The sequence below is a fragment of the Pelodiscus sinensis genome, chromosome 19 (genome assembly GCF_052426305.1).
Source record: "Pelodiscus sinensis isolate ZL-2025 chromosome 19, ASM5242630v1, whole genome shotgun sequence".
NCBI classification, from domain to species: domain Eukaryota; kingdom Metazoa; phylum Chordata; order Testudines; family Trionychidae; genus Pelodiscus; species Pelodiscus sinensis.
Window position 1 is genome coordinate 10,189,879 of NC_143070.1, and position 70,639 is coordinate 10,260,517.

Here is a 70,639-nt window from a genome sequence, read left to right on the forward strand (position 1 = left end):
AATGGCCAGAGTCAGTACATTGCCCCTTTTCTATGGGAAGTTTGGCCCAATGGCCAAGGTCAGTTTCTTGCCCCTTTAGTCAAACCAGTGTGGCCCAATGGCCAGAGTCAGTACATTTTCCCTTTTCTCAGGGCAGTGTGGCCCAATGGCCAGAGTCAGTACATTGCCCCTTTTCTATGGGAAGTTTGGCCCAATGGCCAAGGTCAGTTTCTTGCCCCTTTAGTCAAACCAGTGTGGCCCAATGGCCAGTGTCAGTACATTTCCCCTTTTCTAAGGGCAGTGTGGCCCAATGGCCAGAGTCAGTACATTGCCCCTTTTCTAAGGGCAGTGTGGCCCAATGACCAGAGTCAGTAGATTGCCCCTTTTCTAAGGGCAGTGTGGCCCAATGGCCAGAGTCAGTACATTTCCCCTTTTCTCAGGGCAGTGTGGCCCAATGGCCAGAGTCAGTACATTGCCCCTTTTCTAAGGGCAGTGTGGCCCAATGGCCAGAGTCAGTACATTGCCCCTTTTCTAAGGGCAGTGTGGCCCAATGGCCAGTGTCAGTACATTTCCCCTTTTCTCAGGGCAGTGTGGCCCAATGGCCAGAGTCAGTACATTGCCCCTTTTCTATGGGAAGTTTGGCCCAATGGCCAAGGTCAGTTTCTTGCCCCTTTAGTCCAACCAATGTGGCCCAATGGCCAGTGTCGGTACCTTGCCCCTTTAGTCAGGGCTGTGCAGCCCAATGGCTACAGTCCATAAGCTGGCCCTGACTCACTGGGCTGTGCAGGTCCCTGTCCAGGGACAGGAGATGGGGGAGGGGAGGTTCTATCCCCCGCGGGGGAGGGGCAGCTCCTCCTTCTCCCCTGGTGCCCGGTCCAGGGCTGGGTCGGGTCCATGGCTCCAGTCCCGGCGTGAGCAGGAAAAGCTCCGACTGATGCTCCTACTCCCGCTGGCAGCTCCTTCCCTGCAGGCAACACCGGCCCTGGAGCCAAGCTGGGGGTGGGGGAGCTGGTGCATCCCCGTGGCCGGGCTCCTCCTGTCCCAAGACAGCAAGGGCCTGTCATATGCGGGGCCCGGGACCCAGGGGGCAGTGGGGGCTTGGCCCTGGGCGGCGCCTCTCTAGGGCCCCCAGGGCCAGACCCCTCTGGCCTATCACTGCAGGAGCTGCTACCGCCTCCCCGCCCCCATGCCAGCTGTTCCCCCACAGCATCCGGCTGCCCCAGGGCTCCCATTCAGGGTCCCAGGTGTCCAGTGTCCGACCAGACAGTCCAGTTTTTGTGCCCTCTGCCCGGTGAGAACAGTCAGAACTCACCGGGCATGAGCAATGTCGGGACTTTCTGGTTTTCCGGCTGGGCGCCCGACGGAAGCCTGGTGGGGGGGAGGGGCTGGGAGGGGGCGCGATCGGCGCTGGGAGCCTCTGGTTGGAGTGACGCCTTGGGGGGGGGGGAGGGGAAGCCCCGTCTGTGCTCCTGAGCGCTGGGCAAGCGCCTTGTGCAGCCGCAGCAGAACTCACTGGCGCTGCGCCAGGACCGTGTGCGGAACAGGCAGCGCCCTGGGATCTGCACATGCCCGGCTACGTCCCGCTCCCGGCCGGCCGATTCGCTCCCCCCAACCCTCCCGGCAGCCGGTTCTCCCCACTTCTCCTCCTGATCTTTCCCGGCCAGTCCCGCTGCACCTGCCAGCCTTGCTTCCGGCAGCCAGTTCTCCCCCTCTCCCCCCGATGTCCTCCGGCCAGCCCCGCTGCACCTAACCCACCCAGCCCTGATTCCCATCGACTGGTTCCCCCCCATCTCCCCCGTCCAGTCCCGCTGCCCCCGACCTGTTCCCCCCCCCGGTCAGGCCTGCTTCCCACTGGCCGCCCCAACCCCCCTCCCTCCCCCGGCCAGCCCTGCCTCCCTCCCGGCCCGGCCCCCCACCCTCATCTGAGATCAAGTGTGTCCGATATTTTTTTACTCACCTGGTAACCCTACTCCCATTGCAGGTGGGAGCCTGGGCGGGTCATTTCCACAGGGCCCCCGGCCTGGCATCTGCCGGTGTCTGCTCTAGCAGCCCATTGCCCAGCGGGGTCCCTCACCTCTGGCCCAGCAGCAGTGGGCAGAGGGGTCAGCCCCCTCCCTGGCCAGCCGGCCGATGTCCTTGGCTGGGCCCCCGAGGGACCGTCCCAGCTGGGTCCCGAGCTCCCTACTGGGGGCTGTGCTGAGCTGGGATGGAAGGGAGGAGACGGGGCCCATCAGAGTCCTGCTCCCAACCCCCTGGGCCAGGCGCCTTCCTCCTCACGACCCGTGCCCAGGCTGTGCCAACGAGACCCCATCCCCATCCCTGGGGCTGGGCCCTGGTGCTCAGGGGAGCGAGTCGGATCCATGGGGCCTGGCTCTTGGGAAGGGCCTTGTCTCTCCAGACTAGGCCAATGTGGATGGATCCCATAGTGGGGGAGGGGGGAGTTGTGAGGGGAGGGGATGGGATTTGAGGTTCTTGTTCCCAGAATCAGCCAGGCCCTGAGATCAACTTCCACTCCCAGCCCTGACCCTGGAGGGGGAAGGGCCCAACACAGCCCTGCCCAAGGGTCCCCAGTCTCCCCTTTCCCACCCCCACCTCCCCAGTGCTAAAGGAAAACAGCCTCCCCCTGCTCGCCCATGCTCACCTCCCCGCTGTCTGCGCGCCCGTGTGGGGCTCTGCCCGCAGGTCCCCCCGCAGGGCCGGCCCGAGGCCAGACCCCGCCGTGCGGAGCCTGCAAAGGAAGAGGATCCGGGGTCACCGCTGGGAAACCTCCTCCCTCGCCATGGCCCCCTCCTGCCGACACACACACACCTCCCCTGCCAGCCCTGCTGGTCTGGGACTGATCCGTCTGGTCTGGGAATCACAGAACAGTAGAATGGGAAGGGACATTGAGAAGCCATCAAGTCCAGTTCCCTGCCCTCACGGCAGGACCCAGCTCCGTCTAGATCATCCCTGACAGGTGTCTGTGCAACCTGCTCTGAAATATCCCCAGTGATGGAGATTCCGCAACCTCCCCAGGCAATTTGTTCCAGTGTTTCACAACACTGACAGGAAGTTTTCCCAACAGGCAGAAACATTTTCCAAATGTCCAACCTAAACCTCCCTTGCTGCAGTTTCAGCCCATTGCTCCTTGTCCTGTCCTCAGAGGCCAAGGAGAACAGTTTGTCTCCCTCCTCCTTGTGACACCCTTTTGAGTACGTGAAAACTGCTCTCATGTCCCCTCTCAGTCTTCTCCTTTCCAGACTAAACAAGCCCAGTTCTTTCACTCTCATGTTTTCTAAACTGTTCCACATTTTTGTTGCTCTTCTCCAGGCCTTCCCCAATTTCTCCAATTCATTCTTCAAACATGGTGCCCAGAATTGGAGACACGACTCCAAGTGAGGCCTAAGCAGCGCAGAGCAGAGCGGAAGAACGACTTCTCCTGTCTTGCTCACCACACTCCTGTTAGTGCCTCCCAGAATCATGGTTGCTTTTTTCTACAAGTGTCACACTTTTGACTCCTGTTTAGCTTGTGGTCCACTCTGACCCCTAGATCCCTTTCTGCAGGACTCCTTCCTAGAGAGTCACTTCCCGTTCTGTGTGTGTGACGTGGATTGTCCCTTCCGAAGTGGAGCACTTTGCATTTGTCTTTATTAAACTTCATCCTATTTACCTCAGACCATTTTTCCGGTTTGTCCAGATCACTTTGAATTCTGACCCTTCCTCCAAAGCACTTGCCACCCCGCCCAGCTTCGTATCATCTACAGACTTAATAAGCGCCCTCTCCATGCCAATATCTAAATCACTGATGAGGATTGAACAGAACCGTCCCAGAACAGGCCCCTGCAGAGCCCCACGTGTTAGGCCCTTCCAGCATGGCTGGGAGCCATTAATAACGACTCACCGAGAACAGTTTTAAAGAGAACAAAAAGCCATAAGTCTCCCCTGTCAGTAACCACCCACTCGACCAATCTGCAGCGAGACTGAGAGCGCCGATTCAGCAGGGGGAGGGGACAGGGATCCACAGATGTCCAAAAGGACGGGCCAGGTCACCTCCGGCTCCCAGCGCTCTGCCAGCTCAGCTCTGAGTGAGGCCTCCGACCGCCCCGACCCCCACCCACCCTAATTGGTGGGGCAGGGAAAGGGGGGAAGACGCAGAAAAAGGCGAGACAGAGGGAGGGGAGGGGGAAAAGGGGAACCAGACTGAGCAGGCTCCAAACCTCTCTGAGGCTCCGACCGTCTCTCCGGGTCCGACACTGCCGGCCGCAGGGAAGTAGAAAACGCCGACGAGGCTCCTCCTGCCCCCGCCCCTCGGTCCCAATTCTCCATCCTGGCCCCGCAGAGATCCTGGGAAGGGGCCGCGCTGCTGCCAAACCGCGGGAATCTCTGAGCTTGCTCTGGCCTTGCACCTCTGTCCTGATTGGCTGTTGTCAGGGTCTCTCTGTGAGGTCATCCCTGTCCCCCAATAGGCTGAGGTCCTGCCACAGGCCTTTGTGATGTCACTGCCACCCCCACCCCTCCCCTGCAAGGCTGGTGTCCTGGCCCTGGTTGGCCCCTCTGGATGCTTGAGGGGTTCCCCCGGGCCCCACTGAATGGCAGCTGGTTGTGGGGCCAAGCGAGCTGGGCAGTAACGCCCCAGGGGCTGCTCCCTCGGCCCCACCCAGCTTGTTGGTCCTTAGCAGAATGTAAGGCCAGATCGGTCCATTCTGGAATCACAGGGAAAGTTGCCCCTCCCCCATCGGCACTGGCCGCCCTTGGGACTTAGGGTTGGCCAGAGGGCTCTGGGAGAGATACAGCCCCCGTCTGACAGCCTGGAATTCGCCTTCAGTTGCAGACCACGTGCCAGGCCAACACCAGAGATGTCAGACCAGGGTAACTAGGGGGGATTGTTAACGATACTGGTCTAAGCCCTGGCGTGGACACACAGGCACTGCTATAAGGGGCCCTTCTCTTGCTAGAGTGTAATGTACGTCCTGAGCTGGAATCAGTCCCTGCCAGAAACTTTAACATGGGTAGGACCAACTCCCTGGTAGTTTTTTCCTTCCCTCACTTTATCAGTAGTTGAATGATACATTGGCAATTGCCTCTAGCTCGCCTCATCCACAGTGCTCAACCGACTTCCCAAAGGAGAGTAGGTTCATTATAGGGAAACTGAGGCATGGAAAGGGGCAGTACTTTGCCCAAAGTCACCTCACTGGAAAATGGTAAACCCAGGTCTGCTGAGTCCCCATCCAGTACTGGACACGCACCCCTCAGTCAGGAAGGGCCAAATTCGTGACCCTTTGAGCATGGGTTCTTCAGGATCTAGAGCCGTGGTCACCAAACAGTAGATCTCAGGGGCTCTAAGAGTAGCTCTTGAGCCCTCTCTGAACTGCACGCCTCATTTGAGGAGCAGCTACTCACCGAGCAACAACACAGGTGAGTAGCTGCAAGGAATGGTGGGAGCTGGGCGATCGGAAGGGCTGAAACACCCCAGCCAGCTGACTGTGGCTTTCAGCTGAAAGGCTGCCCCGCGCTCCAGCTATCGTCAGCTTCTCCTCTGCACCTGCCCACGTGGAGCTTGGTGCACCCTGGCTGAGCGCCATGGCCAGCTGGCCGCTTCTCTTCCCTCCAGCCTGGCTGCCCTGTGCTCAGCCCAGGGAGGCTGCCTCTAGCTCCAGCTGTGCTGGAGCAAGCTTCCCAGGCTGAGCGCAGGATCACAGATGCCCATCTGATGGACTGTATACCACTAGCAATCTCAGACTACAACCGAGACACTGTTCAGTCACAGGTGTCACACTGAGACTTTATTGGAAGAAAAATTTATAATTATCAATACTTGATTTTAGATTTACAAAATAGCAGAGAACAAAATGTATCATTGTAAATTCTTCATTTGACATTTAAATACAGGCAGTCCCCGACTTACGTGGATCTGACTTACGTCGGATCCCTAGATACGAACGGGGTGAGGCAAATCCCGCACATGCGCAGCAGCATTCCCGGGGCTCGCTCACCTGGGTCCTAGGATCCTCCTGCTCCTTGGGCCGGCTCCGACTGGGGTCCCGCAGAGCTGCCGGGCAGAGGAAAAGTGCCTCCCCACGCCCGCTGCCCCCCCCCCACCCCCCTGCCAGCAACAGGCTGCCCCCTCCCCTGAGCAACAGGCTGCCGAACAGACAAAAGCAGCCTCTCTGCCCCTCCTCCCCTCTATACATGCCGGGCTCCCGGAGCGCAGCAGCGTCCCTGGGGCTCGCTCACCTGGGTCCTAGAATCCACCTTCTCCTCCTCTTCGGCCGGCTCCAACTGGCCTCTGCCTGCAGCAGCTGGCCACAGGGACAGGGATCCCGCAGAGCTGCCGGGCAGAGGAAAAGTGCCTCCCCACGCCCGCTGCCCCCCCCCCCCCGCGGCCTCGCATCCTGCATGCCTCCCCCCTCCCCCCCTGCCAGCAACAGGCTGCCCAACAGCAGACAAAAGCAGCCTCTCCGCCCCTCCTCCCCCTATACATGCTGGGCTCCCTGGGCAAACAAAGACTCCACCAAAACAAACAAAGTGCTGGCCTCATTGTGTTAGCAAAAAAAGGACCCTCCTCCTAGAACCCTGGGTGGTGTGTGGAAATAAAGCTATTAGCTCAAAGCATGGTGCAGAGCTGTTTGGTATTTGATGAGTTACTCCTTTAGTCCTTCTGTTCTGCAATGTGATTTGTCCTTTTCATATTTGTTCATTTTTTTAAATTGTATCCTTTGGTATATATGGTTGTGACTACTTTCTTCCACTATTTGATCTGAGGAAGTGGGTCTGGCCCACGAAAGCTCATCATCTAATAAACCATCTTGTTAGTCTTTAAAGTGCTACATTGTCCTGCATTTTGCTTCAACTACCCCAGACTAACACGGCTACATTTCTATCACTATTCCTTTAGTCCTGAGTTTGTCACAGGGACAGAAATAGATGTGAAATCTTCTGAACAGGGGAACAGACAGCAAAACAAACATTAGAGGGGAGTTAACCTTTCCCTATGCTATCCAAAACTAAAAAAAATGTTTGGCTAGAGTTTCCCCTACAATATGTACCAGTTCCGACTTACATACAAATTCAACTTAAGAACAAACCTACAGTCCCTATCTTGTACGTAACCCGGGGACTGCCTGTACTGCTTCCAAACTTTGCAGTCACCGGCCTATTTCTGAATGAGGCTTGTTACAGATGCCCTGGTGAATGAAGAGCTAAACACAGGTCTGATTTGTTGGTTGAAGGATATTTACCGTGAGGTTAGATTTTGTTTTAATGGCTTACAATGCATTACTTGCTTGAATCCGTGCATCAGGGTCTCACTAAATAATTGTCTGAGCTCCAATTTTGTGCAGCTGTGAAAATGTTAAAAGGAATGCTGAAAAATCAATATTCTCTATCAATGATAGATAAACCTAAAACTCTGCTCAGCCTAGTTATGGACAAAATAGGGGGTGGCAATTTAAAAGTTATGCCCTCTCCTTACCCCACTGATCTGCTAATAGCCTAGATGAGCTGTAAGAAAATGACTTTGTATAGTTAGCTGTCCTTGTATCTGTCTGTTGCCTGATTGAAATGCAGTTTCAGACCATTTCCACTAAGGGGACAGGATTGGGGTTAGCTTGTCCTGTTCCCTCAAAAGGCTGTTCTGAACCACTCCCCTCACTCAAAGGTAGAGAAATGCAATTCAAGGATGGAATGTGTTTTCTCATCAGGCATAACTGGCCCATGGAGCTCTCTGCCACAAGAACTCCTTGATGGTCCTTTCTGAATCCTGCCCAGCTCTTTACATTGATGGGCCCGTTCAGAGACTGTCAGTATCACACAAGAACCTGGAGAGCAACGGACTCTACCCTTCTGTGGCAAGATACAAGCTGCCGCTTGTAACTAATGGGGGTGAAGGAGGGGCAGGTTATTGCGTTGCTGTCCAGTACAGCAATGTCCTGCCCCTCTGCTGAAGTTGGTGGCTGTTAGAGATGGGAAGCTCCCTTTGGATCAGCTGAGTAGGCCACCCTACTGCTGTCAGAGGTTATAAGGACTGTGGGGGCAACCCCCCGAGGGCAGACAGCAGGAACTGCCCCCATTGTAAAATTCCAGGCTCTCACATTGAACTATAACAACTTCTTAGTATTTGCATAGGGGCAGGGATCATGCCTGTCTCTTTATTAGAAAGATGGGACATTGTTCCACACATCGGAACAATCAGAGCTGAGGATCAGACCCCAGAGGGGCGCTGGCTCCTTTCACCAGCTGGGGGGCTGGGCTCAGGGATTTCAGTGGAGCTGCCCCAGGGCACAATAGCCGGGGGCCTGGCCCCACTCTCTGACCATGGAACTGGCCCCCTCTAGCACACGCCTCCCTGTGTGTGTCAGGGGCTTTGGGAGTCTTCAGCCAACAGTGGCTGCAGAGAGACCAGGGCAGCCCCAGCTCTGTCGGCTCCACCTGCCCTGGCTGTGCAGGGCTGGGGCTGGGCAGATAAACCAGCGACACCAGCCAGCCCGAGTGACCTGGCAATTCTCTCCACTGGAACCCGCCAGCCCAGCCCTCACCGGGCAGCAGGGAAGAGACACGGAGCCAGGTTCCTTCAGCACCTGGAGTTGGTTTGGTCGGCACCTGCTAACCTGGGGATAAAAGCAGAGCCAAGAACACTGGTTCATTGGAACACGGCTCAGACACAACTCGCCATCCGATGATACTGGAAGGGGGGTTTCCCTGATCACCCCACGTAGCCAAACTGCACCTGAGCTTTAATCGAGGGAGCTGCTTTGAAATTGCCCTTAGGAAGGGCTCTGCTGGCCCTGCCAGACCGACAGTCACCAGGACTTAGCTAGCACTGGCTGCAGATAGGTGGTTCCAGTGACCACATCACAGATGTTGTGTCCTCATGATGGGGAACAGGTCATGTTGTGACATGATCTTAGTAGAAAGGGGTATTACTTTGAAATATAATTTCCCTTAGGGTGATGTGGGGAAGATAGTGGGCAGAAAGAAGACTTTTTCTCTCCTTCCCAAGATGAGGGGTCCACTGGGCTGAAGAGCAAATAAATAATGTGATTTGTCCAGCAGTAGTTGCCACTTTGTGACTAGAAGAGGGGAGGTTGTCTAGGGCACACAGTTTGAACCCAGCTGTGGGAGAGAGCTGTGTAACCGTTAAACCACAGGGCTGAGTTCAGGTGCCTGGGTTCTGTTCCTACAGCTGCTACTGACTCAGTGACTCTGTGGACGTAGCAGGGGGGTGCTTACTGCCGATGCCTTAATTCCATCCTCTCCGCCATGGCTGTAGCAAGCTCATCCAAAACGCCTTGAGCTCTGTGGAGAGCAGGTTCTGTGCAAGTGCAAAGACCTTTAGGGCAGCAGTTCCCAACCACTGGTTCACAGACCTCTGCTGGTTTGTGAACCGCTGGCATCTGGCCACAGGCCTGGGAACAACACCCAGCTAGTGTTCACTCTGAGGCTCATCCAGCTCAACAGAGCCATGCAGTGGCTGCTCAGCTACTCTGGGGCGGGCAGCTGGGGAACTCACCACATGGCCCTTCCCCAGGGCTGGAGCTGTGGACCGCATGGCGGGCGGCCTGCGACTTCTCCGGCAGCCTTGGCATGACGGGTGGCTCATGGCTGCAATTGCAACTCTGGCCGGAGCCAGAGCCCCATGGTGGGTGCCCCACAGCTGCTCCTGTGACCCCTGTGTGGTGGGCAGTCTGTGGCTGCTCCAGCAACACCCTCCGGGACCAGAACCAGAGCTACATGGCGGGTGCCCACCGCTTCTTGGGCTGTGCCAGCCGGGGCCAGAGCCACGTGGTCAGCACGGGGAGGTGGGGAGGCTCTAAGGAGGGGAGTGGGGGAGCTGATGGAGCTAAAGCTGGCTGTTTGCAGCAGCTCTGGGGGCCAGGACTCTTGGCAGACCAATAACATTTTATTTGCATAATAAATATGCAACTAAAACTGTTGCCCAGGTTCATCAGTTAACAATGGACTCGGATTCACATGCACATCCCTAGCAGAAAGCTGGTTTTCAGCTTACTCTGGTGCAAGGTGCTAAGCTAATTTTCCAACGACTTTCTTTGAAGCGTAATTAGAAAAATGCACTGGTTGAGTCACCTCTCGCCCTGACATTTATTATGGTTATCAGGATGACTTATTAAATACTCATGTCATAGCATGACACATCTTGCAAAGCAGTTTGGGTATGTCTACACTGCCACCCCAGTTTGAACTAGGGTGGCTAATGTAGGCATTCAAACTTGCAAATGAAGCCCGGGGTTTAAATATCCTGGGCTTTATTTGCATGTTCCTGGGTGCCGCCATTTTTAAATGCCCCGTAGTTCGAACTCCCTGCCTGCAGCTACACGCGGCATGGACTAGGTAGTTTGAATTAAAGCTCCTAATTCGAACTACCATTAAACCTCCTTGCAGGAAGAGTAATGGTAGTTCAAATTAGGAGCTTTAATTCGAACTACCTAGTCCATGCCGCATGCAGCCACGGGCAGGGAGTTCGAACTACGGGGCATTTAAAAATGGCGGCACCCGGGAACATGCAAATAAAGCCTGGGATATTTAAATCTGAACTAGGGAGGCAGTGTAGACATACCCTTTGGTATTTGTCATGGTACTTTGAGTTGAGAGTTTTGACAAGTAAATGAGGTGGAGGAAATGCACCTCTTCACTGCCTGCAATTTAACTTTGCTATTGGGTATTTCTGTGTCACGTTGCTGGATCTTGAGGGAAGCAGCCAGATCACTGATGCACCCATAGGTGGGGGTGTTGGCCCCAAAAATGGTATAAAAGGGGGGCCATGTGAGGTATTGAATAGAAGCTTATTATCTAATAATCCTATGTACGCTGTTCATGTGTTTGTATAATGTCTGTGTGTGCAATTATTAGCATGTACTTGTATGAACACTGAAGATTTCCCTCCATGTGGTTAAGCATTGGGCAGGGCCGGGCCTGTGGACATGCTAATTACCGAGGCCCTGTGGAACAATGGCTCTCAATGGGCCAAGGACACACCTAAAGAATGGGGGCTGTCACCTGAGAGCAGCCAGCAGGGAACACAGAGATTGGCCTCTGACCAGGTGATCTGCTACATACTAGAAGATGCCAGGAAGGAGGTATAAAGAGGCCATGTGGTCGATGCCATTTTGTTCTCAGCTCAGCACTTCATCCCAGAGGCAGCATTGCAGGGATCGAAGAGCCCGGAAGACCTGTGAACCCATCCTGATGCTAGGATGTGCAACAAGAACTTTTAAACCAGCAGCTGTACATCTCTGCTAGAGCCTGCATTGAGGACTGGGAGATTCGGTGCATGTAACGTACTATCCTTTAACAACCTGACTCTCATGCTTTTCTTTCTTGTAATAATAAACCTTTAGATATAGATTCTAAAGGATTGGCCCAGTGTGATTTGTGGGTAAGATCCAGAGGGTAAATTGACCAGGGATCTGTGGCTGGTTTCTTGGAACCGGACAGAATTTGTTCGGGGTAGGTGGGATTGGGTGCTAGGACCCCCCACCTGTGTATGAGGCCCGGGGCCATCTGGGGCACGGATATTGCTGGAGTGTCGGAGGGGTTTTGCTCGGGAGGCTTCAGGCAGGCTGCTGAAGCGCACTGTGGGACTGGTTTGTGGCCTGTTTGGAGAGGTCACCAGTCTGGGGGCTGTAAGGAGCCCTGGATTCGAGCAATTCGCCCTGAGCGGATGCCCTCAGCTGTGCCCAGACACGGCCCGGTCCGTCACATTCTGTCTAGAAGTTCTTTCTGAATTCCTACAGAATCAGTCACCCAACAGCCATTGTTCTGCAGTTTCCCCCAACTGTTTTTCTGTTGAAAGAGCCTTAATCTCAGAGTTTCTGACACAGGCTCATGGATTCAGCACAGTTATTGAAACATTTTACGAGATTATAACTTTAGGCCTTACACCTCTGCATTGAATTCAGATTTCATTTGAAATGAGGTTATTTTAAAAATGTTATCATGAATCCAAGTACATTTAAAATGGATTTCCCCCCCTTCCTTTAAAAATTAAAATGGATGTTTGTAGAGTATCTGTAGATGTATGTTACCATCCATGACACTTATGAATATTATGTATGTGGGGGGGGGAGGGGTGGATGTTTGTTCACCAGCGTCCACTGGCAAGGGAATTAAAGCTGTCATGAGTCCTAAGAGCTAGCTGGCAGGTGTTCACAAGATGTACCTGAATATCTTTTACTTAGAATCAGTCAGGTCAGCTTGGAGTGAATGTAGTGGCTTTTCTTAGGCTCCCACTTAGAAAATATCCCCCCTCCTTTTTTTATCCCCCCTCCTCCTTTTTGTGGCCATAGCTCTCTTTTTTGGGGGGGAATGGTTGGAGGATTCTTTTCTTTCCCAGACATCTAGAGCAGTGTTTCGGAAAGTGTTCCGTGGAGTCGCTTTGAGAAACTCTTTAACTGGCCGGCCTGGTTTGTTTGTTTACCAGCACCGGGGCCCCAGAGCCTCGTGGCTCCCATTGGCTCCGTTTCGCTCTTTGCAGCCAAGTGGGAAGCATTGGCCCGGCCCACATCCTAGGCCTTGCTGGAGCCCCTGGTGTAACTCAGAGCACAAGCCAAACACACAAGGGCTACGTCTACCCTGGCAGCTCCGTGTGCAAGAAATCTTTTGCTCTTTGTTAATAAAATCCTGTGATTTCCTTTGCAGGAACATTCCCGGGGCCTATGGACAGCGTCTCCCTGCGCATTGACAGATCGGATACGTATTCTCCAGTCACTCACCTCTTCCTCCAACAAACTCTGTTCCCAACCTTGGTTCTCTCTAGGTTGGTTCTTTAGAGGATCTTTCTTCTCTCTCCTCATATCCAGCTCAGAGACCAGCTCACCATCTGTCCCAATTAATGACAGTCAGTTTGTCTGATTACTGAGGAGGATACAGCTGTCTGTCTTCGGCAGGGATGTCTGACAGAGAGGGAGGGGTCAGGAATCTCAGAACCAGACATGAATCACGTGAGCAGTTTGTACTGCCTTAAGTGAGAGCAGGGTCCCAGGGAGCTGGCAAGTCTTGAGAGGTGGGGTACAGAAAAGTTATAAATCTGTCCTGGCTATAAATCTGTCCTGTCCAAGTTTTCAGTAACCGGTGTTTGGTTCTTTAAAGGATTTGAAACCACAGACAGAGGAATACTTCCTTTTGGGGTTAACACAAGACTTTATTTCTATTTACTTTTATAATTAATTTTTCATTTAAATCAATTCACTATCTTGAATTCGTTTAAGACAGCGTAACATACAAATCAAGATTAGAAAAAAAACAATACAACTAAGACGAGAAAAATAAACCTTCCTACAGCTATACCCTCCAAAGTTACCTTTGAACAGTTTGTGGAGTTATCAGACATACCTATATAATACTTACATTAAGATGGATAGACGCATTGTTTAGATTCAGGAGATATTCTTTTCTTTATGTCTTTCTTTTCGGATTTTTCGTTGCAACTTATGACCGGTGTTCCCCTTTCGGAGCTTACGAGCAGTAATGAGATTCAACGCCCTGGTTGATCAGACCTGGCTTTTTCAGATTCGCAACCCGTCCACTTTCGGTCTGTTTAGTTCACCCTTACATACCCGTTTCGGTATATTTCCTCTCGCCTGACTATGCTGACGTTAGTTTTTTGTTGCCTCCTTCTGCCTTTTTTACTTTTGATTACCTCTTATTTGGGGTTATCAGCACTTTGTTGCTTTGGCTGTCTTTGTTTCTTTTACTTCCCTAAAAGCAGGGTTATTATTGGTCATCCAATCAAATTCTGGTTATTCATTTACATCTCCCGTATCTTGACAATGCTGCCTTCCTTTTCCACTTACAACTAAATTAGTGCTCGTTTGACATCTACAGGCCAGGCCCTAAAACATCCTTTTCACACAAGTAATGGCAGATGAGGAGTGAGTCTGTGGGTGGGATTGATTAAGACCAGATAAAGACATAAACATTATTGGAGCCCTGGATCCTGGAGCCGTTTGATAATCTAAATGGGGGGGGGGAGGGGGTTAAATTGAGCCCTTGGGAAGAAAAACTTGGAATTATAACTTGAGAGTCAATGACACAGAAACATCCGCCTGAGTCTGCAGACCACCTGACATGATCACTTTGAGTTGGGGGGTGCTGCTCCGTGCATCTCAATGGGGGCATTAACCCCAAGGTTTACTGTGTGGAGGCTCCCCATCAAGAAGACTCCCGTCAAGGACTCTGCATGGGGCAAGAAGGGCAGAGCACAGGGTGGGAGGTACAGGAGCAGGACCCCCAAGTAACACCAGTTTGGCACTGTCTCCTTGTCCCCTGCATCTTGGGAAGAAGGTGACACAGACCCTGTAGCTGGGATTATGGACTTTGTGCACCCCAGAATGAAGGGGAGAAGCTGGGGTGAGGACATTGGACGAGGACGGGTGAAGAGCTCATGGTGTTTCATTTTGATTTGCTGACCCTGGAGGAGGAAGGACACGTGGTGGTGCAAGGACTGTGAAGAGCCAACTGGGGTGAAATAACATGAATGATGAATTCTTACTTTACTTCTTTAAATGGCCGCTTAATGGAAATGGGCCCTCCCCAATCCCTGGCAGGCAAGCTGGAGAGCACTAATGTCTCTTGTGGCATGTGCAATAACAAGGGCTGTTCGATACCGTGTAACCGAATAATCATGTAACCGCATGAAATTCTAACAGTTACACAACAATTCGATGGTCCCCAGGGCAGGGCTGGCAGCCAGTGCGCTCCCAACCCCGCTCCCAGGAAGCCTCCAGCCATCCTGTTCTGAAAAAAGCCTTCCGTCTAGACGTAGCCGGAGTGTGTGAGCAGGGACGTGCTGGCTACAGCAGCCTTGGCATCCCATAGTGCCCCTGGAAAGCCCTTCCATCATGTGTGGGGCTGAAGAGAGGAGCAGTGGGGCTTCTGTGGCACAGATGTTCCATCCTCTTCCTTTCCCCCAGCACCAGAGCATCACTGTGGATCCGGCCTGTGTGAAACTCCCACCCCTAGTGTGGGTCACGGCTTAGAGAACAGAACAAGGAAGGCCACAGCCTCAGCTGGAACCCAGCGGCTTTTTGCTCAGGCTGTAGGGGCTCCTGCACTAAACTCCTCCTTACATGTGCACTTTGCCCCCTCCTCACTGCAACCCCCTCCAGCTGACACAGATCAGAGGGCACAAGCCAAGCCCCATAACCCAGGGGTGCGTGGGGAAGGGAGAACTTCTTGGAGGGATCAAATCAGACTCTGGCGTGGGGGGGGGGCAGCCTCCTCCCCCTCCCTTATTAGCACTTACCACTGTGGGAGAAAAATCAAATAACTCCAATTGTGTCTAAAGGGGGGGCTGTGCAGGAAATCAAAACTCTTTAAAGAAAACTGCTGTAAGGGTTAAAAGTTTTCCAGACCTCTCTCCCTGTAACAGAGAGAAATCAAATTAGCTCTAATCAAGACCCTTACAATACCTCCCATCTCAAGTTCATGGATACTCCTAGTCTGTCACAATTTGTCATGTAAACCCTTATCTTTGTCACAGTTTGCCTTGTAGACTCCTCCACTCAAGTTCTCATGTGGCTTTGTGTACTGTAAAAACTTACTTCTAGCACTCCTGGGGTGAACAGAAGTCTCAAAGTACTTCTGCTGAGACTTTGATATGTTAAAGAAGAACAATCCACAACTGAGCTGTCTAAGCATTCTGTATAAAGGATACCTGAATCTGTCTGTCAGGGCTGCTGCTTCACTCTTGGAAGTGACAGCCTGCATGCATGCATCATAAAGTTTTCTCTTCTAAGTTTCTTTCCTGCCTCACTGATTTGACCTCCGGCCTCGAACCCTTCTGGGGGCTCTGTACCCCAGGGGAGCGAGATTTCCCCCTCAATTTGGTGTCAGAAGTGGGATGGCTTGGAACTCCAGTTGGAAAGGCTGATGACGGGGAATGGGAACGGACTACAGCGCGCATCTGGAGGGTAAGGGATCCATTTAAAATCCCCCGGTCCGCCTCCCTGTTCTCGTCACCAGCTGGACCGGCTGGCGGTAAGAGTCATCTTTTACTTAAAATTTTTTTGTTAAGAGGCTTGAGGGAAACTTAAAACGAAAACACTGGGTATAGCCAAATAGGGGTTGGATTTTGTTGTTGTTGTTGTTGTTGCTGACTGATTGGTGGCGAGTCCAAGTGCATGGTTTTGAGTGAGTGAAGTCCGGAGGGGGACTGCAGCCGCACCAGTGCTGTCAGTGTCACTGCACAGCTGCTGAAAGCAAGGGCGGTTTCCCCCGGCACATAAGGAGTATGAGTGAAGCTGACAGTTTGTGTGGACTCCCACACTATCCTTGGAGAGGGTAGTGTTGCTGGACGCCTGTGCTATCCTTGGAGAGGGTAGTACTGTTGGGCTCCTGCGCTGTCCTCGGACAAGACAGTGCTAACATGGATAAGATTGCTCCCTCAAGTCTGTCTCCTACTGAGGGAAAAGGTTTCTCACAGCCTGGGACTCCCTTGTCTCAGATGATCAGTCAGCTAGGAATTGCCTGCAGGTTTGAAACTAAGGAGACTTAAGGAATTATTGAGCATTTGGAATGGCTATACTCAGGGGAATTCCCAGAATACATGACAATTAGAACTTTGACTTACAAAAGCTTGCTTATCTTAGAGTTTTCCTCGAGGAAAAACATCCTAACCAGATGGAATATTGGTGCCTCTGGGAGGATGTGGCAGTAAAAAAAAAATAATCAGAGCATTATGGCTAGCAAAAAAAGATTCTATTGAAAAGCTGCAGCAAGAATTGGCTACTCTAAAGAAACAGCTTGATTCCCCAGATGTGCCATCTGCACCCCCACCCGCTTTGGACCCTTGTCAGCTGAACATTCTTTCCTGTTATCTCCCTGTTCTCCTGTAAACCTTATGGGACGTGACTTGTTGTGTAAATTGGGTGCAAACCTTCTCTGTAGAGAGGAAGGGATATTTGTTGACCTTTCCCCCTATCAGGCTCCAAATTGATGGCATTACTACTCTCAGAGGAATCTGATGAGACCTCAGGACATACACCCCTCCTGGACCTCTCAGATGTCCCAGAGACATTGTGGGCAGCCCATGTGAATGAAGTGGGGTTGCTAGCCTCTGCAACACCAGTGCAAATAACATACAGACACAACAAGCCTTTCCCAAGGGTAGCCCTGTATCTATTGGCTAGGGAGGCACAAGAGGGCATTAAGCCTGTAATCTCTCCCTCCTTAAACAAGGGATACTTGTTTATACAACTTCACCATGTAGTACACCTATACTACCTGTGAAAAAGCAAATCTATAGATTTGTAGAAGACCTAAGAGCCATTAATAAGTTTGTAATCCCTAGATTTCCAGTATTACCTAACCTGGTTTTCTGTAATAGATTTATGTTCTGCCTTCTTTTCTATTCCAGTGCATAAGAATTCCCAATTTCTCTTTGCCTTTTCCTTTCAGGGTCATCAATTAACCTGGACATGTTTTTGTAAAGTTATTGTAAAAGCCCTACTCTGTTTTCTCAGTTTTTAAAAAAAGCTGACCTTAATTCTCTCTCTCTTCCCTGCAGTTCTGTGTTAGTTCAGTATGTTGATGATGTGCTAATTGCTAGTGAAACTGAGGAAAGATGTAAAACTGATACCTCCTATGTGTTAAAGTGTCTTGTTAATAAGGGTCACAAGGCTTCCAAAGCCAAATTGTAGTTTGTAAAACAAAGAGTTCAGTACTTAGGACATTTACTTTCAGGAGATGGCCGCCAGTTAACACCTGAGTGAATCTCACAAGTTTTTTTCATTCCTCACCCTTTCACCAAAGTCAGGTATACAAATTTCTGGGTACTGCAGGATATTGCAGACAATGGATTCCTAACTTTTCTGGACTCACCAGGCCCCTTACTATTCTACTCTTAATCTTAGCTCCTGACCCAGTGACCTGGTCCCCAGAATATAAATCTGCTTTCCTTTCCCTTAAAACTCTTCTGCACAGTGGGCTTACCTAAATATAGCAAGCCTTTTACTCTGTTTTGTCATAAACAGGATGGAATTGCAGCTGGAGCTCTCTGTCAACCCCTTGGACCCACACCTCGTCCAGTAGCTTATTTTTCTGCAACACTGGACTCAGTAGCCCGTGGGTTCCCACTTTGTCTGAGGGCAGTTGCAGCTACTGCTGAATTACTTTAAAAAGGCCCAACCTGTCACATTAGGCCACAGCATTATCTTACAGGTCCCTCATGCTGTCTCTGCTCTCTTACAGCGACACCGCACTCAGCACCTATCTGTTCAGAGACAAACCCTGTATAAGAATGTTATCCTCTCTTCCCCAAATGTGGTAATTCAAAGATGTAATGTACTTAACCCAGCTACTTTTTCTCCTTTACCCTCTAATGGTAAAGCACATACCCATAACTGTGAAGAATTGCTTGAGCACTGTGTAAAACCTCCCCAAAAATTTGTCTGATCAACTGCTGGAAAATGCAGATCTTGTATTGTATACTGATGGCTCATGTAAAAGAAATTCAGTTGGTAAACTAAAGGCTGGATATGCAGTGGTCTCAGATAATAATGTTTTAAAGGTTTTTTTTTCTCTTCCAGGAATCAAATCAGCTCAGTCTGCTGAGCTCATCGCTTTAATTTGTGCTTGCCTTTTAGCGTCCGGACAGTCTGCTGCCATTTATACTGATTCAAAGTATGCTTTCTCTGTCTGTCATGCCACAGGAAAAATTTGGAAACAACGAGGTTTCCTTACCTCTTCTGGCTCTGCTATCTCTCATGGTCCCCTTATCTCCCAACTCCTTGATGCTATTCAGCTACCCACATCCCTTTCTATTACCCATTGCCCGGCCCACACAGGTGCCACTGATACTGTTTCTCTGGGTAATGGGAATGCTGATGCAGCGGCCAGATGTGCAGCAGCACATGGACCTCTGGCTCCCTTTCAGATTCTGGTCTCTCTTTCCCTCCCTGTTTCTTTGCAGGACCTGATAGAACTACAGCAAGCTACTCAACCTGCAGAGAAAAACCTTTGGGAGAAAGCAGGCTGCTCCTTATCCCCAGCTGGGATAATGGGTGCACCTGATGGCTGCCCAGTTGCCCCAAAAATCTCTCACACGGCAGCTTGCTCAGGTGTCTCATCAAATGACACACATGAGCAAAAGGGGGGTGGCCTCACAAATCCCAAAACAATGGTACGCCCTAGGCATGCACCTAGAAGCTGTCTCAAGAATATCTAATTCATGTGTGATTTGTAAGCAGTTTAATGTTGCAGGAGGCCCACAGGCTAGCAGCCACACAGAAAGAAGAAATCTAGATATAAAATGACGGTTAGGAGAGCTTGCACCTGCAGGTAAAGGAAGCCCTCCCAGCACCTACTGATGTGCCGTGCCACAACAGCCAACCAGGCGACTACGTGTTCGTGAAGGAACATAGCAGAAAGAATTCCCTGACAGCCCGGTGGGAAGGACCGTTCCAATTGCTGCTCATCACCCACACAGCAGTAAAGGTGAAGGAGGGCCCCTCGTGGATCCACGCAAGTCATGTACGCCGAACTGCAGATCCAACAGAGCTGATTGACCGCGTCACCCAGGACCCCTCCCTGGAGGAATCACCTGAGGACGAGGTTCAGCGGACCGAGGCGGCAAACTTTCAAACCAGACTGTTACCAAACCGGCCTCCACCAGGAGCTTCGAGGTACAACCTGAGAGGTAGGACTGTGCCAGCAAAGACCTCCAGGTGAGCCTGGTGCCCCATAGCTCTCACAAAGGGGAATCCATTCCAGTACTGAGTGAACTAAAAGACTACGAAATCTCGAAGAGTGCCTGCAGAGGCAAGCCAAACAATACTAACTGATTAAGTTTAGTTAAAAGACTGCTTTGCTAGGTGCTAGATAATTACTATATTATTATTATCCTTTCTACTTTAGAGACTTAAGATACTATAATAAGATGGGGATTGTTTTCCTTCTTTTAGTAGACAGAATAGCCTTAGTATATAACTATCCCCACCCTTATTGGGAAGCCCTGCAAAAGGTTGTGTCCCTCACCAATACAAGTGATACAAGTGACTGTTGGATATGTGAACAGCTTATAGAAGGCTCTGAAGGCCTTTTACCATTACAGTTTATCCCAACTCCTGCCTCCCTGTGGACCAGACCCCTAAAATTCAGATCTACTGGTAGTCAGTACTCTACAGGAGAGCGGGAGTGGGTAGATGCCCAGAATGATAACACTGTGCCAGAAGTACATAGTCATGGGGGGGGACAGGCAGATTTGGCATAAAAATCTGATTGCCTCAGGGATTTCCCTTACTCAAGCATTACATTCATCAGGGAATGCTTCCCTTATGTTTCCCTTATGTTTTAAAAGCAATATTGGCACTGTTAAAGATCTGGGGGTGAATGGGCAGTGGATCATTTACCCAACTGATAAAGAAAACCTCCCTCTAAGATAAGAATTCATCCCAGCAAAAAAAAAGAATACCTAAAAATGTCTAGAATAACTTTGAGTAATACTCCAATAGGAGTATTAAAGGGGGGAATTGTGGGAGAAAAATCAAATAACTCCAATTGTGTCTAAAGGGGGGAACTGTGCAGAAATCATAACTTTCTAAAAGAAAACTGCTGTAAGGGTTAAAAGTTTTCCAGACCTCTCTCCCTGTAACAGAGAGAAATCAAATTAGCTCTAATCAAGACACTTACAATGCCTCCCATCTCAAGTTCATGGAGACTCCTAGTCTGTCACAATTTGTCATGTAAACCCTTATCTTTGTCACAGTTTGCCTTGTAGACTCCTCCACTCAAGTTCTCATGTGGCTTTGTGTACTGTAAAAACTTACTTCTAGCACTCCTGGGGTGAACAGAAGTCTCAAAGTACTTCTGCTGAGACTTTGATATGTTAAAGAAGAACAATCCACAACTGAGCTGTCTAAGCATTCTGTATAAAGGATACCTGAATCTGTCTGTCAGGGCTGCTGCTTCACTCTTGGAAGTGACAGCCTGCATGCATGCATCATAAAGTTTTCTCTTCTAAGTTTCTTTCCTGCCTCACTGATTTGACCTCCGGCCTCGAACCCTTCTGGGGGCTCTGTACCCCAGGGGAGCGAGATTTCCCCCTCACACTCTCCCTGGGTTGAGACAGGAGGTGCGGCCTCTGAGGTGGGAATGGGGGATTTGGGTGTGGGAAGTGATGAGAGATGTAAACTCTGGGAGGGAATTCAGGTGCAGCTGGAGCTTGAAAACGGACAGTTGTCTCAGGAAGGGGGGTGTGACATACTGGACCGGCCTGGGCACAGTTAAAGGTGTCCACTCAGGACAAATTGCTCAACTTTATGGCTCCTTACAGACCCCAGACTGGAGACCTTCCCAAACAGGCCACAAACCAGTCCCACAGAGCACTTCAGCTGCTTGCCCTGAAGCCTCATGAGCAAAACCCCTCCAATCGCCAGCAATATCCGTGCCCCAGATGGCCCCGGGCCTCATATTCAGGTGAGGGGTCTTAGAACCCAATTTCACCTACCCCGAACAAGTTCTGTCCGGTTCCAAGAAACCAGCCACAGATCCCCGGTCAATTTACCTTCTGGAGCTTACCCACAAATCACACTGAGCCAATCCTTTAACATCTAACATCTAAAGATTTATTGCTACCAGAAAGAAAAGCATGAGAGTAAGGGTGCTAAAGTATCATACGCTACATGCATTGCATCTCCCAGCTCTCAATGCAGGCTCTAGCAGAGATGTTATAGCTGCTGGCTTGGAAGTCCTTGTACATCCTAGGTTAAAACTGGTCCTCAGTTCTTTCCAGCTCTTCGATCCCTGCACTGCTGCCTCTGGGATGAAGTGCTGAGCTGATTACCAAGATGGAGTCAGCTACATGGCATCTTTATACATCCTTCCTGGTCTCTTCTTGGCTGCAGCAGGTCACCTGGCCAGTGGCCTATCACTGTGTTGCCTGCTGGTAGCCCTTAGGTGTTGGTCACCATTCCCGAGCCGTGTCCTTGGCCCATTGAGTGCTATTGTCCCACAGGGCCTCACTAATCAGCATGTCCATAGGCCGGGCTCTGCCCACTGCTCAACCACATTCAGAGAGACTTCCAGTCTCCATACAGATTACAGATTCCTAACTACACACACAGACATTATACAGATATGTGAAGAGCAGATACAGAATCAGAAGAAAGCAAGCTTTTGTTTGCCCCCTCATATGGCCCCCTTTGTACCACTTTTGGGGCGAACACCCCCCCATGGGTGCAGCAGTGACCCGGCTGCTCCCCTCACAATCCAATAACGTGACACTTCTGAGGTGTGACTGTGCAGCCGGCTGACTTCCTAGGAGGAACGGGCATTGAGTGGGGGGAGCACAGGGAATGGCTCAAACATCCGAAGGGGTGGCCAGAGTCAGGACACTCGCCTTGCAGCATGGGGGGAGGGGGCGGCCGTGACATCACACAGGCCTTTGGCAGGCCCTCCCCATATTAGGCAAAGATGGTGGGGAGGTGGTGACCTCACTGAGAGATGCTGACATCAGCCAGGCACAAGAGGGGCAAGGCCGGGATGACCTCGCAGACCCCTGTGGCATTTGCTAAGGCAAGTCTCTGTCTCGCAATGTCTCTCTGAGGGTTCCTGCACGTGAGCACCTGGAGGAACCTCTGTCGAGCTTTCTCCTCCTTCTCCTGATTTGCCTACAGCCCAGACATCCCTGCGGAGAAGGTAAGAGCCTCCGAGGGGGTTGGAACTGCTCAGTCTGATCCACCTGGTCCCGGCTGGATTCTAGGCACGGAACACTGGGTGAAAGGGTCGGAATTTTACTCCCCATCTGGGGCTTTGTCCCTTAGAACCACTGGGGCCGTGGGGGTTTCTCCTGTTTGGTTTCTCTTTCCCTCCGTCCCGCCCGCATTTCTCTTCTTTTCTTCCCTCTTTTGTCCTCTTCTGCTCCCCACCCCACATGAAGAGCTGGTCTCCCGGGAGTCAAACCAGAAAGGTGGGGCAGAAATAGTGCTCTGACTGGGATCGCCCCCATGATGTGGGCCATTCTTTGGGCTCTTTGGTGAGAATGTTCCACCGCCCTCCCTCAGTCTCTCCCCTGATTGGCAGGACAGGGGCATTGATGGGGAGGAGTCTCAGGTCCTTGTCCTTGTGCAAGTCTGAGCCAGTACGTCAGACCCAAGGTGGTGTTTCACTAAGGTTGGTGGTTCTCTGTGTTCACTGTCTTGGGGCCAGACCCACTTCCTCAGATCATATTCTGGAAGAGAATTGGCATTACCATATACACCAAAGGAATACAATGAAAAAAAGTGAACACATTATTAACCTGACAAATTAGATTAAGTACAGAAGGTGGGGTGAGGGAGAGGAAGGGAGGGAATAGCTGTTAATGAATGGCTAATCAGGGGCTGATGAGTGGGGAGCTATCATTGTAATGGGCAAGGGAATTAGCATCTTTGTATCTTTGGCACATCTCTTATTTTGAGTTCAGGGAGCTGTGTAGACACACCCTAAGGTGCTACAGGACAAGTCCTTGTCTTTTAAAGTTACAGACTCGCAGGGCTGCCCCTCTGAAACTAGTTCTGTGACATTCTTTGGAAGCACTTCCCAGTCTGCTGTTGCTGTCAATGATGTGTTAAATGAGAGGGAGGGAGATGCTCTCTTATAACCTCAGCCCCTGATTTCCCCTCCCCTCCTCCAGCCAGGGCAGAGCAGGGCAAGGCCACAGGGATGGAACCAGCTCCCTGCTGGGCACCGGGCTGTCCCTGCCTCCTGAGAGGAGATGCCCAGCCCCAGCCCCTGAGGAGCCAGCTGCACTACAGGGGTAGGACCAGGCTATGGGGAGCATCTCTGAGTCATGAGCTCTAGCTGCTCCTTATCGAGTGAGGCTGAGTCTAGGCTGCAAGTTTTTGCAGCAGAAAGTATGCTAATGACTCATTAGCATGAGTTGTGATGTCATTAGCATATTTCGTGCTGATGCTTTTTGCACAAGGGGTTTTTGCGCAAAAAGGAACAGCGTAGCCACTTCCGTTTTTCGCCATAAAGCCCTTTTGCACCAGATCCGGAGAGGCATAAGGATCTTGTGCAAAAAGGAGGTTTTGAACAAAACAGAAATGACTACACTGCTTCTTTTTGTGCAAAAATCCCCTTGCGCAAAAAACATCAGTCCCTCATTAGCATACTCTCTGCTGCAAAAACCTCTCAGCGTAGACAAGCCCGAGAGCAGTAAAACCAGCAGCAAAAGAAGAACAGAAGCAGCAGCAGAAACAGCAGCAGCAGAAGGAGGCGGAGCAGCGGAAGGAGCAGAAATAGCAGCAGCAGAAGAATCAAAAGAGGAAGAAGCAGAAGAAGTAACAGCAACAGAAGATACAGCAGAAAGAGGAACAATAGAAAAAGAAGCTGCAGTAGCACAAACAAAAGAAGAAGAAGCATGAAAAAAGTAGGGGCAGAAGAAGTAGTAGAAAAAGAATAGTAGAAGAAACAGGACATAATAGCAGCAGAAGAAGAAAAATTAAAAGAAGCAGCAGTGGCACAAGAAGAAAAGTAGCAGCAGCAGGAGAAAAAGCAGAAGAAGGAGGAACAGTAAAAGCATCAGTAGCAGAAGAATCAGTAACAGATTGAAAGGAAGCAGAAACAGGAAAGAAACAGCCACAGAATCAGCAGCAGCAGAAGAAGAGACAGCAGCAGATTGAAGCAAAAGTGGCAGCAGCAGTAGCAATTCTAGAAGAAGCAACAAAAAAGGATGGAGAAGCAGAAGCAGATGAAGCAGCAGGAGAAATAGAAGAAGAAGCAGTGAAGATGCAGCGGAATAAGAAACAGCAGAAAAACAGAAGAAGCAGCCTGAAAAGAAGTTGGGCAGGGAAAGTTGCAGGAACAGAAGCTGATGAAGCAGCAGCAGCAGCAGAAACAGTAGGAGAAGTAGCAGAAGAAATGTGGCAGGAGAAGAAGAAGAAATAGCAGCAGAAGGAGAAACAGCAGCACAGGAAAAGAGCAGAAGAAATTGGTGGTAGCAGCTACAGCAGTGGAAGAAACCCAGCAGAAGAAGCCGTGGCAGAAGAAGAAAACTAGCAGCAGAATAAGTAGTAGCAACAAAGGAAGGAGGAGCAAAAGCAGCAGAAGAAGAATCAACAAAAGAAACAACAGAAGAAACAGCAGCGACAGAAGAAAGAAACAGCAGAAGAACAAGAAGCAGAAGCAGAAGAAGCAGACACAGTGGAAGAAGCAGCAGCAGAAGTAGCATGAGCATCAGAAGAAGAGCAGCAGGAGAAGAAGAAGGCAAAGCAGCGGAAGGAGCAGAAGTAGCAGCAGCAGAAGAATCGAAAGAGGAAGAAGCAGAACGGCTGTGTCTAGACTGCATCCCTTTCTCATAAAAGGGATGCAAATTAGACATATCGCAATTGCAAATGAAGCGGGGATTTAAATCTCCTCCGCTTCATTAGCATAAAAATGGCTGCCGCTTTTTTCTGGCTCGGAGCTTTGCCGGAAAAAAGCGCTAGTCTAGATGCGGATCTTTCGGAAAATAAAGCCTTTTCTGAAAGATCCCTTATCCCTCTTAAAATAAGGGATAAGGGATCTTCTGGAAAAGGCTTTATTTTCCGAAAGATCCGTCTCTAGACTGGCGCTTTTTTCTGGCAAAGCTCCGAGGGAGAAGGGATCTTTCAGTGTCTTCTTTATGACTCGGCTGTGGCACAATCTAGTTATTTAGAGGGGAGGGGCAGGTATCTCACAATATTGCAAGCCCCAGACCCCCGCTACTCTGGGTCCCAGTCCAGGCTATTGGATTCTGCACCTGCTGCCTAACTCTCTTCTCCATTATTAAGGGCAAAGCAGCAGAGACAACACCAACAGCTGCCCTTCATAGCTCAGCCGGCAGCGTGGAGAACGGTAGTGGGGTCACAGCAAGTTATCCTGACGTGGCTGGTTCTGCTTGAAGGAGAGTTTCTTTCCCCTCCCCGGCTGAAGCAGGGCAGGGGAAGGAAGGCAGGGCATGCTGGGCCCTAGGGGGAGCAGCCGGGCAGCCAAGGTGCTTCCAGGGAGCTGCTGAAGGGCAGGAATTCTCAGCAGGCCAGGGGCACAGCTGTGATGCTGTAAATAGCCCAGACCTAGAGGGTCAGGGGAGAAAGAGCCCAGCCAAGCCCTGGGACTCAAGCAGGGACCTTTTGCTCTTCAGTCTAACATGAGCCCAACGGAGCAACCTCAGCAGGAGCTGCCCAGGTGCTTTGGTCACCACCTCAGATGACCGGGGAGAGTCTCTCGGCCGTAGCACACCAGGAAGAAGCTGTTGCAAGGGGCCCTGTGAGGCAAGATGAGTTTGACTCGCTTCCTGCCTCGTTCCTGCCTGGGGTCACCGGACCTGGAGATCATGGGTTTAATTCCACCTGGAGTAAAGACCTGCATTTTCCCCTGTCTACGGCAAAGTAAAGTGACGATTGAAGTGTGGTGGGAGCTGCAAAGTGCCCCAGTAAGTACCAGATGCCTAGATGGGCTGAGAGAACAGCTGGGTCTTGCTGAGTGGAGATTGGCCAGAAAGGTCTCAGGCCCTGCAATGGGGTTCACTCCTCTGGGCAGCGCCACCTGCTGGTTGCCTCAGGAATTGGTTTATTCCACAAGGATGCCCTCTTCTGATGGAGCCTTTCCTGTCATGGACCACCCTGTCTACAAATGGAGCAGAGTCTTATTTATGACTGGGCCATGCCACAGTCGCCCACTGGGGCAATGCAAGGTACATCGCAAAGCCCAGCACCCCCAGCATTCTGGGTCCCAATCCAGAGCTATCGGATTCTGCTGCCTCTTCTAACTCCCTCCACCATTATTAAGGGCAAAGCAGCAGAGGTAACCCTTGGGGCTGCTTTCAGTAGCTCAGCTGGGAGAGCGGAGGACTGGAGTGGGAACTCAGGAAATTATTCTTGTCTGGTTTCCCTGTGTCTGTGCCCTCCTGAGGCAGGGCAAGAGAAGAAAGGCAGCTTTTATCTGGGTGAAGCATGTTCCCCGAAAAGCAGAGAACCCGGAGCCCACAGCAGCCAGCTTAGCAAAAATCACACCCCCCACCTCTGTGAATTTCTGTTGTCACCCGCTGGTACCCAGCACGCATGGAGGAGAAGGGACAGAGCTAGGTCAAGGGAAGGTTCTGCCTCCTGCCTCCCTTCCCAGTAGCTTTCCAGTACGAACCAGCTGTGGGTGTTAGCACTGCCCCCTGCCTGGCCGTGTGATGGGATGAGTTACCTGGGTGGGGGGTGTCTCTGTGTGGAGGCCTGAGTGTATTGTGATGTCATGTGTGACAACAACAAAGAATGTGGCTGCAGCATTCTTATCCTGCCTCCAGTCCAACTGGTTGGCAACGGCTGGTGCCTAAGGATCTGAGAGACGTGAACTGAGCCTCTGTCAAGAACCTCAGGAAGCCGCTGTCCCCGCGGGCGTGAGAGAGGATGAGTCTGTACAGAAGGTAATTCCCGGAGTCTTTCCCTGCCCCCGAGAGCCCACCTTGGAGATTGGAGCCTCCTCGGCCTAGGACGGGTGGGGGCAGAGGCTGCAACAGTCAGTTCCCAACACTCCGTTTTGATTTGACTCGGGGCATCTTCCCTTCTCCTTCTGCTTCAGCCTTTCCCGTGCTCCTGAGGCAGATGGGGATGATTTTCCCTCCCTGCCGACCAGTGGGGGTGAATTTCCATGTTTCTTACTTAAAGGGAACGTAGCAAAACTTGAGTAGAATTTGTGTTTATTTCTCCATGGAGCTTATTCCTCTTGGAGGTGCCCCTAAGGCATCCCCTGCCTTCAGGATGGGTAGAGAAATGTTTGGTGTCAAGTAATGATTGTCCAATATCGATGTGTTCAGACAACATCCAGCTCAGAATGTACAGAATTAGAATAACAAAGTGCTATTTTAATTATATTGAAAGTGCTACAGCCCCATAGCCAGTCCCAAGCTCTCATGTGGGTGCTTCTCTCAGAAACTCAAAGCCACATACGAATTCTCCTGTACTCCCTCCAGCCTATAAAATATCTGTGTAAATTCCCTCTGACATTCCATTCCAGGTAACGGGTTGAAATAAACTGCTACCTCATTTTGTCACGAGTCTTGGTGTGTTTTCTTTGTAATTTTTTGGTGACCTCAGTTCTGATTCGATGTTCTAAATAGTGTGTAAAACTCTTCATTGAATGCTCACTGGTTCTTTTCCCCCTGCTAACAAAATCCAGATTTTGAAATACTTGACAGGAATTAAACACATTTGCAGCTGATACTCTGTCCTTGCAGTGCTTTGTCCCCGCTACTTAACAATCTTTTATTCCTTTTACTGGGTTTGATGGGAACAGAGGGTTCCTCATTTTCAGCTTGGCCCCTATCTGTAGCCAGAGTCCCAACATTCTGAGCACAAAGCTGTGGGGTTTGAGAGAAGGCCCAGCTGAGAATCATAGAAAATAGATGGGACCAGTGATCCCTCTTAAGATTCTCCATCCACGAGTTTTGTCTTGTGCACCAAGAATGAGGTCGTGTGCGCTTGTTTGGATTTGTGCCACTAAGGCACCAGCAGTTACTAACAAATACCTTAGATATAGTTAAAATGTTATGGAAGAAAGAATACTACAACAAGGGATCGTTGGCAAGGTGCCTGACTTTAAATGTTTGTTTACTATGAAACCAAATACGTTGTTTTCAGCAGCCATTTGGTATCTTACAGGTGTCCTGTTCCTCTGAGGCATAACACAAAACTGCTATTTCTTGGCATAGCAAACAAAATCTGTTATCATTTGTACTGACATATTAAATGAAAAATGTGTTACAGTTTATGCTTGAAATTAAAGATTATGTCTCTTGGCTTGATGCACATGAAAAAAACTTTCTACGGGCAAAAGTGTTAGAGAGTCTCTGTTGTTGTAACTTGTGAAACAAAAACTAAATCATTTGGTTTTAACACAAAAAATCACTTCATTTATTTGCTGCATGTAGAAGAGCACTAATCACAGTTCTTGTCTGTCTGTCACATGATTTTCAATTGGACCCTCATGAGCACATGCCGACCGCCCCCACCATGTGCATGTGTGTGTGTGTGTGTGTGAGAGAGAGAGAGAGAGAGAGAGAGAGAGCTCACCGTGAGTTCTGGGTGTGTGAGTGATACCACTGTGGCCTGCAGAGTGTGTGTGTGTGTGGGGGGGCTGCCCTAGACTAACTGCCACCAACTGGCGCCCTAGGAGATCAATGCAGTAGGAGCCCCCCCCAGATATTGACTGAGGGTTTTGGTTCTGTGCTGGGGAGAGGGGGGTGGGGATGGAGTTCTGTGGCTGGGGGCCTGGAGGTTGGGGTTGGGGGTTTGGGGATGGAGTTGGAGTGCTGGGGCTGGTGGCTGCAGGCCTGGGGATGGAGTTTGGGACCTGGGGGCTGGGGAGAAGGAACAGGGTGCCAGCCGGGGGACAGAGTCCCCTGCACTCGCCTCCTCCCAAGATCCCCCCCCCCCCAGAGAGAAACCCCCCATGTTCCTCCTCCCCCGGGACCGACTCCCCCGCATCCCTTCTCCCCTGGGGATGACCCTTTCTGCGGCAAAGGGGAACCCCCCCGTCCCCACGCGTTCCTCCTCCTCCTCCACCCTTCCACGGCACAGGGGAAACACCCCCACCCGTGCGCTCCCACTCCCAGGACTTTCCCCCTCCTGGCCGCAGGGCAGCCATGCTCCAGGTAAGGCACAGCAAAGGGAATGGGAAATGGAAGGGGGAGAGTTTAGAATTTGGCGCTCCATGCAACTTGGCACCCTAGGCAGCTGCCTAGTATGCCTATAGGCACGGGCTGTGTGTGTGTATGTGTGAGTGAGTGAGTGAGTGAGAGAGAGAGATCATGGTGTCCTGCAATGTGTGTGTATGTCAGTATGCTTGTGAGATCACTGTGGCTTGTAGAGTATGTGTGTATGTGATCACTGTGTGTGTGTGACAGATATCGATCACTGTGCGGGGTGTGGGTGTGTGTGTAAGTGATCACCGAGGCACACTTAAGACCAAAATGACAAAAGTTTATGCAGAGATAGTTTGGATATTCTAGAGAAGACTAAAGCCAGGCTCACAGACAGCACTGGAAGTTTGAAATGTTGCCCGTGTATCCACTAGTTGTGACACTGCATTGCATTGTGTGACGTAGTGGGGGTACCTGGCTGGTTTCTATGCTGCTGGCTCTGGGGTAACCCCCACTGGCTGCCGTGGGTACCACGACCCAGCAAAACAGGATGAGTCACAATGCAAACCAGTGGCCAGACACCCCCATGGAGAGGAACAAAGGAAGGTGGAATGCTGCCCTGGCTGGAGGGCAGGGCTGGAAGGGAGTTAGTTAGTTGCTGGCTGTCTGGGAGTATGGAGGAGACAGCCTAGGGAAAGGGGCTGGAGTTTAGGGGCCCAGTCTCCCCCATCTCAAGGGGGCCTGAGGCATCCTAGCCCAGTTCTGTGACCAGATTACATCTGTGCTGTGCTGTATCCTGGAGAGGCAATAAACTTCCTCTATTCCACCGGCTGGTGCAGTCTGTTTGTGCCATTTTGGGGTGCAGGAGACGGGGGACCCCCAACGGGCCGTCACACATTGTCCTACATTCTGTCACCATAAAGTCCCCATTTCCTGCAAATTTGTCATGAGCTTTGCTTCATTATGTCTCTGCAATGATTTATTTGTAACCCTTGTTCTGGTTTGCAATGAACTCCTTCTCCTCCTCTGTGGTCTTTCGGCTGATGATTTCACTTGACTACTGCCCCAAATTGTTCTGTATTTGTTAGCTCGCTTGCTAATGATTTCAGTGCCAAATTCATCCCTGAATTGATGTGTGGAAAGTGAGGCAAAGCTGCCCGTTCATTTAGTCCATTCTCTGGAAACCTCTTATGCAGAGGCTTACACAGCAGGGAGATGAAACATAGAACAGGTTCACTGCTGAATGTTCATCGGTTGTGCTTGATTTGGTACGATTTTTCACACTGTTGCTCCAAGAGACTGTTTTACCGAGATCCTGCCCTCTCATCCTGTGGATCTGAGCCCTTGCTAATTTTACAGCTTCACTTGTTGTTAAAGCTTCACTTCTGCCAGCGTCTGGTCAGTTCTGCTAATTTGCGTGAGACATCATTTAATATAGCTGCAGTGACGTGGCAATTAGTGTCAGAGATCTTATTCAGGCAGCACTTTGTTAATGGGTCATTATTTTCTCAGATTTCTTGTTCCAAATATTTAAGAAGGGGCTCATAATTACACAGCAAAATGTCTAGCTAGCCACCGTACTTCAGTTAGAGGTTTCAACGATACAGTCTCATTTTCTGTGACATTTGCTCTTTCCTCAAATTGTCCTCCTTGGACTGAGGAGCTGCAAAAGACCCTATAAACGGTCTTAAAAAGGGTCTCTCCTTTCTTCAGCATTGGCACTTGGTTCCACGCATCCACTAAACCCATGTCTTCTCGATGGGCCACGCAGGGTAGTGCTGTTAAATATGGGATGCCCTGCTTGAGTTGTGTGGCAACACCATTGTTTTTCCCTAGTATGACTGAAGTGAACATCACTGTTTCATCACAGCCCGCTTATTCAGGCTGTCAGAGGCTTAGACAGCAGCTGTAACAGCTTGTGCATTACAAGCAGATCATTGACTAATTCCACCAAACACCGTCTTCTGCCCTGCCCATGCTACACCTCTGAACTTGAAGCAAATGATAAGCAAGTTGGTGACAGGAATCGCTGCGCTTTCATCAGTAACAAGCGTATGGTAGGAAGACAGGTGAATAGCTGTCACGATTCTGAATGGCCAATGATGTCAATTGACTCCAAAACCTCAAAAGCAGAGTTTTTTCTGTGCCAGCTTGTACATGCTGGTGCGTTCCCATGTGGAGCTGTTCATTTGTATTGGAAGCAGAAAATTATTCATGAGAATTTTTATTTCTTCTGGCTTTAAATGTTTTCTTTCCTTCAGTCCCAGTCTCTTCTGTTTCTCATTCGAGGTTTCTAAGAGCATACTTCACAGGTCAAATCCCAGGGGATGAGAATTTCTGCTCCTAAGAATATGTACAGCAGATTCACGACTTTGGCTTGCAAAATCCTCCTCTTGTAGTTCAACGGCCTCTCCATTCCCATTTGTGGCCTGGGGAGAAGAAGCTGGATATTGTAGCCTTAGCACAAGTTTAGAAGGTCAAGTCCACATCAGCACTGTACAGGAACATGTCTCTCCTCTGTACACAGATACTGCCTTTAGATCATTGAGATTCTGCTTCATCTCTTTCATTCAGCCATTCTCCTTTGAGCGTGGGCAGCATTTCTTAGGATTTCCCGCTGTGTTGGTTGATGCTCTTTGCCTTCATTTACAAATGACTGTTATATGCTCCATTATATTTCCTGGCATAGAAGTTAAGCCGAGTGGTCTCTACTTTCTTGGGTTGTTCCTATTTTCCCTTTTATAGATAGACACTGTATTTGCCCATTTCCAGTCTTCTGGTATCTCTCCCAACCTTAATGACCTTTCAAAGACGATAGCTAAAGACTCAGATACCTCCTCTATCAACTCCTTGAGCATTCTAGGATGTTTCATCTATCCCTGGTGACCTGAAGACATTTAATTTTTCTTACTAACTTTTCATTTCTTCTGTTTTTTAGTTTAACTTCTAAACCTCCCCCATTCCCACTAGCATTCACTACCTTAGGCATCTCGTGGTCCTCAAACTTGTTGGTGAAAACTGAAACAAAGTGTCAGTAAGCACCTCTGTCATTTCCAGGTTTCCTGTTATTGTTTCTCCCTCCTCACTGAGCAATGGGCCTACCCTGACCTTTGTCTTCCTCTTGCTTCTTACATATTTGTAAAATCTCTTTTTGTTACCCTTTCTGTCTCTAGCTAGACTGAGTTAGTTTTGTGTATTCGCCTTTCTCATGTGGCCCCTGCCTAGCTGTGTTGTTTTCTTGTATTCATCCTTTGTTATTTGACCTAGTTTCTACCTTTTACACAACTCCTTTTTAATTTTTGGATCGTGTAAGAGCTCCTGGTGAAGCCAAGGTGGTCTCTTCCTGTACTTTCCATCTTTCCTGCTCAGTGGAATAGTTTGCTTTTGGGACCTAATAATGTCCCTTGGACAAACTGCCAGTTGTCTTCCGCTCTTTTTCCTCTTCATCTTGCTTCCCATGCAAAACTTACGTACCACCTCTCTGAGATTACTAAAATCTGCCTTCCTGAAATCCACTGTCTCTATTTTGCTTTTCTCTCTTCTACCTTAGAATCGGGACCTCTATGATTTCATGATCTCTACCACCCAAGCTGCCTTCCACTTTCAAATTTCAACCAGTTCCTCTCTATTTGTTGAAATCCAATCTAGAGCAGCTTTCTCAGCCTTCTGAAATAAAAAATTGTCTCCAATGCAGTCCAGGAATGTATTGGCTAATCTGTGCCTTGCTGTGTTAGTCTCCCAACATGTGTATGGATCGTTGAAGTCCCCCATCACCACCAAATCCTGTGCTTTGGGATGTTTTTGTGAATTCTTTTAAAACAGCCTCATCCACCTAGAATCATCGAATCCTAGGGCTGGAAGAGACTTCAGGAGGTTATTGAGTCCAGCGACCCGGCCCAATACAGGAGCAACCCCAACTCAATCATCCCAGCCAGGGCTTTGTCAAACCAGGGCTTACAAAGCTCTAGGGATGGAGATTCCACCCCCTCCCTAGGTAACGGATTCCAGTGCTTCACAACTCTCCTAGTAAAATAGTTTTTCCTAATAGCCAACGTAGATCTCCCCCACAGAAACTTGAGACCATTGCTCCTTGTTCAGTCTTCCATCACTACCGAGAACAGCCTCTCTCCATCCACTTTGGAACCTCTCTACAGGAAGTTGCAGGTTGCTACCAAATCCCCCCTCACTCTTCTCTTCTGTAGACTAAATAAGCCCAAATCCCTCAGTCTCTCCTCATAGGCCACGTGCTCCAGCCCCCTCATCATTTTGGTTGCCCTTGGCTGGATCCTCTCCAATGTGTCCACATCCTTTCTGTAGTGGGTGGCACAGAACTGGATGCAATACTCCAGATGTGGCCTCACCAGGGTCGAATAAAGAGGAATACAGGCAGTCCCCGAGTTACGCAGACCTGACTTACGTCGGATCCGCACTTACGAATGGGGCTTTCTCGCCCCGGAGCTCGCAGGCGGCGGGACCGCCCAGAGCTCAGCGGTCCCGCCACCTCGACCTCCAGGGCGAGAAAAGCTGCTCCGGGTGCCCCTGGTCTGCTGGGGACCGTCTCCAGCAGACCAGGGGCACCGGGAGCGAAGCCGCAGCCATGGCGGTGTACCGCGCTTCTGAGGCTTGTGGACCCTGGGGCAGAGCAGCTGGGGCGCTGCCGGTTGATCCCGCAGCGCCGCTCTGGGCACTACTGGACCAACCCGGCAGCACCCCAGCTGCTCTGCCTCGGGCTTCCTGATTCAGCTGCTGATCAGTTTCAGCAGCAGCTGACTTGGGGACGCTTGGGGTTCTTTAGTTGAATCTGTATGTAAGTCAGAACTGGCGGCTGAATCTGGACGCCAGCTTCGACTTACATACAAATTCAACTTAAGAACAAACCTACAGTCCCTATCTTGTACGTAACCCGGGGACTGCCTGTAATCGCTTCTCTAGATCTGCTGGCAATGCTCCTCCTAATGCTCCCTAAGAGGCCATTAGCCTCTTGGCTCCAAGAGCAAATTGTTAACTCATATGCAGCTTCTCATCCACTGTAATGCCCAGGTCCTTTTCTGCCAAACTGCTACTTAGCCAGTCGGTCCCCAGCCTGTAACAGTGCTCTGGATTCTTCTGTCCCAAGTGAAGGACTCTACAGTCATCCTTGTTGAACCTCATTAGATTTGTTTTGGCCCAATCTTCCAATTTGTGTAGGTCAATCTGGACCCTATCCCTGTCCTCTAGTGTATCTATCTCTCCTCCTAGCTTAGTGTCATCTGCAAACTTGCAATCCATCCCCACATCCAAGTCATTAATAAAGATGTTGAAAAAATCTGGCCCTAGAACCAATGCTTGGGGCTTTCCTCTTGAAATTGATCGCCATCCAGACATCAAGCAATTTATCACTAGCTATTGGGCCCGACAATCTAGCTCACTTTATATCCACATTACAGTCCATATGTTCAATCCATACTTCCTTAACTGCTGGCAAGAATATTGTGGGAGATCAAATGAAAAGTTTTGGTAAGTCAAGGTATATCACATCCACTGACTTCCCCATGTCCACGGAGCCAGTTACCTCATCATAGAAGCTAATCAGATTGGTGACGCACGACTTGCCCTTTGGGAATCCATGTTGACTATTCCTGATCACTTTCCTCTTTTTTAAGTACTTCAAAATGGATTCTTTGAGGATGCCCGCCATGCTTTTTCTGGGGACTGAGATAAGGCAGACTGGTCTGTAGTTCACTGGATTGTCCTTTTCCCCTTTTAAAAGATAGACACTGCATTTCCTTTTTTCCAGTCATCCAGGATCGCTTCAAATCTCTATGAGTTTTCAAAAATAATGGCCAGTTCTGCAATGACATTTGCCAACTCCCTCAGTATCCTCGGATGTGTTAAATCCAGATCCATAGATTTGTGTATTTTTAGCTTTTCTAAATATTTCTTAACCTGTTCATTTTCCACGGAGGGCTGCCCAGCTCCTTCCCATACTGTCTTGCCTAGTGCAATAATCTATGAGCTGACTTTCTTTGGGAAGACAGAGGCAAAGAAAGCATTGAGTACTTCAGCTTTTCCCACATCACCTGTCATTAGGTTACCTCCCTCATGCAGTAAGTGCCCCATGCCATCTCTGAGCACCTTCTAATTGCTAACATGCTGTGACGGACTGGGCCATGTCTGGGCACAGCTGAAGGCATCTGCTCAGGGTGAATTGCTCAAATTCGGTGCTCCTTACAGCCCCCAGACTGGAGACCTTCCCAAACAGGCCACAAACCAGTCCCACAGAGCGCTTCAGCAGCCTGCCTGAAGCCTCACGAGCAAAACTCCTCTGACACCCCAGCGATATCCGTGCCCCACATGGCCCCGGGTCTCATGCACAGGTGAGGGGTCTTAGAACCCAATCCCACCTACCGTGAGCAAGTTCTGTCCGGTTCCAATAAACCAGCCACAGAACCCTGGTCAATTTACCCTCTGGACCTTACCCACAAATCACGCTGGGCCAATCCTTTAGCATCTAACTTCTAAAGGTTTATTGCTACCAGAAAGAAAAGCATGAGAGTGAGGTTGCTAAAGTATCATACGTTCCATGCATCGAATCTCCCAGTTTTCGATGCAGGCTCTAGCAGAGATTAGAAGTCCTTGTTGCACATCCTAGAATCAGGACGGGTCCACAGTTTTTTCTGGCTCTTCAATCCCTGCACTGCTGCCTCTGGGATGAAGTGCTGAGCTGAGTACCAAGATGGAGTGGACCACATGGCATATTTATATACTTCCTTCCTGGGCTCTTCTTGGCTGCAGCAGCTCACCTGGCACAGTGTCCCTGTGTTCCCTGCTGGCAGCCCTTAGGTGTCAGGCCTCATTCTTGAGGTGTATTCTTGGCCTATTGAGTGCCATTGTTCCACACAGCCTCGCTAATTAGCATGTCCATAGGCCAGGCTCTGCCCAATGCTCAAGCACATTCAGAGAAATATTCAGTATCCATACAAACTACAGTAAAACTCCATTGGTCCGGCATCTGATGGTCCGGCACTCCTGATGGTCCGGCACCATCAGGAACCCGGAAGTGCTCCGGGCAGCTGGACCATTGGAACTGGTCTGCCCCCGGCTTCCCTGATTCAGACGCAGCTGAAACTGACCAGCGGCTGAATCGGGGAAGCTGGGGGCAGAGCAGTTGGAGTGCTGCCCGGTAGGTCCCATAGCGCTGCCCCTTGGGGCACCCCAGCTGCTCTGCCCCAGGCATCCCCCAGAGCAGCTGGGGTGCTGCCGGGTTGGTCTCGCAGCACCAAGGGGCGGCGCTACCCGACCAACCCGGCAGCACCCAGGCTGCTCTGCTGCAGGGGTCCCAATTCAGCTGCTGCTGAAACTGACGAGCAGCGGCTGAATTGGGGATGCCTGGAGCAGAGCCGGACCATTGGAAGGGGGGGGGCTAAGATGGGTGTGGGGTGGCATCTCCCCCCATCCGACCTCTCATAGCCCCCCCTTCCAATAGTCCGGTTTAGCTGATAATCCGGCATCCCCTGGGTCCTAAAGGTATCGTATTATCAGAAGTTTACTGTACATGCTTATAATTTCACACACAGACATTGTATAATCACATGACTAGCGTACATAAGATTAGCAGACAGTAAACTTCTATTCAACACCTCACATGGCCCCCTTTTTACCACTTTTGGGGCAAACACACCCCCACGGGTGCAGCAGTGATCTGGCTGCTCCCCTCAAAATCCAGGAACGTGACACATGCCTGTAGAAACCTTTCTAGTTACCCGTCACATCCCTTGCTAGCTACAAATCCAATTGTGCTTTTTCCTTCAGGACGACTCCCTGGCATTCTCAAGTATATTTAGACTCCTCCCAAGTCATCTCCCCAAGTTTCCACTTCTTATAAACTTCCTGTTTGTGTTTAAGATCACGAAGGATTTCCCTGCTAAGCCCATCTGGTTGTCCACCATATTTGCTTTTCTTACTGTGAATCGGGATGCTTTGGTCTTGTGCCTTCAATAAGGCTTCTTTAAAATCCTGCCAGCTCTCCTGGACTCCTTTCTGCTTCAAGCTAGCACCTCAGGGAATCCTGCCCATCACTTCCCTGAGGGAGCCAAGTCTGCTTTTCTGAAGGCCAGTCCCCTCTTCTGCCTGGGTTGGTGGGCTGGAGTGGACCCCTAGCATGACATCACACTTCTTTTTACCTCTTTTAACCTAACCCAGACACTCTTAACAAGTCTGTCTTCTACGCCTATCTCCACCTCAGCCCAATGTACATTCTTAATAGATAAGGCAACACCTCCTCCCTTTTATCCCTGCCTGTCAGTCCTGGGCAAGCTGTACCCTTCGGTATCAATATTCCAATTGTGTGTATTATCCCACCAAGTCTCTGTGATACCAACTGTGTCATCCTTGTGTTTCTTTATTAGCACTTCAAGTTCTTCCTGCCTATTCCCTGTCCTCCTTGCCTTTGTACACCGGCATCTAAGATACCGATTGGATTTTGCCCCCTCACTTCTGCCTTGTCCCTCCTTTCTCCCTGCTATTATAGCCCATGCTCCCTCCCATTTCCAACCCATCTCCCAGGTCTCCATGTTTTTCATTTGCCTGTGGGCTTTGGTCACCTGCCCCATCAGAACTAGTTTAAAGCCCTTCTCACTAGGTTAGCCACTCTGTGACCAAATACTCTCTTCCCCTTCCTCGAAAGGTGAACCCCATATCTGCTCAGCAGTCCTTCTTCTTGGAACAGCATCCTGTGGTCAAGGAGGCCAAAGCGCTCTTGGTGGCACCATCTTTACTGCCAGGCACTCACCTCCAGGATGTACCTGTCTCTGCCTCGGCCCCGGACATTGACAGGAAGGACTAATGAGAACACCACTTGTGCGCCAAACTCCTTCCCCTGTGCTCCCACAGCCCCGTAGTCACCCTTGCTCCTCTCAAGGTCACACCTTGCAGTGTCATTAGGGCCCACATGGATGAGAAGCAGGGGGTAATAGTCAGGAGGTTGGATATTCCTCAGCAATGCCTCCGTAATGTCTGGGATATGGGCCCCTGGCAGGTGGCATACCTCCCCAGATGACATGTCAGGGCAACAGATGGGTGCCTCGGGGGTGATTCCTTCTCTCCCTTATTCAAAACAACATAACAGTTCTCTGGAGCGATAGTGGAAGGGTTAGTAGCACATGATACAAAACACCAGCCTGAAAAGAAGGAAATAGCTCACTGAGTTTTGCCACCAAAGGCAAATCAAGTAGAAAACACTCAGGAGGATTTCACAAAAGCATGTTGCAAGTCTGTACAAAGCAAAACTGACTCCAAATGGATCAGTTTCTGAGGCCCAGTGAGATTCAGAAGTGCTTAAGAACAATCTATAATACATCTGATTTCACTGTACAATTACTATTTGCTGTGGTAGCTTCTAAAAGATAGTAACTATCTGGATTTCATCTGCTGAAGCCCAGAAAGGCACTACCCAGTGAATCACAGCTAGAATCCAAAATAATTCCAGTTAGATAGGCAAGTTTCTTCTGCCTCTTTGTCAACTTCCCAAAATAACAAATACAAATCCTGTACAGTTTAGAGTAGCAGTAATGTTAACTTAGTTAACCCACATGGCCCCTCCCTGGGAGCAGCTCAGAAGCCACCATGCCACCCGGGCCCCACAACCAGCCCTGGGGACAGCAGAGAGATGCCAGGCTCAGTCTCCTACCCCACTGAACCCACCACTAGCAACAGCTTCCCTTCCACCAGTAGGACGGCGACTGCAGGCCCAAAGCCCGTTAAGAGCAAATGGAGGATGAACTTCAGCCACTTCCATAGCTTGAGGGTCATCAGCCCCTAGAGTCCCAGGCTGTAAGGCCAGAAGGCACAGCCCTGCTCCCCGAGTCTGAGCTCCTGCACCACCCAGGCCCTAGAAATTCCCCACAAGAATTCCTGTCACCCACAGCCCCATGTGTCTTCACCTTTGACTGGGTTCTATGGACCAGTTCTGGCTCTTAGAGAAGCGGATGGTTTCAATAGAGCGCTCTTGTATCTGAATCCTGGCAGATTAATGTCTTGCCTTTCCAGGACAGAAAAACCCATTGGCTCCTTCTTTTTCTTCCAGGCTGTGTTCCTTCTTTGGAAGACTCACCTCAAGGGAGCACAGACACAGCCGAGTGCTCCGGGTGGTGGTCCAACCTGCAGCAGCCGAGGCATGCGTCGGCCTCAGCCCGCAGGAGCAGGCCTTGCCAGAGGAGCCCAAGAGAACCAGAGGCTCCTGGAAGATCCTGTCAGGCATAAGAAGACTCTGTGCCTGTAGCCAGTGTGGCAGCTCCCTAGCAGAGGTTGAGGAGGAGAGAAGAGCTTCCTCTCCCAGGCGGTGGACACGCTTCTCCCTGAAGAAGAGGAAGAAGAGGAAGAAGAACTCAGCGGAGAAGCAGGAGAAGCAAGAGGAGGAGAAGCCACCGGAGAGCCCAGACAAAGACCAGCTGGATCTCACAGGTGAGGATACAACCCACCCGGTGAGAGGGGAGCATGTGAGGGACACTGACCCCAGTCACTGTACAAGCCTTGAGCATTAGGGCCGTCTCATGGGACAGCGATGGGCTCCTGAGAGGCTGGAATCCATCGAGTGCCAGACGCTCTGGCAGAGGGGGGCAGGTCCCTCCCTGAAGTGGGAAAAACAGACAATGGCAGGGCACAGCTCTCTGGGGGTCTGGCATCCCCAGCCTAGTCCAGCACCCTCCCTCCCTTCCAGATACCCTACCCCAGCCGGCTCCTGCAACCTCCCTCCTGTTCAGACCTCACCGCCACCAGCACCCAAAGTCCCAGGCCAGTCCAGCACCCTATGCCCCACCCACACTTCCACCCTTACTCCCTCCTGCACCACTATCCTTATCCCATGCCCTGGGAGCTACCTCCCGCACACCAAACCCCTCATCTTGGCCTCACCCCAAAAGCTAGGGCAGGTCATACAAATCTACTATCGCGAGTATGGAAAAGAGGTAATCTGGCCCATAGGAATCCTTGAACTCTGGTCCTCTCTTGTCTCCCTCCACTCTCCATGGGGCTGGAGCAGCGGAGGGGTGAATCCTAACACCAAATCCCCTCCCCCGGTGCCTTTGCTTAATTATTTTGATTTTGATTAATAATGTTTCCTTTCTTACCGGTTATACACCTCCCAGCCCCGTGTTATAGCTCCAGTCATCTTTCTCTGCCTGGATCCTCTATTTTGGGTGCTGGGCCCAGAAGGCTCAAGCCAGTCCCCACCCCTCTTCGATCTCCCCAGCAGGCCACCCAGCCTCTCCTGGAAATGGCTTGGGGAGCCACAATACAAATTTTGACTCAAGCAAGGGAGGGGGCTGCTCAGCTCCAAAAGTTTGAAACAGGAGCTCGGGCAGGGAGGGGGTAGCTCAGGGTGTAGAAAGAGGAGCAGCGAGGGGCTGTGTGTGAACAGGGGGTAACTATGTGCTGTGCCAGGAGGGCTCCCCTGCAGCCGCTGTTCCCGGAGGGCTCTGGTGGCCACGGAGCCAGGTCCCCTCTCACCGGCTGTCAGACAAGGGGGTAGGAGCAGTGTTCCCACTAAGATTTTCCAACTTTGGGCCGACTGAATTTTCTCATGTGCAACACCAATATCGCGGTGGTGTGTGGTGTGTGGATCCAAACCTGTGGGTATAAATATGTATTTTCAATAGTCCGTGGGTGTGGGAAGAAAATATACTGGGTGTGAATTGGGGAGAGCAGGGGCAAAGGAGCAGGCAGAGAATAAACAGAACTGAATGATCATCAGGGGAGTGTAACGGGAGAAAACAGGATCCCTGCTGGGCCAATTCCCCAACGGGAGGCAGGGGAGAAGGAGGGTGCGAGGGAGGCTGCTGCCCTGTTAGCAGTTCACTGGGCGGGGAAGACTTGGAGCAAAGTAGAGAAGTTGGCCTGATCTGAAGGCGCCTGTAACCTCCCCAGCTTCCCCCTGTGACGGTGGCAGCCAATGCAGCACAATTGATCCCTCCTCCCCTTCAGCATGGTCTGGGTCACATGATCCCCCAAGTACGTCCTGGCTCCCTGATTTGCTCCCCCAGCCAGTGCAGACCCTGCAGGGTGCTGGGAGGGGTGGGGGGACCGGGGTGGAGGCTGGAGGCAGGACACCCTCCTCCACCACAAGAGAGCGAGTGCCCCATGTCCTTCCCCAGCCAATCAGGAAAGGGATTCACACGCAGCTTCCAGGGAACCTTGGATGGGAGCCGAGGGGCAGCTCGAACCCCCTGCGCCAGCAGCAGCTGCTGGAGAGGAGGGAACAGAACCGTTAAAAAGGGACCAGGGGTCACCCCGTCCAAAGGTCGCAGCAGCTCTCAACTGGGGGCTGGGCTGGGCTGGGCCATCACTTCCTGGGGCGTCACACGGGAAACGAGGCCTGTTCCCCTCACTGCAGGAAGGGTGCGAGGGCCGGGGAGAGGAGAACGCACCGTCGGAGAGACTCTGCCCCTAGGGGAGAGGAAGCCCAGTGGGGAGATCCCCCAGCTGAGAGTCATGGGAGCGGCGCTCTCTGCTCGGCCCTGCAAGCACCTTGCTGTGTGACCCTGGGCAAGTCACGTCAGGGCTCTGGGCCCCGTGTCCTGCTGTCGCCCAGGGTAACACATTCAAACCAGCGCGTCTCCTCTGCTCCAGGGGTGGAGAACGAGCTCTCCCAGAAGACGCCCAACGGGGCGGAAGGGAGCGAAGAGGAGGAGGAACCAGACCGCCGGCCCATCCCATTAGCACAGAGCAGCGCCCACATGACTATGGTAATGAGGCTTGTGACTGAGCCAATGGGAAGCATCCCCTGCGGGGCGAGTGTCTATGTGCCGGAGCCGGTGTCTCTCAGAGGAGAAGGCCCCCCCTCTCCCCGGCTCAGGGACCGAAAGGAAACACTCCTACGTGTGACCAGCTCCCTGGAGCAAAGCCGTGTAATATGGGGGCTTTGTGGGAGCACCGCGCCGAGGGTGGAAGCAGGGCTCTGCAAGAGCACTCCAAACCCTCGCCTGGCACCGGGGGAGGCTGCTCAATCAAAGGTCTCAGCAGGCTCCTCCATGCTCACTAGGCCCTGCCAGCCCCCAGGGAGCGAGTGTCCCAGGGCAGCTGCCCAGTGGAAATGCTCAGTCCCTACAGGCTCTGCCCCTGTTCATTGCAGACCCTCAGGGAGCCCCCTGCCTCAGCCCAGCCCACAGCCCTGCTGCTGGCAGCCGTGAAGGCTCTGACGGCCCCTGCCCTGGAGAGCTTTCGGGCGGCGGAGGAGGCGCTGAGAGCCACCGTGTCCCAGCACAGCGCCCGCATGGAGCGAGTAAGAGACGCCCGGCGAGGGGCAGGGGCGTGTGGGGAGAGGGGCTGGGAGAACTGGCTCTGAGGAAACCGGCCCTGGGGCACAGGGTCACGGTCTGGCAGGTCGGCTCAGCCCCTTTCCATTCGGTGCTGGGGTGGGCAGGTGTTTCCAGAGCTCTGCGCGCTGGAACTCGGACACGTCCCTGGGGCCAGCCCAGCCCCACGGCAGGTGGGTCACAGCCCCGCCCTGGAGCGCGGCACTGACACAGTCTGCCAAGGGGCCGCCACGCTGGGCTCCCGGAGCGGACGGGGTTTCCTCACGTGCCCTGCAGGGCCCTTGTGTGACCCACCGGTGCAGCAGGAACCATTTGGCTTTGCCCTTTGCCCCGGTGCCTGTGACGTGTGATCCTGCTGCCCAGCCCCACCGGCTCCGGTGCCCCCCCCGGGAATTAGACTGGTGCAGGGAGGGCTCTGCCCGAGTCCATTTCTACAGCCCCTTCCTAGGAGGTGTGAGCATCAGTCACTGCCCTGATCAGTTGAGCTCCATCGCCCTCTGGGGAGGCAGGAATTCTACCCGCGTGACACACGGGGACCTGGGACCAAGAGCGGCTCATTGACTTGGTGACGTTCCTGCCCTTCTCCAAGCGCCGTCTGCCAGGAGGGGTGACCTGGCAGGAGGCCGCTCTTGAGCAAACCCCCCCTCAGCTTTCTGGCTGCCTCCAGGTGGGAGACGTCGTGGGAGAGATTTTCACCTGGCTGGACGACGTCGAGGACCCCAGAGCCAGAAGAGCCGCGCTGGGAACCGTCGCCCTGCTGGCTCGCGCCCACCCCCGGGACGTGGTTCCAGCCTGTGTGGCCCACGCGCCGCCATGGGAGAGGTAGGGAGAGGCTGTTATCACCTCAGCCCGATTTCCCCTCCCCTCCTCCTCCAGGGCAGAGCGCGGGAAAGGCCTGGCAGGCCACAGCGATGGTGCAAGCTCCTTGCTGGGCACGGGGCTGTCCCTGCCTCCTGAGGGGAGATGCCCAGGCCCAGCCCCTTGGAAACCAGCCCCTCCCTCTTCCCTGCCCAGAGTGCAGACGTGACAGGTCTCTGGAGAGTTCCAGCAGGCTCCTGATTTCTGTGGGTCACCCCCCTTCCCGCCAGCTCCACCAGAGGGGCAGGACCAGGCTATGGGGAGCATCTCTGGGCCATGACTCCAGCGTAAATGTCACCGAGCGGCCTTTGGTGCAGGCTGGGCTGGGTGGTGTCACGCTGTGCGCAGCCCCAGGGCAGTTACTGGAAGCAGCGGCACAGGCTGCAGGAGCAATGAGGCCTCTGGGGAAGGGAATAAATGAAGAGCTCGCGGAAGGGACTCACCCGCCTCAGCCTCCCAGTCCCCGGGCATCTCCTCTAAGGGCCCCCTTTCCCGCCGGCCTTCCCAGCCTCTCCCTGGGGAGACAAGGGGGGGCAAGCAGGGACGCTCTGATTTCGGTTTGTGACCTTGCAGAGGTGCCAGGGAGCTGTGGAAGGCCTTGGGGGAAGAAGCACAGCTCTCCCGGCACGTGCTGCACCAGCTGCTGGACAAGCTCCGGAAGAGCCACCGGGAGGAGAGGAGCCGCAGCGTGTCTCTGGCCGTAAGTGAGACTGGAGCTGTCACGTAGCGAACTCGCCACCGAACACGGAGGCCCCTCACTTGGAGCTCAACCCCGTGTGCGTCCCAATGCTCCAAATCAACCCTGCAGCTCCCTGCACACAGGGCTTAACTCCCTGTGCTCCAAATCAACAGGGCAGCTCCCTTCACACAGGCCTAGCAGCCAGAGGTGTGTTAGAACTCCTGGTGGGATTGGTGTGGAGGGGCAGGGGGACCCAGGCCACCCTCTCCACCGGGTCCCAGTGCACCCTGTCAGCGTTGGAGTGGGGCACCACTAGCTGGGTGGGGAATCCAGCCGAAAGACGCCAAGCACCCGGGGTTCAACTACCCGCCCTGGGCTGCTTCCTGCCAGCTTCTCTCCCATCCTGAGCGCCGTCTCTTTCCTCCAAACCGGGGCTTCTGCTGCGGTTCCCTGCTGACTGGTGATGGCGTCCGGGTGCACATGCGCTTCTCCTCGGGAGCCCCAGCGGCACCTCTGCCCCCGTAGGCCTCAGCCCTGTCTGAGCTGCTCCACCGGCCTTTCTAGCTACCTCCAGCTGGAGCCCGCCCAGCACGCCTGTGGGGGTGCAACCTTCTCTGCTAGGCAGCCAGGCTTCACCTCTGCAGCCCCAGTGCAGGGTCGGGACACCACGTGCCAGGGCTGATCTCCGCTCTGAGCACAGAACGTGGGGACCTGCAAGAAAACTTAAAAAAAAAAAGATTCACACAGAGCAATTCAAACCAGCCAAAAGTAAAGAAAAATACCCACCTGACGACTAGATTCCCTTTCCCCCTTTATTTACTCATGATCTTTTCTTACTTCATTTCATTTCCGTACCCAAAGTGCAAAGGGTAACGTCTGAGCAGGTAATTTTCCATAGAAGGTGGGGAGAGTGTTCCACGTTCCCATCCACAGTGATTTTTATGAACCCTAGAGAAGTGAGCTGCCCCTGTGTCTGTGCCAGGCATAGCACTCCCCAGAAAGAGAGCCAGAGACCCCAGGGAAAAGACCTGCCCTTGCTGGGAGGTTTAACCCCAATAAGAACAGTTGGAGGGTGTGTTTGTAAGAGGCTCGAGTGTGTGTTAAATCTACGGATGCATTTCTTCTTCTTTGACATTTGTAATTCACTTTGCTCTGCCCTTTCTCACTTGCAAACACATAAATCCCACAGCTTGTGCTTAATAACATCACTTTTGTTTCCTATCAAGCATTGTGTAAACAGTTGTGACCTCAGACCAGAATAGACTCAATGTCTGTATAGCTCTGGGGGCGGGGGAGGGTCTCTGCTCTGTGCCTCGGCTGGGGGAGACCAGGAGACCTGGCCCAGCAGGACAGTGTAGCGAGAAGCTCTTGAGTGCCAAGAAGCGAGTGTCAGCGGCTTTGCCAGCGCTCTGGGAAATGCCCCCAAGGAGTCTTCTGTGATCGCGCCCGTGAAACGGATCCTGCCGGGGGCAGGCAGGAATGGGCGCAGTGACACCGCCCGGCACCCCTCGCTGAAACTGTCTCCCTGCTTGAGGACTACGTGGCCTCAGAGGAGCCAGGGAAGCCAGACCCCAAGCCGGGGCATCTGAGGGAGTCAAACGAGCAGCACGGTCGGGGTCCCTCTAACTGGGGCAGGAGGATTCGAACCCGACCCGGCAGAAGTTCCCATTGACCCTGGTGAAGTAGTTTGGGATCTTGGGGGGATGTTCTCCAAGAGCAAAGGAGTGACCCAACCCTCCAAGGCCTGGCAACAAGGGGCAGACACAAGCCAGGGAGATGGTCAATCTCAGTGCTGGCCCCAGGGGTCCTGGTTTGAGATCAGCAAGGAACTTAGATCTGGTGGGACCCTTCTAGAAGAGCAGCACAAGCCATTAGTCTACCCTCCTGCTAGTGGGCTACGCTGTTATGCTTAAACGAAGCACACGAGATCTTTTATGGGGGAAAGGCAGTACGCCGCATTGATTGAGAATACAACAGTTGCTTATGCTTTTCAAACACACACCTACACACAAAACATCATGCATACACAGTTCTGCCAGATGATATAGTTACCAGTCCAGAGTCTGTGTCCATCTAGTGGCCAGGTAGATTGAACACAGGGGGGAGCAGGGCCTTGTCGGTCGATCGATCCGATACTCCTCTCCAGATAGTGTGGCAGACGAACTCAAAGTTCCATAGCAAAGCACCCTGCTTTATATATTCCTCCTTCTTGTTAAAATCCATGGATCTCGCTCTGTCCGCTTGTGACCGGAATGTTATCTTTTGATGTGAGTGTTCCCAGAACATCTCTCGAAGGTTCATCCTGTAGTCAGTCGTCCTTTCGGGGGGCTTGCTCCGCTCTAAGGCTCGTCAATCTGCCAATTATCCCATCTTCTCATGAGTAGGGGTACTCATTGATAGTTATGGATGACTCCTCTGCAGTCAGGTTGTCTCATTCTCTGTATCGAGCTTAAGCAATGGAGGGGAAGAAGCACACTTAGTTTTTACTACAGGCCCAGAACACACAAGCAGCCCTGCACGATGGGGGAGTGAAAACGAGGACCTGCAAACCATGAGCTGCTGGAAAGTCAGTCGCCGGGAGCAACGTGGGGTCTGGACTGAAACTGCATCGACCTCCCGGCATCGCCCCGGCTCCCTGCTGCTTGTGGCACTGGAGTTACTCAGGCAGCAGAGGGATCGTGGGATGCCCTGTACATGCGCCTAGAAGTTTGGGTCTCCTCATGATGGTGTCGCCCCCTCCGGTCAGGCCTGGGAAGGCGAAGGGCGAGGGCTAGGCCATGGAGAGAGATAATGGGGAATAATGTCAGCCGGACTCTTCTGATCTTTCCAAGAGGTTCCCTTCTGCGCCCATTCTAGCAATGGAAGACGGGTCAGGGGCCATCACATCTCCCCTCCCGCTGAGGAACTAACCCTCCTTCCTCATAAGCCACAAGGATGTGAGAAACGGCACCAGCATGACAGCAAAATGCCCTGGGAGCGGATGGGAGGTGGGGACAGCTCAGTGACTTTTCTGTCTCGTTCTGACTCCAGGCTATGGACACGCTCTATGAGATCTTTTTCCTGTGGGGATACCGAGAAGCCATCTTGCAAATGTTTCCCCACTTGCTCCTCCTCTGCGTCAGGCAGGTGCAGCACGTGCTGGACCTGCGCCTGCCAGGGACCTGGATGGCCAGCCAGAAATCCAGCCCTGAGGGATCCAGCCGCCTCAGACCCTTGAGGTAACGGCAGTAAGGAAGGGGAAGAACAGATTTGATCTGCTGCACCCGCAGGTCACACACGGCCCCTGCGGAGCCCAGGTGCAGTTCTGGGCAGGTCTGTCTGGGGGGAGCGGTGCTGGGCACCCGTGTGCTTGTGATTCACGCTTGCTCCTCTGACCCCGCCAACAGGCCGGCTCCTTCCCAGCACAGGCAGGGACCACGTCAGTACCTCCCCATGCGCCACCTGCCGAAGTGTTAGGGCCTCGGCCCCACAAGGCACCAGCCCAGGGCAGGGTCGCCAGAGCACATGCAGAGAGAGCAAGGCCGGCAGCACTGGGGCCCGGCCCGGCAGGGGGGCCGTGTCACAGGCAGGCAGGAGCAAGAGGGACCATGAAGCTGATTCCGTGTGGACTCCCCTGGGGGGAGCCGGGGAGCCCGAAGGCACCTCAGCTGCTGCAAACGGGCAGAGTTTTGCTCCCTCGCACCAAGTAAGGATCTGGCCCATGTGCCCAGTGACCTGGTGCCGGCCCCAGCGAAGAGTCAGGTGTTGGACCATTGGGAGCGAGGGCACCGAGCATCTGCAGAAGCTGCAGTGTCGCCACCTGCCAAAACCTCAGTGAGCCCCGACAGGGTGCTGGGTCCATCCCGGGGGAAAGCGGCTACTGCTGACCATGCCTTGTGCCCCAGGCCTTGAGCGGGTTGGGCTGCAGTAGATTTCTGACACCAGGATTTTTTTTTTTTGAGTTTAGCACGTCCCTGGAGGCCGTGAAGACCCTCTTTTCCATGCCCAGATACTGGAAGGAATTTGCCAGTATCCAGTTACAGCAGGGCTGGGAAATGATCGCCTCCCGCCATCACTTCTCCCGAGGGGTGGGCTTGATCGCAAGGTAGGAGTCTCAAGTTTCCTCTTCCTGCGGCCTGTCTGGGCAATGGGAGTTGGGCGGGAGATCCTCCTCTGCCCCAGCCGGCCCTCTCAGACCCGCAATGGGGGAGGGACTGTCTCTCCCTTTGGTAATCCTGGGGACTTTCCCTTTGCTCTTCCAGAACCATGGTTGAGCACCGGAACCCACAGGTCCCTGTGGTTCTCAGAGAGGCCATCGCCATCGTGCAGAGTCGGGAGGAGGAGGAGGCGCTGAGAGAAATCGCTCTGACTTTCTGCACCGAGGTGAGAGTCCGGAGTGGCCTGGCACACGTGGGCTTGTGCAGAGCAGCTCAGACCCCTCCTGGGCCAATAGGTGCTGGGGCCCATGGCCAGCGGTTCAGCAATCTCACAGCCAGCCAGCTCCTCTGCCCACGCAGATACTAGTGGGACTGGGCAGAGTGGAGGGGGGCAGGGTGAGATTGCTCCTGGCTGGATGCACCTCCCTGGGACATGTGACAAGAGGAGATGTTTCTCCAGCACCCCAAGCCCGGGCCTCTCTCCTCGCCTTCCCCGGGGGTTTCTTTTTCCTCTGCCACAGCGCTCTGCCCAGGACGCTTAGCGGTCCCCAGAGAGTCCTCTGTCCCTGGAGTTCATTAGGTGCTTGTGGATTAGTTGCCCTTCTAGGAATGGACCATTTCAAACACCAGCCACTGGCTTCTTCACGCCAGGGATTTTGTGCAGCAGAAAGTGGCCAGTTGGCAAAGATGATGGGGCAGGCACAGACCAAAGGCAGTTTTCTGCTCCTTAGCCTGATGCTGATTTTCTCTTTCCAGTTTCTCCAGAGTCCTTCCATCCTCAGCACTGTCACCAAATCAGACCTCCAGGAACACCTGATGGAATGGACCCGAGACAACAACCCTGCAATACGGAGGCTCTGTCTGCGAGGCCTGGCCAGTGTTCTCTTCTGGCCGGGGAAGGTGAGGGCACATCTCAGGGCTTGCTGGGGTGACTGCTGGCCAGCCAGTGTGGGGAACAGCAGTGCTCTGTGTGGCTGGTTTGGTGCCTCAGAGGGACGGCCCCAGTCGTGGGCTGGAAGTCGCCCTGTCTCTGAGGAGTTTGCCTTTGACTTGCCTCTCAGTGGTGCCCCGGGGAGCCCTGATCTGACACCAGGGGACCGAGGAAGCCTGTGGTGCTCCCAGCGCCAAAGATCCTGGGGTGCGATACTGAGCAAACCAGGCGCGAGGGGGTGTCCCTGCTCCCAGGCAGAGCATGGTCAGTGTAGGTGGTGGGGAGGCAGGGGCGGGTGAGACTGCTGCGGGGCCCAGGGCAGCACTGCAGGGCCCCAGGCAGTGAAATTTCACAGGGCCCCTCCTTTGACTCGGTGCATGCGCGGGGCCTCGGGAAGCGCGGGGCCCGGGACAGCCGCCCCGCTCGCCCTGCCCTAAATCCGCTGCTATGGGGCGGGGAAGGAGACTCAGGTCGTCGCTCAGGGCAGTGGGGGGAGGGGAGTCGGGCAATAAAGCCCAAACTTGGCAACGGCAGAGGAGTCGGGGGGCGGGACAGAGCTCGGTGGGCGGGGCCTGGAGCGGCTCTCGGCAGGCGACAGGGCAGGCTCTGCTCAAGGGCCAGGGGTGCAAAGCACCTGGCGGAGCGGCAGGAGAAGGACTTTCTCCCCTGCTGGGGGGCTGGGCCGTCCCTGGGGTCTGGCCGATGGGGAGGGAGGGTCCAGCCCCTGCCCCAGGCTGCGTCCCAGGACAGTGGCGAGCTGCCTTCTGCATTCCCACAGGGGCAGTTGTTACGGACCCAGCTGCCCGGGACCATCGCCATGTTCTGCGCCACGGACGCAAGGACTGTCCTGGAGGCCATGACGGAGGCGGCAGACGCCATCTACCTGCTCGCCGGGGAGGGGCTTGGCTCCATCTCCCAGGACATGGCAGTCAGCCTGCGCCCGCTCATTGACCACGTAAGGCTGGGAACCCCAGAGAAGCACATTCCCCCTCCCTCCTCTCCCTGCCGCCCTGGTATGTCCCTGCCCAGCCCCTTCCCCCCTCAGGCCGGCCACGCGGCACCCAAGGGGGCCCCTGCCAAGGGTGGGGCGTCTCTGACGCAGCCTCCTCCCTGGCAGAGCCCTTCTGGGCCAAGCTGAGCGCCAAGCTCCCAGCCCTGCTGCAGCCTCCCCCCCGAACCTCCTGTCCCCAGATCCTCCCCCGCCTGCTGCTGCTCCCCAAGGGGGCAGGCGTGAGCGCTAGGCCCCAGGGCCCCGGGAGGGGAGCCCAGAGCAGCCTCTGTGGCCAGGGACACGGCCCGGCTCTCACCGGCTTCCCCGCCCCACGTGTCCTTGCCAGGAGAGGGGCAGTGTCCGCTCAGCCGCCATTTCCCTGCTGGGCACCATGCTGAGCGGGGTGAAGGACCCAGACAAACCGGCCATGCAGCAGGAACTCACCAGCTGCCTGCTCCCGCTGCTGCTCCACCTGGCAGACGAGGAGCAGAGCGTGATCCTGGTAAGTGCCGCGCTCGGTATTTCCAGAGAGCAAAGCGCCAGAGTCCCCTGGGCCCCACCTGTCTCCAGAGCCCCTGCCCAGCCAGGGCCACTGGGGACGTGCAGGGGCCACAGGGGAGGGCCCCTGGGCTCAGACCCTTTGGGGTCCCAGAGCGGCCTGGCGCTGCCGTTGCCGTCTCTGCGCAGAAGGGCTGAGCTGTGGAGATCCCGTCCGGCTCTCACCAGCCAGTTCTCAGCCCCTCCCCTGAGCAGCCTCCCTTTGGGAACAAGAGGCAGGAACCTCCCCTGGCAGGGAGAGCAGGAGCCCAAGGAGCAGGGAGGAGGGGACGTGCCCCAGATGCTCCCTCTCTCAGCGAGTCCCCTCGCTCTCCCCTTGTGCTGCAGAGCTGCAAAGTGACCCTCTTCCGCTGCGCCGTGTTCCTCGGCTGGGCCAATCGGAAGAGTCTCTTCTGCAGCCTGGCCTGGGACGGCTCCTCGCAGCTCTTGCCGTGCGTCGGGAAGTGCCTGGTAGGTGTGTTCTTTGGGCCTGCAGAGCAGTGAGTGGGGAGCTCAGGGAGACCTTTCTAGCCCCACCCCCCGAGCACCCAGGGGGTTCTCCACCCCGCTCGTCACGCAGGGACATCAGAGGCAGCCCCTCCTAGAAGGGCTCCCGTGGGGTCCTGCCCCTTTTGCTTGTGGGGGAGGGCACAGTGGCTGTGCACCCTACTCCTGCCCTCCACTCCCCTGCTGCCCTGCAGGCCCTGTGGGGTTAGGACACTGGGGCTGCTGGGCACTGTCTGCATCCGGCCCTTCCGAGAGGGGCAGCTCCATCGTCTGGGCTCCTACTGGCTCTTGCCCTGCCCTCCCTCTGAGCTTCAGCAGCCCTGGCCTGCCCGCTGTGGGCAGATCACGTTGTCTGCACTGAGCATTTCTCCCTGCTCTGTTCCTAGATGGAGAATAACGAGAGGAACGTCCCCAGGCTCCTGTTCCAGGCCTTAAACTATCTGGAAAGCTCCCAGCCGTCCATCCGACATTCTGCAGCCCTGTTCATCGGTAAGCAGAGCAAACCCACGTGAGCTTTTCCCGTGCTTCCTTCAAAGCTCTTTTTCCACTTCCCACTCCGTTCTCTGGGACCAGGGGGAATTTTCACTAGTTTCATTGAACAATCAGTTCAATAGGTTACGATGTTATCACAAACATGCGCTGCCCACCCCGACAGTCTCATCCAATCGCATTAATGGTTCTAGTCTCTCCAGCCTAACCAGCATCTCTTCCTCCTTGTCAGTTCTGGGCTTTCATTGTCTGTCATCCCGCTGAGACACATGGGCACAGACAGACATAGCCCGGATCCGATATGTTTTCTTCTCTGCTTGTCTGGTGGTGAGCCTGGGCCAGGCAGAACTCAGCTTTCCCAAACGTCCCCCCTGCTGTATGTCTTTCAGTGGGCTTACAGCAAAATTAAGTGTCTCCCAAGCACAACTTAGCTTTTTGGGTCACTTGGCTTAAGAGCTGCATCACAATGCCAGTGGGAGGAGGGAAGAGGAGAGCTCCCTGCAGAAGTCGTAAGGACACTGCACATTTAGCATTCTGGGGACACGTCTGTTTGAATTAATAAAAAATGAACATGAACCGAAAGGGGTTTCAGGACAAGCATCAGCCAGCAACTCAGGAGCCTCCTGCAACTGCAAATGTGAAACATGGATATAACATGGAAGAGTTAGTTGAATAAAATATCAGCCCTATTGTGTTTTTGTGTATGATTTAGTCCTTCCCATCCCTAACATGCTGCTTCAAGGTCTGCAGCTTAACACTGGTGATCATGTGCTATTTCGTAAATTAACAGAAGTCAGGTTATCTACCAGAATGACACACAAGGTGCTCTCTTAGCTGGTGTAAAATGCTACTCCCAGCTATAAATTACTATGTGTCACTGAGGAGATTTGCACTAGTGTTTGAGGCAATTAGAGAAGTAATACCAGTGGGAAACTTGATTTAAATCAACGCACCCAGCCTGACAAGCACCAGAATCCGACAGCGGGGATCTGCGTGGGCCAGAATTCACATTTACTGCAAGCTGGAGGGAGCCACTTTGCCATTTGGTCCCTTCCAACTTCTCCTGCCCACAACTTTTTGGCCACATCTCCAGGAAACCAGCAAGATGTAATTTCAGTCGCCTTTGCAATCGGCCTTTCAGTGACTTCTGGGGCCAGATGCTTTCTCCCATGTGCTTCGCGCCACATCGAAGGGCCGGGTATTGAATTTCCCAATGGCTGTCTTGTGGGAATAGCTGTATCTTTAGCAATTTTCAGGGATGATGTTGAAAAGTCCTGAGCTCCGGTGTATTCCTTGTCTGTTTAGGAGAGACCATCCACCATTACCTCTACCTGTTGGCGGAGACAGTGAGTGCAGATGGCATCTTCCGCCTGTGTGAAGGTAAGGAAACAGCTCTGGGCGTTCGGGCATCTGTGGGCAGTATGAGGCCTGAACACAGCTGCCCCAGTGTCTGTCTCTGTCTGGGGACAGTGCTTAAGGGGGAAGAATGGTCTTGCTAGTCAATGTAAGAATGGGAGTGAGGAGATTTGAGCCACCAGGAGCAACTCTGTGCCTCACCTTCCCCACCTGTAAAATGGGGATAAGAACACAAAGGCTCTCAAGGGAGGCCGGCCAGAACTGAAAATGACTAGTCAGTAGGAGGAGGAGAAGGATTCTTACCCTCTGTCACAAAAAGTTCCACCACCTGCTCCCCTCCACTAGAGAGGTTGTAGGCCAGGGACCTTCACCCAGAGTTGGGTTCTTGGCTCCTAGGCCATCCCGTGTGGCCCCCAGGAAACACCTTTCCCTGCCACCTCTAGAGCAGTGAAGGCGGTACAAATGCACAAAGGATTCGGTAGAAGTTAGGAGCCGAAGCCCCTTTGCGGCTCTGCACCTAAATGTCAGAGTTACGGTTGCTGTCGTGTTCCCGTGGCAAAGGCCATTGGGAAGCAAAGGTTTCCCAGCCACCTGTGACAGCAGCTCTGTGAGGTTTCCAACCCATTTCCTCTTTCTTTCAGCTTTCCAGGAAGTGCCTTTAAGATCAGACAGGACCACAGCGATCGTCCTGAATGAACATTTTAAATGGCTGCAGAAGCTGGCAAACCTCGTGTGGGGTGCGTTTTGATTAGGGAGCGGCACCGACACAGAAGGACTCTTCATCCTGCCACGGTACGTACAACACACGGGAGCAGCTCTTTGGAGCAGGGGCTGGGCCGTGGGCTGGGTATTCACAAGGGACATCAGCTCCTGTAGTAGAGTCCAGCCCAGAGACACCTGGGAAGACTTTCCGAGGCTCCCACAAAGCCAGGGCCCTGGGCAGCACAATGGGAGAGGGAAGCCGGTGCTGACCAACACAGGGTCAGACACATGGAAAGCTGAAACGTGAATTATTCCTGTCTGTCTGAGATGGGGATGGGGGGAGGCTTAGTTGTTGGAGCAGTGGCAGTGGGGCCTAGTAGTTGGAGTGGTGGCGGTCGAGCCTAGAGGACCTCAGAGCAGGAGCCAGAGCCAGGAGTCAAGTGCGGGCCTGGAACCGTCTAGGAGCAGAGCTGGGAGCTTAGCTGGACTGCGACAGATTCACCCTCCCCCTGAGGAAACCAGGCCCTGCTGTGGCGGCTTGACAAGGCCCTAATAGAGCCTGGGGCCTTCCCAGCACGGGGCCAAGCGCACTCCACAGCATTAGCCACGAGGGGAGCGAGGGGATGGGGGGGAACCTGCCCTGCTCCAGAGTCTGCCCCCTTGACAATTGTGCTCTTCTCATCTGTGCTCCTGCCCTTTCTCCTCTGGCAGACACCGGCTGAGCCCACCACGAGCCCGGCCTGGCCAGAAGACCAAGCAGCTGGGACACCAGGAGGATGCGGAAGAGGCAGAGCTGCACGTGACGGGGAACCAGCTGCGCACGGGGCCAGGAGCCGTTCCGCCCCCAGGCCAGAGGAAGCCGAGCCCCTCCCCAGCCCTGCGGTCTGGTCTCCAACGTTTGTCTGGCCCGTCACCCCAGGACACAGCTCACGAGTCACCATCAGACCCACCCATCTCCGAGCCCTTCCCACCGGCCTCTGCCCATCTGGGTGGGTTCTTCTCGTCGCCCATCGGCCTTCCCACAAACACCAGTGTGGGACCACGCTCTTTGGGGGACTGGGACTGCACGCGCTCTGGGGTCCGCGATGGGGGGAGGGACACGGGCTGCACGCGCTCTGGGGTCCGCGGTGGGGGGAGGGACAGGGGCTGCGCGCACTTTGGGGTCCGTGGTGGGGGAGGGGCTGGGGCTGCCCAGCGCTCTGGGACTGGGGTGGGGAGCTGAGGCTGTCTGGCTGCTCTGGGGCTTGTGGGGATGCCAGGGAGCCAGGCAGCCTGGGGGCTGGAGTGGGAGGGTAGAAATCTGGGGCTGGGCAGCCACCAGTTTGGGGAGGAGAGGGCAGGGCAGGGCCAGCAGCCTGGTGGGCATGGGGGGGCGGAGCCTCGGGAAGAAGTGGCGGGGCTGGGTTCTGCCGTCCCATGTGAGCCGTTCGCTCACTGCCCATGGCTCCCACTGCTCTACCAGTTGGGGTAGGGGCCCTGGAGAGAGGGGACTTGCCCAAGCACCAGAAGTGCTGTGCTCAGGTGCTCTGACTCCTGTGACCCCTGCAAGAAACCCCCACAGAGCCCTCTGCCCACAGGGGCGGGTTTCACTCCCCCTTCGGGCCATCTCAGAATAGACACGGGCACCAATCAGAGCAGGCCAGGCCCGGAGACCTAGACCAGAAGCCCTCGATCTCTGGAGCTGAACAACTGGCCGGCCGACAGCATCGTCCTGGCGATCCCACGGCGACGCAGCGAGGAAGAGGTGGTCTCGCTCCAAGAAGGTGTTTTTCAGGAACTCTGGCCGAGGCCTTCGGGCTGCGCCGCCTCGGATTGGTGCCCGAGTCCCTTCTGCGATGAGCGAGGGGGGTGAAACCCGAGGCAATTGGCAGAGGCCGTGTGGGGACTTCTTGGAGGGGTCCTGGGACCCTCTTGCGGGTTTTCTCCCCATGGATCTGCCTTGGGAATGGATTTCACCCATTGGAGACAATTGCAGGCCAGGACGCATGTGGAATTGGGTAACGGGACCCCTCTGAGGACTCCTCTGCCCGCCCCCCACCAGTCACGGTGGACCAACGAGGGCGAGGAGGCCACACCAAATAGGGGAAGTGCCATGGTGTGAGGATCTTCCCTCAAGAGGGTCCTGGGACCCCTCCAAGGAGTCTCCCCTCCGTCCTCTCCCAACCAGGGAGGGTCACCCTCCCCCCCCCAAAGCCAGCTGAGAAGGGAAACATGCACCAGTCAGAGCAGCTAGTGCCTGAAGGCCTAGGCCAGAAGCCCCCATCTCCGGAGGTGAGTGGCCGGCCGGCACCATCGCCCTGGACGTCCCAGCGCACCACTGCGGGAAGGAGCCCGTCTCGTTCCCAGGACATGTTCCCAGAACTCAGCACCTGGCCCGTCGGGCTGCACCTGCTCTGACTGGTGCACGTTTCCCTTCTGAGCTGGCCTGAGGGGGGTGACCCTCACTGGTTTGGAGGGGCTGGTGGGGAGATTCCTGGGAGGAATCTGGGCTGGACCCCGCAACACGGCACTTCCCCCATTTGGTGCAGTCCCCTCCCTCGATGGTCCTAAGGTCAGGGGCCACCATGACTGATGGAGGGCAGGCAGAGGAGTCCTCAGAGAGGTCCTATGACCCATTTCCCGATGGACACTCTGGCAGGGACATCTGCCCCCCATCGGACTGACAACTCGCCAGCCTAACTGGGTAACAGCTGAGAGTTTGTCTAGTCGCTGGGGACAGACCCACAGTCACGGCACACTCGTGAGTTCATGTTGCTGGCCCATCGGTCCATTGGTGAAACCCAGTCTCGGGGCGGCTCTACGGGGCCACCTTCCCTCTCAGTTGTTACGTCCAGGTGCGGCGGGGGCATAGGGCATGGGCAGTGGGCTGCGGTACATGTTCTGGGTGGGGACAGGCTCAGGGGCGCGGCTGGGGATGGAGCGTATGGGGTGCAGGCTGACGAGCAGAGAGGATTCCCCCCAGCCCTGGCTCATTGCAGAAGCTCAGGGCAGGTGAGAGTCACCTCTCCATGGCGGCAGCATCTGCCCTGAGAGTTGCTGGTGGGTACCTATTTCCCCCAGCGGGGGCAGATCTAGGCTGCGGGCGGGGGGCAGCAGAGGTGTCTCTCCCTGGCTGTGCCAGCTCTGCACTGGGGCAGCAGGGAGAGGCGCTATTGCCCCAGCCAGGCAGCTCCACTTTGGGGCTGCCGGGGAGAGGTGCTTTTTAGGGATGAATATCCCATTTCATGGGTTAATCCAGCTGTTCTCAAATGTTGTGATAGCGCAGCCCCCCTCTAAGTTGCTCACAACCCCTGTGTAAGTTTGAGAACCGCTGGGTTAACCGATGAAAGGGGCAGCCAGAGGGTGCTGCAGTCTGGCCGGGCTGGACCGGCTCCGCCACCCACTGAGGCCGGGCTGGAGCATCTTCCCCCTCCCACACAGGCAGGGTTACTCCAGCCCCGCCGGAGCAGCACCTGCCTGTGTCGGGCCCCGCGGGGCTGAACAGACCCCTGCCCACGGCGGCGGGGGGCTCCTCCAGGCCCCACTGGTTACCCAGAACCAGTGAGCAGCCCCCGCACATCCCGGTTCACTTCTCACCTCCCGAGAGCCTCTGCCCCATGTCGGCAGCCTTGGGGCTGGGAAGGGAAATCTCTGCTCTGCAGCCCTGAGCCCTGCGCGGGGATTCACAGGCAGCACATGGGGCTTGACAGGAGACGTTTCCAGTCCAGTCTGTTACAGTGGGCAGAGTGTGCGTGCACTAGGGATGTGAAAGTGCCAACGTAGAGGCGGTTACCTCCTGAGCCTCGGCTCATCGGTTAACGTGCACAGTCTCAGGCAGCCCCCCTCCACCTCAGCACTGCCTCTGCATTAGAGGCACTTGGGGGGCAGGTGGGGGCCGGTGCGTGCAGAGAGCCAGCTTTCAAGCCAGCTCCCTGTACACACCAGCTCCTGCTGGACCATTTTCCCCCATGCAAGGCTGCCTCTTTCACAGGCAGCAGCTCAGAGCAGGGGGCAGGTAGAAGCTAGTAGACCCGGGGTGCTGGTTTTTAAAGCAATGCCCCACATGTACCAGCTGTAGTGGAGCCGCCTGCTCCCCACCCTGCGCTGCTGCCTCCAGTCCAGAGGCAGCAGAGGGGAGGGGAAACCATGAGCTGCCTGCCCCCTGCATGTAACCGTGTAACTTAAGTACATGCATGTTCCCGTCCCTAGTGCATACACAGCGTGTGGCTCACAGAGCTTCTCCCTCGAGTGTGTTCGTTAACAAAGCCATTTTGTACTCAGACTGAATGTAAAAACTGTCCCTGTAAATGAGTCATCTGCTCGCCTGTCCAAATAAATCAATAAATCGATCTCTGCTGTCGTCCCTGGGTCGTTCTTGGCGCGTTGAATAGAAATTTGTGATTTTGGTGGAAATTGAGGTTTTGGCAACAACCATGTTCTGTCTCACGTGGACTTAAACATGGGAATGTAGAAACACGGGGGGGTGACAGACCAGGCCGTGTCTGGGCACAGCTGAGGGCGTCCGCTCAGGGCGAATTGCTCAAATTCAGGGCTCCTTTACAAACAGGCCACAAAGCAGTCACACAGAGCACTTCAGCTGCCTGCCTGAAGCCTCACAAGCAAATCCTCACTGACACCTCCGCAATATCCATGCCCCAGATGGCCCCGGGCCTCATACACAGGTGGGGGGTCCTAGCACCCAATCCCACCTACCCCGAACAAGTTCTGTCCGGTCCCAAGAAACCAGCCACAGATCCCTGGTCAATTTACCCTCTGGACCTTACCCACAAATCACACTGGGCCAATCCTTTAGCATCTAACAGCTAAAGGTTTATTATTACAATAAAGGAAAGCATGAGAGTAAGGTTATTAAAGGATAGTACATTACATGCATCGAATCTCCCAGTTCTCGATGCAGGCTCTAGCACAGATGTTACATTTGCTAGATTAAAAGTCCTTGTTGCGCATCCTTGGATCAGGATAGGTCCACAGGTCTTTCTGGCTCTTCGATCCCTGCATTGCTGCCTTTGGGATGAAGTGCTGAACTGAAGACCAAGATGGAGTCAGCCACATGGCCTATTTATCCCTCCTTCCTGGTCTCTTCTTGGCTACAGCAGGTCACCTGGCCCACGGGTTCTTCCTGTGTTCCCTGCTGGTAGCCCTTAGGTATGAGTCACCACTCCTTCTTTAGGTGTGTCCTTGGCCCATTGAGTCCCATTGTCCCACAGGGCCTCGCTGATTAGCATGTCCATAGGCCGGGCTCTGCCCACTGCTCAACCACATGCAGAGAAATATTCAGTATCTACACAGATTACAGACTCCTAACTACACACACAGACATTATACAATCACATGACTAGCGCACACAGGATTAGCAGACAGTAAGCTTCTATTCAACACCCCACATGGCCCCCTTTTATACCATTTTTGGGGCCAACACCCCCACTTATGGGTGCACCAGTGATCTGGCTGCTCCCCTCAAAATCCAGTAACGTGACAGGGGGTCTCTCTCCTCAGCTAGCCAGACCCAAGGACACGAGTTAGCTAGAGGTGTCTCTGCGTCGCTATTGGTGAGACCGAGCAGAGGTGACCGTGTGAGGGTTTCGATCGCCCACGCAGACGGTGTAGTTCGTAGCTATTGTCTAGCGATTTTCACTCTTTCACTGCGTTTAGGGAAATAGTAAATTCAGTATCTTCAGGGCCTTGTGTTTAGTGGGAAATAGTGAGAATAGATTCCTATTAGAAACCCAGCTGGGGGACTCAGTGTGACACTCGGCTTCCCTCTGCCGTGAGAAGGCCTTTCCCCGTAGCCGTATTGGGAGGCCTGAGGTAGCTCAGTCGGGCCCATGTTAGACTGAAGATCTAAAGGTCCCTGCTTCAGTCCCAGGGCTTGGCTGTGCTCTGTGTCCCCTGACCCTCTAGAGCTGGGCTCTTTACAGCATCACAGCTGTGCCCCTGGTCTGCGGAGAACTTCAGCAGCTCCTTGGACGCGCCTTGCCTGCCCTGCTACTCCCCCTAGGGCCCAGCATGCCCTGCCTGCCTTCCCCTGCCCTGCCGGAATTAAACCAGCTACCTAAGGATAACTTGCTGAGCCCCCGCTACAGTCCTCCACTCTGCCAGCTGAGCTATCGAAGGTCAAGTGTTGGCTCTGTCTCCGCTGCTTTGCCCTTAAGAACGGAGGCGGGAGTTAGGAAGAGGCAGCAGTATCTGAGAGCCCTGTGCTGGGACACAGAGTGCTGGGTTCTGGGGCTAGAGATACCTGCCCCTCCCCTCGAAAGGGGGCTGCCCAGATCGTGGCACGGCCAAGTCATGAAGAAAACTCTGCTGCATTTGGTGGGCTGGGGCCCGTCTCCTGACAGGCTAGGGACCATCAGTAGAGGGTGCATCAGCTGAGCAAGCCTGAAGCAACCTGCAGGTGGCGCTGCCCTGGGGAGCGAACCCCATTGCAGGGCCTGAGCCCTGTCTAGCCATCTCCTCTGAACAAGGCTCAGCAGCTCTCAGCCCAATGGGGGAGCTGGCAGGTGCTAGAGACAGCAGGCAGCCTGACCACAAAGTCCCTGGAGCACTTTGCAGCTCCCACCACACTTCAGTCCTCACCTTACTGTGCACCAGGCAGGGGAACAAAAGCAGGTTTTCACCTCACATTGGACTTAAACCCACAAGTTTTGACTCCAGAAGGCAACACCTTGTTCATTAGGCCCCCATGACTGCAGAGCCAGTGACCCATGGAATGTAAATCCTCTTCCAAATGCACGTTCCTCACAGCCGCTGGAAGACAAGTCCCGTTTCTGCACCTCACAGCCATGTCTGCAGCCCCTCTCGGCCAGCCCCTGGCGCAGGTCACTGACAGAGCTGAACCACCCTTTCCCCACAGATGTCTAGAGAAGACCCCTTCCTAGGCTATGTCTACACTGGCGGGTTGTTGTGCCAGAAGTATGCAAATGAGGCTACGCGTGGAAACCCCCAGGTCTTCCTGTCGCACGCTAGAAACCCGTCTAGCCTGGCGCCAGCTCTTCCCCCAGCCCAGGCCTTGTTCCTCAGCTGATTCCAAGAGGCTCTTCTGAGCGGGGAGTCAATGAGGAACCACAATGGTGTCACACCCCTGCCTCAAAATACTTGTGCAGAGGGTGAGAAACTTTTGTCTCCGATCTTAGTTCCCAGGCCTGTCAATGGGCAAACACTGGTATTCCCAGGTGGGGTCCAGTCCCAGGTGAGCTGGTCACAGCAGCCAGGACCGGGGCTTTTCCTGATAGGCCATTGACTTGAATGAGGCCTTCCCACCCAGCCATCTAGACAGACTCTCTTTTCCTAGAGGGCATTCCCCAGGGGCACACACATTTCCTCTCCTTCAGCTGATCCCTGGAAGCACCTTGCCTGCCCGGCTCCTTCCCCTAGGTCCCGGCTTGCCCTGCCTTTCTTCTCTTGCTCTGCCTCAGCTGGAGGAGGGAAAAAGACACTTTCCTTCATGCTGAACCAGCCACCTAAGGATAACGTGGCGAGGCCGACGACAGCCCTCCGCTCTGCCAGCTGAGCTATCGAAGGGCAGCTGTGGGTCTGGCGTCTGCTGCTTTGCCCTTAATCATGGTGGAGGGAGTTGGGAAGAGGCAGCATGGTGTTGGGACACAGAATGGTGGGGGTCCTGGGTCGTGCAATACTGTGAGATACCTGCCCCTCCCTGTGAATGGGGGCGCCCAATTCTTGAGGCAACCAGCAGGTGGCGCTCCCATGGGCAATGAATCCCATTGCGGGGCCTGAGCCCTTTCTGGCCAATCTCCAGTAAGCAAGACACAGCTGCTCTGTCAGTTCGTTGGGGAGGGGGGAGGTCTGGTACTTGCTGGAGACGTGCATGAGGTGCAACGCGGTACCAAAGTGAGTGGGGCACCGTGCAGCTCCCGCCAGACTCCAACCCTCCATTCCCTTGCGGCAGACAGGGGAGACTCCGAACAAGACGAGCCCGACAAGCAGGAATTCTTTGCAAACAGATATAATTATTTATTTAGTTGCCGCATGGTAGGCCCAGCCCCATCTATAGCAACACAGCAGCTGTACCCGGAGTTCCCAGAGTCCTTAATACTTTTAGTACGGGGACGCAGGAGTCAGGCAGGGCGTTGGAGGTGGGGGGGGGGGGCTCAGTGCAGAGAGCTGGGTGTGTTCGGAGCTCAGGGCAGGTTGGGAGGGGTGCGAGATACAGGGCAGGGAGTGGAGTGAGGAGTCAGGGCAGGTGCTGGGAGATCAGGGCAGGGGGTGAGGGATGGAGGTTTCAAGGAAGAGCTCTGGGAGATCTTTGGGGCTAAGCGATGGGGGGGGGATGCAGCCATCAGAGCAGGAAATGGGGGGCTCAGGGCAGGGAGCTGGGAGGTTGTAGGGAGTTAATGGGGCTGCCCACAGCAGAGAAGGTGAAGCTGCTCCAAAGGCAGCTCCTCTCAGGGGGTTGCAGCAGGGAGAGCTCTGCTGCTCCCCCCGCCCCCAGTAGTGGGCACTGGAGGGAGAGAAGGGCTGGTCGAGGGGGGCAGGTCTCAGGAGGGCTCAGGGCAGTGAGAAGGGCAGGAGTCAGGACAGCAGAGGAGGGTGAGGAGTTGGGGGCAACAGGCACCAGGGGAGATGATGGAACAAGGAGAGGAGACATGGCAGCAGAGAGAAAAGGGAAAGGTTTATAAAATATTTATTAATAACTTGGGATGCTGCCCACGGCCAGTTTGTTTGTGCCCTGCAGTGCAGTTTGGCTTCATGTGGGGATCAACACATGGCCGGCGAGTGGGAGCCGAAACAAAGAAGTAGTCAGTGTAATGCTCTTCTGTTGATATGTGTTCTAGTAGTTAAATTCTTGGACTTAAATGTATACCCCAAATTATAAAACATAGCAAGAGACCGGTAAGTCTAACTTCAGTACTGGGCAAATTAGTCGAAACAATAGTAAAGAATAAATTTGTGAGGCATGTAGAAGAACATAATTTGTTGGACAAAAGTCAACATGGGTTCTGTAAAGGGAAATCATGTATTACTAATCTATTAGGGTACGTCTAAACTACATGCCTCCGTCGACGGAGGCATGTAGATTAGTTTATTCAAAAAAGGGAAATGAAGCCGCGATTAAAATAATCGTGGCTTCATTTAAATTTAAGTGGCTGCCGCGCTGATCAGCTGTTTGTCGGCAGATCGGGGCAGTCTGGACGCACTGCGGTCAACAAGAAAGCCTTTGTCGATCGGCGCAGGTAAACCTGGTTTCACAAGGCATACCTGCGCCGATCGACAAAGGCTTCCTTGTCGACCACGATGCGTCCAGACTTCCCCGATCTGCCGACAAACAGCTGATCGGCAGAGCGAGGAAGCCATTTAAATTTAAATGAAGCCACAATTATTTTAATCACGGCTTCATTTCCCTATGCCAATCTGTCTAATCTACATGCCTCCGTCGACGGCCATCCCTAGAGAGGGATGGCAGGAGACAAATCGCTTGATCATTGTCTTCGGTCCACCCTCTTTGGGGCACCTGGTGCTGGTCACTATCGGCAAACAGGCTACTGGGCTAGATGGACCTTTGGTCTGACCTAGTACAGCCATTCTTATGTTGTTACGGCAAACAACCTTTTCACACTCTTTCCCCCTGGGTTATCTGGGTAGACATTATTGCAAGGCAAACATGGATCCTGTTCAGCAGTAAAGAGTGATGGTCATCACTGCAAACAATTCACAACTTATGCTGCGGCATGTCCAGGGCCTAGCCAGGAGCCGCTAGAGCAAGAAGAACGTGTGGAGGCCATGAACACAGAGGTGAGTGAAACACCTGAGTGGAGATGCTAGCGGCAATCGATTCTTCTGACAGAGAGAAATGCCAGTTCTGGACCCAGGTGACAAGCAGAGACTGGCAGGACTGCAGCTATGGGACAACGACCAGTGGCTGCAAAACTTGTGCATGCATAAGGTGACTTTCATGGAGGTTTCCTTCCCTGAGGTGCAGCAGTGCCAGAATGAGACTGGCTTTGATAGTTGAGAAGCGAGTGGTAATAGCCATGTGGAAGTTAGCAAGGCCAGGCAGCTACCGGTCAGCTGGAAATTAATTCAGAGTGGGGGAATAAGACGGTGGGAGGCTGCTGTGATCCAAGCAGCCAGTGATCCAAGTAGCAACGAAGGACAGAGACTCTGGGAAACATGCAGGCCATAGTGGATGGCTTTGCTGCAATGCAGTTCCCTAATGGTGGTGGGGAGGCAGATGAAATATAGATTCCTATCTTGGTACCTGGCCACTATCCCAAAGAGCTCATAACTGGGAAGTGGTAGTTCTTGCTGGTGCCATGGGCTTTGGTGGATCACAAAGGCCATTTCACCGGCATCAATATGGGATGGCCAGGAAAGGAGCATGACATGCGCATCTATAGGAACTTTGGTTTTGTCAGAAAAGTGCAAGGTGGAGTTTTCTTCCCACCTGGAAATCTTGCATCGGAGGCATTGAAATGCCAATTGTGATTCTTAGAAGCCCAGCCTCCCCTTCTTGCTGTGGCCCCTGAAGCAGTACGCAGGCAGCCTGGACATCAGTAGGAAGCAGCTCAGCTATAGGCAGAGCAAATGCAGAATGGTGGGAGAAAGAGCTTTTGGACATTTAAAGGGAAGGTTTTGCACTCTATTGACTGGGTTAGACCTCAGTATAAGCATCATTCCCATTGTTGTGGCAGCCTCCCATGTGCTCCCTAAAATTTTATGTCAGGGTAGGAGCATATTAAATGTGCTGACCTGTATATTTTACACAGCCCTGTCCCCGATCTGCCATGCACCACAAGCAATAACCATACTGTTGCTGAGAAATCCGGCCCCTCCCATGCCTGTCCAGGCATGTCAGCCGCTCTGTTTGCTGCCTCAAGATCTGCTCCTGGGTCTTGGTTTCACATTCCATGCACGTTATCCTCTCCTCATGCTCCACGCATCTTCTGCAGCATCGTTCTCCTCTGCCCATTTAATCACACCCTGCCCATGCGGGTGGGTTGCATTTGCTCATGGAATGTCATTAGCGCAGCTAGACTTAAAAATTAGTCCGAATTAGCGTTTTGCTAATTTGAACTAGCATGTCCACACAGAGTAGACCCTGAACCGAGGTTAAGGATGGCCGGAAGCAGTGCCGGCAGCGCATCAGATGAGGACTTAGACCGTGGAGCTGCTGTCTCAGGCTAGCGGAGGGCTGTGCTTAAAGGGACCCGACCCCCACCCCGGACAGACAGTTCTCAGGGTTCCCCGCTTGCAAAGCAGTCCTGGCTTGGAGTGCCCTGAGTGCCCACTCGTGGAACATCACAGCACTCGGCCATCAGCCTGGCTGCACTTGCCACAGGCTGCCATCTAGGGGGAGGGGGCAATCGGGGGGCTGCATGAGAACTTCCACCCCGAGAAGCCCGCAGAGACACCCCAGTCGTCCCCATCGGGGGTGCGTACCCCATTCCTCCCTCACCTCCTTCCACTTACCCTTCCCTAGCCCCCCTTCCTGATGTACAAAATAAAGAAAACGTGTTTAAAAATAGAATCTCTCTTTATTGAACAAAACTGGGGGAGACTGGGAAAAAGAGGTGGGAGAGGTGAAGAGAGAGGCTGGGAGAGGGGAGGGCAACTAAAATGATCAGGGGTTTGGAACAGGTCCCATACGAAGAGAGGCTAAACAGACTGGGACTTTTCAGCTTAGAGAAGAGGAGATGGAGGGGGGATATGATAGAGGTCTATAACAGCAAGAGTGGTGTGGAGAGGGTGCATAAAGAAAAGTTCTCCATTAGTTCCCATAATAGAAGGACTAGAGGACACCAAAGGAAAGGAATGGGTAGCAGGCTTCAAACTAGTAACAGAAAGTTGTTGTTCACAAAGCAAAGAGTCAACCTGTGGAACTCCTTGCTGCAGGAGGCTGTGAAGGCTACAACTAGAACAGAGTGAGATCAAGTCATGGAGTTTGGGTACATGGAATGGTATTAGCCAGGGGGTAGAAATGGTGTCCCTGCCCAAAGTTTGTGGAAGGCTGGAGATGGATTGCACGAGACAAATGGCTTAGTCACTGTCTTTGGTCCATCCCCTCCAGGTTACCTAGGGTTGGCTGCTGTCGGCAGACAGGCTACTGGACTAGATGGACCTTTGGTCTGACCCAGTACAGCCATTCTAAGCTCAGGGCTCAGGGTCGGGGGTCTCAGTGGACCATCCTGATTTTCATGCAAACCTTCTCCTGAGTGGCCAGGCTGGCAGCTCTCCTGCCCTAGATGGCCACTTTCCTGTGCCTAGTGCGGAGTTCGTGGATGAGGTCCACGATGTCTGCACTAGACCAGGCGGGTGCCCGCCTCTTGCGGTCCTGGCCAGGCTCCCGAGAGCCGCCAGCCTGGTCCCGGGAAGAGGCAGAGGGCTGGGGGGCATCGGGTGGCTGGCTCATGGCGTGCCAGGTGCAAGGTCTGCTGGCTGGGTGCTGGCAGGCTTGCACCTGGCACGGGCACCATAGCCAGCCCATGCCCCTTTAAGGGCTCTGGGGCCGGGAGGGGGGCAGACGATTTTCCCTGGTGGTGCCCAGAGTGGCCACCAGGGAAAGCTGGGGAGGGCTAGCCTCCCACTAGTTCGAATTAAGGGGCTATACAGCCCTTTATTTGAACTACTAAGTTCGAACTAGGCTTAGTCCTCGTGCAATGAGGTTTACCTAGTTCGAACTAAGCGCTCCGCTAGTTAGAAATAAGTTCGAACTAGCGGAGCGCTAGTGTAGCGCCTATGAAAGTTAATTCGAACTAACGTCCGTTAGTTCGAATTAACTTTGTAGTGCAGACATACCCTAAGTTCCAGGCCCATGGGGCTTCTCCGTGTGTATATTTTGTTACCTTCCCATCTAGTCATTGTGCTGGCAACAGGAATTTTGTTGTAATAATAAAAGTTCTTTCTTTTCTTTTTATTAACCTGGCAGTGGTTAATTGTGTGCCCTGATTTTTATTCTAGGGGTGAGATTTCCCAAATGATCTTTCCCCTGATTTCTTTATCAATATTTGGGTGGTGGCAGTGGAAGTTCTATTCCCAAAATCTAGGTTTTGAAGATTTTGGGGGAAGTTTTATACCAAAGCCTGGTAGATAAGGCTTTGGGGTACACTTGCTGGCCCCCACTTCTGCATTTATCATGCCAGAGTGGGGAAGGAGCCATGACAGGGGGCTCTGTCTGTAGGGCTCAGACTGGCAGTTAGTCAGGGATGTGGGGGTGGGGCTGGCAGAGGGGGGCTTTGTCTGTGGGGCACAGACTGGCAGTTAGTCAGGGACATGAGAGAGGGGCTGGCTGAGGGGGGCTCTATGGGGCACAGACTGGCAGTTAGGGATGTGGGGGGAGGGGCTGGCAGAGGGGGGCTCTGTCTGTGGGGCTCAGATTGGCAGTTAGGGACGTGGGGCAGAGGCTGGCAGAGGGGGGGGTCTGTCTGTGGGGCTCAGATTGGCAGTTAGGGACGTGGGGCAGGGGTTGGCAGAGGAGGGTCTGTCTGTGCCTTTCTTTCTGGAAGTTGATATTTTAAATCTTTCCTTGATCCCTGGGCCCCACACACCGTCCCTGTGGCTGCCCCCGGCTCCTTTCCCACAGGGAGGCCCGTAAGGCTGCCTGCAGTGCCTGGCTAGAGCTGGTGCTAATGATGCAGGTTGGGGGTTCAAGCCCTGCTGGGCAGTCTGGGCGGGGGAGCCTGTCTCTAGCCGGCAATTCGGGGCAGAGCAGCCGGGAAAGGAAACAGGCTGATCCTCCAGCAGGGAACAGGCCCCATTGCTGGTGAGAGGAGGCTCCAGCAGGCAGAGACTGCACTGGGCCAGCCTGCGGGGAGGAGGCTCTGGCCCCCTGCTTCCCTGCCCTCTCTCAGCTTCCCCCTTCCCCTGTGGGCTGAGGGGGACGTGGGCCCAGAGCCCAGCCTGCCCATCCTGCCCCAGGGATGTGGGAGATGAGGCCTCGTCTCTGGGCCTGAGGCAACAGGGCTTCCACTCCCCTCTGAGCGTGGAGGAGGCGAGCGACAGGGCCCAGCTGCGGGGTTTGCACTGGGGCTTGAGCCGGAGCTGTGAGCCTCAGCAGGACTTGATCCTTCCCCCGCTCACTGCTGCCCCCTCTGGCGAGCAGTGCTTGGGAGGAGCCGGCCTCCCGGGGCAGAGGAGACGGAGGCAGCTGCCTGTGAGAGGGGACGGGCTCATGCCAAGGGGCTTTCTGTGGTGCTGGGAGACGGAGGGAGGCCAGGCACAGGCCAGCGGGAGAAGGGGCAGCGCCTGCCAGGGCAGAACAGGAGGCACCAAAAAGGAGGCACCACTTTTCTGCCTGGTTCCATCAGGGGCCCTTTGGCATGAGAGGAGAAGCCCCGCCCCTGGGATGCCACCCACTTGGGTGTCTGACACCTACAGTAGAGCATCCATGGAGACACATCTTGAAGAACTGTTAAATAAACGGAGATTGCCTGTCTCCTAGAACAGACCTCAAATCCAGTCCCCTGTCTTCACAGCAGGACCAAGCACCATCCTTAACAAATTTTAGGCCCAAAATCCTAAGTGGCCTCCACAAGCATTGAACTCACAACATGGGGTTTAGCAGGCCAATGCTCAAACTGTTGAGCTATCTCTCCCCTCTTCCTATACCAAGGTAACTTCCTTTTCTCAATAGGCCTCTTTCTTGGCTCCTGCGTTACTGAACCACAGTCTTGCTCACTAGATTCCAGGCCTGTTGCTGATTTCATGTTACAGGTCTTTATTCAGGCCTATTGACTCCATGTTGCCGACCTTCAACTTACTACAGTGTAGATGCTCTTATTTCGGGATACAGGCAGACCCCGACTTACGCGGATCCGACTTATGCAGTTATGAACGGGGCTTTTCTCGCCCCGTGTACTCCGGGGCGAGAAAAGCTGCTCCGCGTCTCCCTTGTCTGCAGACCAGGAAGACGCGGAGCAAAGCCGCGGAGGGGCTCGGGCAGCGGGGCAGCCCAGGCGCGCCTGGGCTGTCCCGCTGCCGGCTTCCCCCGAGGCTTTGCAAAGCCGCGGAGGGGCTGGGGCAGCGGGGCAGCCCAGCCCTTCCGCGGCTTTGCAAAACCTCGGGGGAAGCCGGCAGTGGGACAGCCCAAATGCGCCTGGGCTGCCCAGCTGCCCGAGCCCCTCTGCGGCTTTGCAAAGCCTCGGCGGAAGCCGGCAGTGGGACAGCCCAGAAGCGCCTGGGCTGCCCAAGCCCCTCCGCGGCTTTGCTCCTCGTCTTCCTGGAGACCCCCCGCCCAGCAGACCAGGGAGACACGGAGCAAAGCTGGGGAGGATGCGAGCGGGACCACGGCGCATCTCCGCGGTCCCGCCGTCCGGGTTTCCCTGGTCTGCTGGGGGGGCACAGCTAGTGTGCCCCCCAGCAGACCAGGCTTTTCTCTCCTGGGGTAGAGCAGCTGGGGCTGCTGGGTTGGTCCTGCAGCGCCGCTCCTCGGCACTACTGAACCAACCCCGCAGCACCCCAGCTGCTCTTCCCCAGGTGTCCCCAAGTCAGCCGCTGCTTAAACTGATCAGCGGCTGACTACAGGAAGCCCGAGGCAGAGTTGCTCTGCCCCGGGCTCCCTGGAATCAGCTGCTGATCAGTTTCAGCAGCGGCTGACTTGGGGACACCTGGGGCAGAGCAGCTGGGGTGCTGCCCGGTTGGTCCCCGCAGCGCCGCTCCTGCGGGGACCTACCCGGCAGCGCCCCAGCTGCTCTGTCCTAGGCGTCCAGATTCAGCTGCTGTTGAAACTGATCAGCGGCTGATTCCAGGCAGCCCAGGGCAGAGCAACTCTGCCTCGGGCTTCCTGTAGTCAGCGCTGGTCAGTTTCAGCAGCGGCTGAATCTGGAAGCCAGTTCCGACTTACATACAAATTCAACTTAAGAACAAACCTACAGCCCCTATCTTGTACGTAACCCGGGGACTGCCTGTATATCTTCCAGAATAGCTTCTTCCAAAATGAGCGTGCCCTATAGACGCACCCTGAGTGCCTAGTCCCAAGTTTGGGGCCTGGCAGATGTTTCGGAGGAGTTATGAACAGTCTGGACTCATCACGCTTCATTCAAAGACCCTGTACAATCTGAAAAAAGAAAGAACATAAGAACACACCCAGGAAGGCAACACCTAATGATAGAAAGCTCAACCCACCCATTTCTGAGCAGAAGGAAGTGAAACTAAACTCTCTGGTCTCCCCTGTACCAGAAGCCATGGCTGCTGTGAATCCAGTAAAGATGCTCCAGGATGAAGTGACCTGTTCCATTTGCCTGGATTATTTCAACGATCCAGTGTCTCTCGACTGTGATCACAGCTTCTGCCGAGCCTGCATCGCCCAGTGCTGTGGGGGGCTCACCGCAGGCGTCTCCTGCCCCCAGTGCAGACGGACCTTTCCCCAGGGGAACCTCAGGCCGAACAGGCAGCTGAGGAGTATTGTGGAGGCAGCCAGAGCACTCAGGTTGCAGGCAGAGAGGGAACCAGCCCCAGAGAGACTGTGTGAGAAACACCAGGAGCCTCTCAAACTCTTCTGCAGAGAGGATGAAATCCCCATCTGTGTGGTGTGCGACAAATCCAAGAGGCACCAGGATCACACCGTGATTCCTGCCGAGGAAGCTGCTGAAGAATTCCAGGTAGGGAAATGCCAATTGCGATTCCTGCCCTCGTGGGACTTTTGGGGAGTACAGGAGAGCAGCACCCGCCCT

At 53.8% G+C, this 70,639-nt stretch overlaps 1 protein-coding gene across 2 annotated transcripts in view; it reads left to right on the plus strand.

The window, feature by feature from the left end:
• Nucleotides 1-70,112: 70,112 nt before the first annotated feature.
• The window catches only part of LOC142823283 (zinc finger protein RFP-like), a 10,288-nt gene continuing 9,761 nt past the window's right edge, over nucleotides 70,113-70,639 (plus strand). For both annotated transcript variants that reach the window (XM_075914141.2, XM_075914142.2), the window contains exon 1: nucleotides 70,113-70,567. In XM_075914141.2, the coding sequence (XP_075770256.2) occupies nucleotides 70,151-70,567 (417 nt within the window). In that variant the 5' untranslated portion in view covers nucleotides 70,113-70,150. The remainder of the gene's footprint in view (nucleotides 70,568-70,639) is intronic.